A 72089-nucleotide genomic window follows, 5' to 3' on the forward strand; every position below is an offset into this window, starting at 1 on the left:
CACTATTATTTCTTCAGGATAGTATTTGGGGGTATTGGGGGGCACAGTGAGCAGCAGGATAACACTGTGGGGACTCCAGGTTGGGGGATGATGATAGAAATGTGAGGAAGCTAAGATGTCTGTGTGTCACTCTGCAGAGACGAGGAGCGGCTGAGAGAAGTTGTACGGACCAAATGGAGAAGATGATGACAGAGAAGATCTACATCGGAGGAGACGTCACCTGGGGGACACTGGATGTGAGAGGTATGTTCTGCTGTATAGCAAAATGCGGTGTGCGGGGCCAGGGTTAATGCAAAGTGTTAATATGCACTGTGAATATAAGCCCTGTACTGTGTTGTCACTGTGCATATTAACCCTTTACTGTGATGTCACTGCATATAAAAGGGGTACTCCGGGATAGGAAAATAAATCCCCTATCCAAAGGATAGGAGATAAGTGTCGGGGATGGGATCCCCCACGATCTCCTGTATGGTACTCCGGATCTCCTTGTGCCCGGAGCGGTGGTCCACACTCCCCCTCCATGTATCTATTGGAGAGCCGTAGATATAGCACTTGTGTATCTCCGAGTCTTCCATAGAGATACATGGAGGGGGAGTGTTGACCACACCACCTCTCCGTGCGGTGGTTGACACAGCTTATTTCTTAAGGACTTAGCCGGGGCACCGTACGGGAGATCATGAGCATCCCAACAATTTTCGTGGGGGCCTCATGTTCGAGTTTCACCTAAGGCCTCGCAAAGTCTAGAGCCGCCTCTGTCTGTCATTCTAATTTTGCCTGTAATGATACCACCTCTGTGTATAGATAACGGGATCACCTGTGCACAGTTCAAAGAGCATACTCTCCCATAGAAGTCAATGGAGTTCCCTCCTGTCCATTGTGTCTATGGACCATGGGGCTGCTGTAAAGCAATTTTCTTAATGCTTTCTAAATGCTGTTAAGAATAGCTCAGGCAAGATGGCTGCCCCCATAATCATGTTCAGGTAATAGAATAAAAAATTTGCAATTAAACAGAAGCAAATTAGAAACGAGGGAGATGTGTCACTATCTGGTTTTAACTGGCAGGGAAAATTTTGGGTGACACTTTTCCTTTAAGAAGACCTTGTCAGCAATTTTGACCCCATCTAAAGGGCATGTCAAAAACACACTGAACAGTAATGTTCTCAATATACACAGACTGGCATTCCTAATTCCAGAATTGCTGTATCTAGCATATGCCATTCGCTATAATGGAGTCCACCAGGTTTCCGGCGTGAATACTGACATTCTGCCAGACAAAATTCACAAGGGGTAATAGGAGAAAAAAACGCACCCCACAGTTTGTTACATATTTTCTCCTGAATACAGCACTACCCCATATTTGGATGTAACCTGCTATATGGGCATATGGCAGGGCTCAGAAAAGAAGGGGCACTGGTTGGCTTTTGGAGGGCAGTTTAGCTGGAATGTTTTTTTCGGTGCTATGTTCCACTTGCAGAAAATATGAGGTAACAATACAGTGGAAGGAATATTATGTAGTGGTGTAGTGTGCATTTGGACCCAACAAGTGTTTCACATTTTTTTTCCAATAAGATGTTGATTTAACCCCTAATTTTCCCATTTCCATGTTTACGGCCACCCTGGGTGCCGGCTCTCACGGGGCCCAGAAGCAATGAGCGCTTCCATCAATACAGATGGAAGCGCTCATTGCTGAAGCTCAGACACCACATACTGCGGCGGGGCAGGGAGAGGAGTGCATAGTTCCCTGCCCCGCTGCCGATCACTAGTAGGCCTGAATCCTATGCGGTAGTGAAATTCCGGCGCAGGCGCGCGAGATGATGTCATCGCGCGCGCCTGTGCCGGGACTCAGCAGCACAGTGCCGAGATTCTGCGAGCAAGCGCAGGTGAGTATTCAGCTTTTAGGTTTTTTTTTCTTTTATGTGCCAACTTGGGGGGCATGAGGGGGCCGGGGTGCACACAGGAGGACATGTGGGGGGAAAATATGGTGGGATACAGTGTGGGGGCAAATTTATTTATTTTATGTGCCAACTTTGGGGGACATGAGGGGGGTGCACACAGGAGGACGTGGGGGGGGATATGGTGGGATACTGTGTGGGGGCAAATTATTATGGAAGGGATTACTATGTGGGGGGAAAATTGCTATATGGACAAAGTGGGGGACACTACTGTGTGGGGGACACTACTGTATGGGGGCAGTGTGGGGGACACTACTGTATGGGGCAGTGTGGGGGACACTACTGTATGGGGGCAGTGTGGGGGACACTACTGTATGGGGGCTGTGTGGGGGACACTACTGTATGGGGCAGTGTGGGGGACACTACTGTGTGGGGGAAATTACTGTGTGGGGGCAGTGTGGGGGACACAGGTTAGGTTGAGAATTTGGCATGGGGATCGGTGGTGGGGGGGTCCTTTTCAATTTTCGCCTCAGGCAGCAGAAAGGCTAGGTGCGCCCCTGTGCATTTAACACTTCCAGCGCAGTGCAGGGATCACAGCAGGCGCGCACTATGCAGGAGTGGAGCGCCAACCGCCCTGCTGCATCTGGCAGCTATAAGCATGGTGGTGGCTGCAAAAGAGGCAGGGGGACTTTGGCCTGGTGAGGATGGCCGAGAGGGGCAGGCCGCGAGCAGGATCTGGGGGAGGAGCTTCTTGGCTGTAGCCTGCTGTGGTCTATTGTATAATGTAAAGCAGGCAGGGCAGGCCCTCCCCTCTCTGTATGATGTGTATAGCTGGGCTCCTCCCACCAGACACACCTTAAATATTGTGCAGCTTCTCCCCCAGCCCTCTTAGCTTCTCCTCCAGTCCAAATTTACCAAATTCGCAATTTTCTAAATTTAAATGTCTCTGCTTTTAAAACAGATAGTGATACCTCCTGAAAATAGTTATTACTTTACATTCCTATATGTCTACTTCATGTTTGGATCTTTTTGTAAATGACATTTTCTTTTTTTGGGACATTAAAAGGCTTAGAAGTTTAAAAGCAAATCTTGAAATTTTTCAGAAAATTTCCAAAACCCACTTTTTAAGGACTAGTTCAGGTCTGAAGTCACTTCGTGAGGCTTACATAATAGAAACCACCCATAAATTACCCCATTTTAGAAACTACACCCCTCAAGGTATTCAAAACTGATTGTACAAACTTTGGTAATCCTTTAGGTGTTCCACAAGAATTAAAGTATTATGAAGTTTCAGAAATTAACTTTTTGGCAGATTTTCCATTTTAATACATTTTTTCCAGTAACAAAGAAAGGGTTAAAAGCCAAACAAAACTCAATATTTATTGCCCTGATTCTGTAGTTTACAGAAACACCCCATATGTGGTACTATTTTGGGGTGCATATGACTTTTTGATTACTTGCTGTGATGGCTTTTTTGACACAGTTTTTTTTTTTTTTTTATGGTGTTCACCTGAGGGGTTAGGTCATGTGTTTTTTTTTTTTTTTAGAGCAGGTTGTTACAAACGCGGCGATACCTAATATGTCTACTTTTTTTTTTACATTTAACACAATAAAAGCATTTTTGAAACAAAAAAAATCATGTTCTAAGAGCCATAGTTTTTTTTTATTTTTTGGGCGATTGTCTTAGATAGGGGCTCATTTTTTGCAGGATAAGGTGACGGTTAGATTGGTACTATTTTGGGGGGGGGGGGGATAGGTCTTTTTGATCTCTTGGCGTTGCACTTTTAGTGATGTAAGGTGAGAAAAAAATGTTTTTAGCACAGTTTTTATTTTTATTTTTGACGGTGTTCACCTGAGGGGTTAGGTCATGTGATATTTTTATAGAGGATGTATGTTAGATGTACAACATCAATATTATCGCTATTCAGTAAAGATGCATATTACTGAATAAGAGACCTAATATTGATATCAGAGGGAATCACTGATTTAAATATTCATTCCATACCGTAGTTTAAAGTTGTAACTCCACAGGAGGACCGCACACCCCGACGCGCGTTTCGGTGGAAACCTTCCTCTGGGGGTACGGTTCTTCCTACTGGAGGGGCTATATTTAAATAAGTGCTCCTCCAATCAGATTACACCAATTAATATAAAGTAGAAGCAGATGGTATCAATGTAACCATCTGCCCTATCGCCGTCCTTCTAAGAGGTAGGGTCGCAGGCGGATCGTGCGGTGGCCAGTCGCACGGGCACAACTGCATTCACCAGACAAACTGTTAAGGACCTTGGGTGACGTCATAATCCCACAAGACAATCGGCGATCACGTGATAGCCTGTCACGTGACCGGCGAAGTCAAGGGGATAGATCACATGATCGCAAATCACGATCACATGATCGGCAACGCTCAACAGATGGAATGAGTCACAAGGGGATAGATCACATGATCAGCAATACTCGGAGGATGAGATAGATCACAAGAGACAAGAGATTCCTGTCCTGGCCTAGTAGCTATCTTTCATATTGACATCCCACGGATTAGTTACCCCCATTCTGATCCGTGACACCTTTTCAGGATGTTCACAATGGACTGGTTGTAACGTTCTACTCCACCACTAGAGGCTGGTCGATAAGCTATATGTAGCTTCCTCTTTACCCCCAAGATTTCCCACATCTTTGTTATCACCTCACTGGTGAAGTGACTTCTCGATCGGATTCGATGCGCTGGGGAAGACCAAATTTAGAAAATACGTGGTTAAGGAGCAGAGATGCACATACGCTTGAACTGCATGTTTTGCACGGCAAACATTCCACCCATTTGGTGAACAGACAAGTTACGGTTAACATATACTTGTTGCCTCTTGATGAGGTTGTTACTGGTCCAATGAAGTCAATTTGGATGTCTGACCATGGCATGGACATCCCCCTTTTTATCAGCGGTGCCCGATGAGTGGGTCCTTGTGGCTGGAATTGAGGGCAGATTAGACATCCCTGACAATATGTTCGCACATCTTGTAACATATGTGGCCAGTAAGCGTTGTCCCGTAGTAACTCGTATGTTATTTTCTCACCTCGATGACCAGCTGTTGGGGCATCATGTGCATGTTGCAACATCAGACCTCTGGTATGCTGCAGGTACTACCCATTGCGTGATACCGTTCTTAGAGGTTCTTATCAGCAGTCCATCCTGTAATGAGAATTGGGACTTACCTTTCATCAAAATTCGTAACTCCTCCTTACCCAGTCTTCCGTGGTTATGGGACAGTTGTGTGGATCCTCAATGTGCTTATAAAAAAGACCAATAATTGGATCCCCCTTTTGGCTCGCAATGAGATCCTCACTAGGGGAATCTTGGCTCCACTGCGCCACATTGGCTTCAGCTCCCTTTTGGGCCTCACTCCTTGTCATAGCATCCACTTGGATAGTTCCCATGAGGTCATCAACGTCAAAGACTTCTCCTTCAATGGCTGCTTGCTTGGCAAGGGAGTCCGCTAGGTCATTCCCCTCTTTATCCATGCCTGGATATTTTGAATGACCTCTTACCTTTTTCCAATAAATGGTAAGACTGTGGGCGGTAACCATCTCATCAATTTTTTTCAAAACATCTTACCATGCTTTACTGGCTTGTTATTACTTCTCACCATATCGGATCTTTTCCATCCGGGAAAGTACTCCACAAAGCTGTTACGAATATAATCAGAATCTGTGATGATTACAAACTCTTTAACATTATATTCGATAGCCATTTGTACGGCTTTGTACACAGCAGTAAGTTCTGCAACCTGGCTGCTTTTGGAACCAATTTTGTATCCAACGGATACATCTAGGAATGTATTATTCCACACGACTCCAATACCTGCAACCAATATACGTTCGGATCCTTTATCGGCATGGAAGTAACAGCCGTCTACGTACACACATGGTAACGATTTGCAGTACTCCTCTTCATAAGATTTATATGGGATTGATGATTGTTCATCCAGGAAATCATTTTCTGTTGACTCACTTTTACGTTCCGTATTGGTACAGTCATGGAGTTCTGCTAATCCTTGAGCAACTGGGTTTTTATTATTTTGTTTGTACCTGATTTCCAATGGCCATCCCATTAAGGACATTGTCCAGGCGGTTATCCTGCTGTTTGACAAGTTTCCATCTCTTATACGATCACTCTGCAAATATTGCAGTGGCTGGTGTGCGCTCTCCACAATGATCCTTTTGCCTTGGATAAAACTCCTAAAATATTGCAAAGCCCACACAGTTGACAATAATGCTTTCTCACAATCATTAAATTTTACCTCCACTGGTGACAAGGACTTGCTGGCATAGGCGATGATCTTGTTTCGGTTTTCCTGTTTTTGGAAAAGAACTGCACTTATGTTTTTATCAGTGAAACCTGTTTCGACTAAGAAAGGCTTTCCCCCTTCTGGATAAGCAAGGCATGGAGCCTGGATAAGTTTGGCCTTGAGCTCGGTTACAGCTTGCTCATGACGGTCACTCCATTCCCATTTTACTCCTTTCTTTAGCAACTGCAAAAGAGGTTTTGTAATTTCGGCATAATTATCTATGAACTTACGTGAGTAGTTCATCATGCCCAGGAATGATCTCAACTCCTTGAGATTTGTAGGAGATTTTGTCTTGGTCACTGCTTCCACCTTCTTTTTCTGGGGATTAATTCCATCCACAGTGACTTCCTGACCTAGGAAATTAACCTTGGTCCGTCACCATTGAGATTTCTGCAAAGAAAGTTTTACACCTGCTTTCCTCAGTTGGGTTAGTACATGCCTCAACTCCTGAATATGTTCCTCAAAAGTTGTATTTTTGATCAGGATGTCATCCACATAGGATAAGGTACCTCGTTCAGCGGCATCAGGCATTATCTTATGCATGAGTACTGCAAACTCATGGCCCGCATTTATGTACCTGAAGGGCAGTCGGGTCCACGCATACTGTCGTTTGCCAAAGGTAAAGGCCAGTTTGTACTGATCCCTTTCATCCACCTTAATCGTCCAATATCCTTGTGCACAGTCAAGGGCAGTGAAGATTTTAGGTCCTTGTATTTGTGCCCAACATTGGTCAATATATGGCACGGGCTATCCGGACATATAAACACGTTTGTTCAACTGTCTTAGGTCCGAGCAGAGACTAAATTGACCGTTAGGTTTGAGGACTTCAAGTATCGGATGATTGAATGAACTGTGTACTGGACGGATGATACCCCTCTTCTCCAAGTTCTTGACGATTTCCGATAGTGACTTGTAAGCCGCCAACGGAAGTCGGTATTGTTTGACAAAAACAGGGGGTGCATCGGGATCTGTCTGGATTCTTGTAACGTGTAGATCTGTTTCCCCACAGTCATAAGAATCCTTGGCGAACATCTCCTGGAACTCTGTGAAGAGCTCCTTTAGCCGTTGACGCTTCGACTCGTCGGAGCATGCGTCAGCCATGGAGACTTGTTCTTCCACCCACTCCTGAAATTCTGGGAAAATCTCAGGCTGACTTAACTCGTAAACTTCTTCAAGCTCACTAGTTAAGTCGTTCTGGGTGTAGCGTACCTTATCCTTTCCTTGCTGGTATGATTCATACTCTTTTTCATCGATCTCATGGTTGAAAACCAATGATGATTCTTCGATGTGGCATGTACCTTCTTCAGAGCTGAAAGGATAAACAGTGTGGAGGTTAAATAACCCCTCAGGGGTTGAGGAAAAATGTTGTTTCACTGTTTGTTCCTCTATCAGGTATTCATCAGGAATTATTCCAATAACATCATTTTGGAATCCAAATGTGTAGTATTCCGAATCCATAGCTAAACCAATTACGGTGTCCTTTTGTAGGGATATGCTATGGGGAACCATGTTATGAATTACCATATGTAACGGATCCAGATGGATATTTATCAGGGGAGTAGGCTTTACCTTTAGGCCGAGTTGCTGTATTCTGTTGGATAAACAGATCAACGCGTCTGCGTTCTTCAGCTTCTGTCCCTTCTTTACTTTAATGGGGAGAAGAAATGTTTTGCATCCTTCAGGAATTTCAACTTTCTCAGCAACCATGATACTTACGGCATAGGGCAGCCGTTGTCCCCATCGTAAGGCTTGTTCTACATCCTGGAATCCCTCTGGGTTTCCCGGCAATCTGGACCATAAGGTGTTATTCACCAGGTCAATCTGTACAGCAAATCGGTGCAGAAGGTCATTACCTATATACATTTGATACCGTGGTTCATTTATCACGATGAAAACGTGCTCCGTAGTTTTACTTCCTATAGAGATAGACAAAACGCATCTTGCAACCACATTATGACTTTGGGAATCTCCATCCAGATCATGAACCCATTGGTCCTGTGGAGAGAAACTTTTAATCATTTTAGGATTGGTGACCTGTTTTAAGAGTCCTAGGCTTATGTAACTTGCTTCGGATTTCAAATCCAACTTGGCAAATTTCACCCGGGCTATATTGTTTACCTGTACGGGAATCAATAAATTGTCATTGACCTTTTCAATCCGTACCATCGATTGAACATGCCTAGTCATGTCCACGAGTTCGTGATTCCCCCTTTCAAGAGAAATGGTTAATATATCATCATCCAGAGTTACCTTTTTGATTTTATCCCTCTGGATGGTAATGGAAGATCCACAATCAATGTGGGTTGTCTAATTGTCTTCTTGCCAATCTTAAATGTCAACCAGGATGTTCCGTTTACCTGTAAGGCATCTCCACCTACACTTATCAAAGAGCCATCAAATGACCTTAATCGTGGCTTCTTTGATGTTAAATCCAAAACCTGTTTCAAATAAGTGCAAGATAAAATGGTGGCTTGTGATCCAGTGTCTATTAAGCCTTTGATTGGTCCGATAAGTTCATTTTGGAGATATATATCCACAAAGTATCGGCCATCAACCGGAAACAAATCACAGAGAAAGTTAGGATGTTTACCCATCTGCTGTCTGAGAGGTTGACCTCTCTGCAGCTCTGTGACCTCTGCATTCCTGAGTCTCCCAGGACAAGCTGGAGAAGCAGCTTTAACCCCCCCTTTGGGACAAGCTGTGTGACACCACAAGTCATAGCTGACTCACGGTTAGATGCTGGAACGATGGGATTACACACTGGAACAGACATCTGGTCATATGAATTGACATTACTAGACTGCAAGATAAATTACATATTAGACATTTCCCCCCTGGCCCTAATTTCAGGGTCAGGGGTACTGCAAGGAAATATGGAATTTGGAATCACATCAGATTCTACCACAATGAACTTAATATCCTTACAGTGGCCTAAGTTCTGAACTGGCCCAATCTGTTTTATGATGTTAAACTGCTGGGACCGGCAGTTGCCCCTAAAAAAGATTTAGTCTGTTTTTCTGGGGATAACTGGAACAACTTACTTACCATGTAGCTCAGCTGGGCCACTTGCTCTACCAGCTGATCAAACCCGTTTGGTTTGGGCACATTTTGGCTTTGCTGGGCACCCTGGTTATCGGTAGGTGACCTACTCCTGGGTGAATTCGAGGATTCCTGCCTATCTTCCCTCTGTTGTTTGGGCCTATTATTCCAACGCCTATAACCCTGGTAACCCCTATTGTTCTAGGGCCTATATCCCTGGGGACCCCTATTGTAATAGGGACGGTAGTTAGACTTCCCATTACCTAAATTATTCCCCTCTGATCCATTAGTATTTTGGCAATTAGTACTTCAGCAATACATTAATTGCAACACCACATATGTGGTATATTGCATAACATGTTCTCTGTGTAATCTACAGTACGTCGGGTGCACATCAAACTGCTTAAAAGTTCGAATTTGCCGTCATATCTCTGATGTACCCCATGCTAAAATAAAAAATGTTTCTGCCGCAAGTCTGCATTTCGCTGCGGTTCATAATGGTAAGGGTCCATTCACACGTCCGTTGTTTCTTTCCGGATCTGTTCCGTTTTTTGCGGAACAGATCTGGACCAGATCTGGACCCATTCATTTTCAATGGGTCCTGAAAAAAAATCAGACATTGAGCTGTCCGATTTTTTTCAGGACCCATTGAAAATGAATGGGTCCAGATCTGTTCCGCAAAAAACGGAACAGATCAGGAAAGAAACAACGGACGTGTGAATGGACCCTAATACAGATAGCATGTCAGTACAAGGAGTGGAGAGGGTTAACAGACCAAGCAGAGGCGGTGATCACAAGAAAAAGCTGCTCAATCGTGAGTGCTTTTGGATTTTCAAATTAGGCTCACGGATACCGTCAGGATTGAACAGGCGTCATGATACTATTCTACATTACTAATTTTTTACTTCTTTTTTATTATTGTAATCTGTAAATTTTATCTTACTTTCTATGTCTTTTGGTATGTTGTAATTGTTATGCACTTTATCTGTGGAGGATGTCATCAGGAGGTGTGTCCTGTACCTGATTGTGATCACCTGTTCTCAGTGGTTCACTATTTAGTCTCGACTTCACCTCCTACTGATGCACATCATGACTAAGGATCCACATCTATAGTGATCCGAAACCGGTCGATTTTCTGCATTGCTGTATGTTGGTTTTTTATCTGCACGGGATTAAATAAAGCCTCAAGTATTTTTCAGTGAAGCTGGACCATCTTTCTTTTTATTGGAATCTGCTGTGCGCCTAAGGTTCAGGGCGAGGTCCGGGCTCCTGGCTTCCTGTGGATGAGCGCGACATCTTCCAGTGTTGCTCCATTAGTATTTTGGGGTTCGGTCCATTTGGGCGGTCCTACCTGTTGTTGCTGGGCTTGTTGAACAGGTCCTGTAGACTGAGGGAACCTTCGTGGCTGGCTTTCAAATCCCAAGCTAGGGTTTACCTTAGCTTCAGCTACCTTTTGCTCTGGGGATTTTTTAAACCTTCTCTCATCTGTTGCATGGCACTCACTGATATTATATAGCGTGGTGGCAGCCGTCACCAACCTATCCAAGGGGGCATCAATATCCAGATCTCTGGCTAAGTTAAGTTTGATCTGGGTTGGCATAGCGTCATAGAATAACTGTTTGAATTCTTCAGATTCCCAATTTGGGGATCTATATGCCAACCCATAGGCATTTTTGAGGACAGAGAGGAATTCATGGGGACTCTGATTGGGTCTACACGTAAGGTTATATATGTCCCGTTTTGCAGCAGTGGTGGTTCGGTATGGTCCGAATTCCAATTTAACCTCATGCAAAACACTTGGCCAATCTTGTACTCCCCTCTCCTTAAAGGATGTAAAGTAATGACGATATTTATCATCAAATGCCCATGGAAGGAATCTGATCCGGTCAGCATCAAAGTACAATTTTAAAGAATCCATAGTGGATTCATACAGTTCTAAGTGATTGGCTATCTCAGAAGAACCTTTCTTGGAAAATTTGGATACTGTAGTATTTAAAAATTTTATTATGCTGGAGGAGCTCTGATCCTTGTCTGAATATTGGTATTTTTTTTTTTCTAGAAACCACCTCAGCATATGTTGGTCGCCCGTGATCCTGTGGCAAGGAATAAGTCTCATGCTTCCCCACATCACTGTCAGACTCACATGCACTTTCACCACTTTCATGAGACTCATACGACACAGGTGATTTGACCCTAACATCTCTCCTCAGGGGAACATGTGGAGAGGAACTTCTAGGGGCTTCCATGTTGCTGGCGCCTAGTAAGGCAGTTACAGTTTGGAATGCCCGACTTAATTGGGTCAATGCCTCCTGTGTAATCATGGCATCACTTTCAGGTGGCTTAGGGTCTGGGATGGATCCTGCTTTAAGAGCACGTGATGATATGTCTAAATGCTGGGGCGTAAGATTTGGAGGGTCAGGAGATCCCACAGTATTAGACGGATCTCTATCAGCATTAATCACAGTATGGCTTGATTTGCCCGTCTGCTGAATTTTGGAATATCGAAGGTGCAACTCCTCTAAGTCATTTTTTGCCTTTTGGTATGCATCATGGCTATGATCAAGGTTGTATTTTAAGTCCTTGATCGTGTCCTCTGCGGACTTTAGTTCTGCTTCTATCTGGGCTATATGGGTTTTCGTTCCCATTATGGATTCATATCTCTTTTGTGAAAGAGTACTGACCGCCAATAATGCATATAAAACAGGTGGCAATGCACATAAGAGGTGTTGGTCCCTCTTGGTATTATCATTTGCCAAATCCATATATGTCAGGTATCTATCAACTGTGCCCCCTAGTATCCATACATCAGAACATTCTGCAAAGGCTCTTGTCTGCATCTCATTAATCCATTCATTCATGTCCTTGTCCACTTTAAACCGGGAATAAAGATATTTGATAATCTTATGGATTATCTGTTCCGGGTATGATGGACTATCTGCTGTAGCATGGCCATTACCCGAGTCACTGCCTGTTGCACTCATGATTCTAATCAATAATCAATAACAACAACAATTTGACTTGCCAATAAGGATTAAGGAATATTTTCACTAATTGCACAAATTGGTTATAGAAATATCTCAATCAATCTCAGCAGTGCCTCCAAATATGTCAAGTATTTATTTCATATAAGATATGAAATCATAAAAATTATGATTTCATATTTTTATGAAATATGAAAATTGAAAAATTTGATTAGCGGACATATAAACGCCAGTTTTTTTTATTGATGAGATCTAAAGTCAATTCGTGCAGCTAATGAAACAGGGTGCAATTAATTATATAAAATATAATTTATCACAAATACATACAGTAAAAATGGCATACAAATTAATACAAGGACAATATCAAAATTGACCACAAGCAGGTGCTCCACCGTTTACGCCAGGTTCACTTAATTTACTACACCAAGTACAATACAATGCTACTCTTTTTTTAAATCAAATTATTAACGATTAGTGTACTGGTTATCAAAACATTATAATGCAACAACAACAAAAAACAATAGAAATGAATCTGTGGAAAGTCCCTTATGCTCAATCAAAGAATATGGCAGTAAGAGACACCTTATAAATACGCCCGTTGGCCTAACTACGGATAATAAAATCCGATCAGAGATCCCACTCTGATAGAAATATTACAGGAATTCCAATGATGTGCACGTTCATTAAAATTTCCCATAAAATTACTGTTTTAACACTATTGACCCACTAATAATGGGGTCTCAACTATATGCCCATTGGAGCGATTTATAATTACTGCAAATTAAATAAATTATACATTACCCCTGGCATTGGGATAAAGAGCTTTTAGAAGGGACCCAGCTTTCCAAGATTTAGATCTGTCAGTTTCTTTCTGCGAGTCTCGGGTGTTTCCCTGGAAGAATTCCTTAGGGTGTAGGGAGCTTTTCTTAGGATTGGAAGTGGTGAAGATATTCTGTGATCTGTGACGTCCTGTGGTACGTTCCTGATGTGTGAAATGATGATCCCCTGATCCCCAAAACTGGATCAGATATTTTAATCCTTATCTATGTCCATCCCCTCTTGGATTAGGGATTTCCAATTAGATAAGGTGGGTGTGACGTATGTTAATCATGGGGATGATTTCATTTAATTGCCATTCCTTAGAAACTTCTGCCCATCTACCACTTGATAGTACTGTTGTTTCATATATGAAATTTAAATGTTCAGGAATGCCAAATGTACACATATCTACCTGTTCACATGACTTTCTTAACCTTTTCCCATTATATCAACCAAGGAGGTATTCTTTCTGACACTTTGCTCAGACCGACTGGCGGTATTAGAAGTTTCCCTAATCCTTGAATTTATGGGGCAGATAAGAATACAATAGTCCTTAGAAAGTTTTATCCAGTTTGTGTATCTTAGCCATCCAAATGACTAATTAATTGCCGTCTAAGATAACTGAGCTCTTCTCTAGAAGAAGATCCTCTTAATAGAAAACCAGCTTATATGCTTCTACAAAATATACTCTCATTGATACATATGTGGCATAATATATATATGTATAAATGGATATAATGATATATTATCAATAACTGGATATGAATATACAAAAATATATTAAATTATATGCAATCACACGTGAATATATACTTTATACTGGTGATTATATGGAATAACGCTGCATACCAGTGTCTTAAGAAATAACCTCTCTTGACCCCGGTATTTAAGACAGTTTATGTGAGACCCATTATATTCTTTAAGATACCACATCTGTTGGCAATAACTTTTAAAACAATATACATTGCATGCCATTGACTTTCCGTACCAGTTAAACTTATCCTGACCTTTTCTGGCTTATTCCAACAGAGAGTTCGGCCTCTTAAAGGTAATGTGAATCTCCATTTTGGTTCTAATATTGTCAGACCTTAAAGGGCTTCTGTCACCCCACTAAAGTCATTATTATTATTTTTGGCTAGTTAAATTCCTTATACTGCGATGTATGAATATATAATGCTCTTACTCACTTTCCTTCAGCAGTTTCTTCAAAATTCGGACTTTTATAATATGTAAATTATGTTGATTGACAGGCCCAGCGAACGCGCTCGTCCTCTAACTGGCCCTGTCTGCGTTCAAAATCTGGCGCCTGCGCCGTACTTGTCTTCAGTCGGCGCAGGCGCACTGAGAGGAGGACGCTCGCTCGGCAGCTCCTTCCTCAGTGCGCCTGCGCCGGGTGTAGATGTGACGTCATCGGCGCAGGCGCATTGAGGATGGAGCGGCCGAGCGAGCGTCCTCCTCTCAGTGCGCCTGCGCCGACTGAAGACAGGTACGGCGCAGGCGCCATATTTTGGACGCAGACAGGGCCAGTTAGAGGACGAGCGCGTTCGCTGGCCCTGTCAATCAACATGAGGAGGGGGCGTCTTTATGAAAGGAGGATGCGGCTGCTACCAGCAAGTAGCCGCCCTACTTGCTGGTAGAGAGCTTATTTACATATTATGAAAGTCCGTTTTTTGAAGAAACTGCTGAAGGAAAGCGAGTAAGAGCATTATTTATTCATATATCGCAGTATAAGGAATTTAACTAGCCCAAAAAAAATATATGACTTTAGTGGGGTGACAGAAGCCCTTTAATATGCAGATATAAATATGCCCGACAATGCGCCCGGCATCAGTGATTTCACCAATGCCGGCGCATACAGCAGGGGTCCGGCTATCAGTGACAGCCGGACCCCTGCCTCTGATCGGGCGGGCGCAGCTCCTGCACCCGCCTAATCAGCGCACTGTACCTGTACTGCGTTGGGATTTCTGTCCCGCATTTCTGCGCCGTAAATGTACGGCACTGGTATCCTAAGGGTTAATTATGCATTGCTCTATTTTTATATTTATTTATCATTATACGTTGTTTATCTCTTAGTTCCTCCAGTGGCATTTTCCCTTTCCCCTGTTGATTAATCTATGGGGTTCATAATGTTCCCTATCGGCCACACCATTGTTATGTGCCATTTCTTTCATTCCAGTGCGTGATGCTTTGAGATTTTTTCCATTTTTGTCATTCCAGTAATGCTTCCCGATTACCTGGCAACAGTGTCATCTCAGGATCGCTCTTGCATCTTGCGTGTCCTAACGCGATGACATCATCGTCACGTCATTGGCGTCATGACGCTGGGAGCCATGCTTCGTTCTGAGGTGGCCCATCGCTTAAATACGCGCAGACTTAGCGTTCCTATCACGCTACTATCTGCCCGCAGGATACATCAGGCTCCTGTGAATGGAGTAGTGGGGCATGGACCTGCCGCCACCCTCCGTCTCATAGAACTATATCCTCATCATAGTTGTAGTTCTGTCTTGATTTATGGATATAAGTGTACAGAGTTAGTTTATTGTAGCTTCGTTTCCACTTCACAGTTTTTATTCTTGTACTATTTAGTGCAGGGATGGCCAACCTGCGGCTATCCAGATGTTGCAAAACTACAACTCCCAGCATGCCCAGACAGCCTACAGTTATCAGCCTACAGCAGGGCATGGTGGGAATTGTAGTTTTACAACAGCTTAAAAGCTGCAGGTTGGTCAGCCCTGATTTAGTGTAAGCCCAGTTGCCATTTGTTTCCCCTGATGAGTTTTTCCAGAAAGTGAAACATGCATGTAGGGAAAGAGAAGGACAGGGCTATCTAGGGTTTGTTTATTTAGGGTAAGGTGTCGGACAGAGTAGCCCTTGTCAGGGCGGGTGCTCTGTGGCTAGGTTATCAGGGCCAGGGTTAGTACCCCCTGTTTAGGGAATTATCAGGGACAGTGTATCCCAACCCTGTCTATACATTCACATCATCACCATATTATTCAGGGATAGTTCTGCCTGTTACCTGTTGGACAATTGATGAACGTTGGAACATACCTGGGGTGTGGTAGGACAAATGGTTTTCTACAGATGTAGCAGGGGTAACACACAAACTCTTAACTCAAATTTCTTAACTCATCGCTTTATCTTGAAACAAAAGACATGGAAAAGCAATTGCTTAACGCATTTAGTTTAGATAACATGTCTCATAAAGCATCTGTGTTAACCCTGCTGCATCCGTATATTCACCGATTTATGGGTGCCGCCGTGCACCATCACTCTTACCACATTTCTTCCCTTTTTTTGTTGTTATTTTTGTTTATCTTAAGGGCCATCCTTTTTATTGATTATCATAGTAACGTTTTATCTACATTGACATTATCCATGGATTATTTTTGTAGTATTGATTTGAAGTATAGGTGATCCTACACGTGCGTCTATTTAATAGTTCTTGGCTCAACTAATAGCCCAGCAGGCCTGGCATTATTATATGCTGCCCTCACAGAGGACGATGTATTCTAGTGACAGATCCGCTTTATCCTCCATGGTCTTAAACCATGAAACGCAGTTCAGCACCAAGAAAGGTTTTTCCAAATTTGAGAATATATCGGAACTACATGGCAACATGGATACATGATAGCAGTCCTGCTGCTGGGTTGTTGCCCTCCTACGGCCACCTTCACATCTCCTGGTGTACTGGCTGTCTTCTCGTATCTGCTCCATGCTCTGGACACTGTGCTGACAGACACAGCTGACTTTCTTGCCACAGGTCGTATTGATGTGCCATCCTGGATGAGATGCACTACCTGAGCAACTTCTGTGGGTTGTGGACACTGCCTTATGCTATCTCTAGGCAGGGTCTGACTAGGGTGCCTAGGGCCTACCAGTAAAATTTATTTTGGGACCCCATCGTACGGATACATTCAAATATTACCTGCTCACACAACAGCAAGATGCCACCAGATGATTGAATATGGGGGTCCCTGCACGAACTTTGTGAAGGTAGGTCCTGGGGAAAAGAGGATACTGGTAGCTTTCCTCTATACCTAGAAGTCATCTCAGCTATCTGATCGTGTCTATTATAATAAACTGGGGAGTTTCTTTAATAATCTATCAGGTTTTTATTTGAACATAGGCTGATTGAGGTGCTGTACATTGAATATCTGTATGTATGTATGTAGTCCAGTAAGTCATGATGTCATAAGAAACCATTAATCAATATAAGAAGACCATCACACATAGATAGAATAAACCAATTTAACTTTATTTATTTTTGGTACTTAAATGTCCGCGATGCTTATTACGATTTGTAATTAATTATTGAGGTATTAACCAAACAAATAAACAATAACCTTTAACCGACCAAATTAATCAAAACAATAACCGTCAGTCCACTCAGAGAGTGACTTAACCCCCGTCAATAAGCAAGCGACTAAATAAAAGGGAGGGATCAGAATATTTTACTTATGTGAATGCACCAGTGACGATGTTTCCTTCTTTTATAGGTTCTGGATGTCCGTTGGGAGAATCACCAATCAGCAGTCAAGAAGACCCCGAGATCAAGCTGGTGCCTGGGATCAATCCAAACGTTTATAATCAGGTAAGGAATGTTATAATGAATACCATAACTTGGAGGTTGCCATGACATCATGGCTCCCCTCAATTTATGCACATGTGGTTCGCTCCATGATGTCATAAGCAACCATTAATCAATATAAGAAGACCATCACACATAGATAGAATAAACCAATTGAACTTTATTTATTTTTGGTACTTAAATGTCCGCGATGCTTATTACGATTTCAAATAAATTTTTGAGGTCTTAACCAAACAAATAAACAATAACCTTTAACCGACCAAATTAATCAATACAATAACCGTCAGTCCACTCAGAGAGTGACTTAACCCCCAAAGCGCCAAATCGCGAGCGAAGTGGCCAACAAAGCATCGCAACCAATTAAGTAACATATCTCTCAATCATATTTTGAAGATCAGAAATAAAAATATCACATCCTATTTCAGAGAGTTGGTCGAGCTCAGGATGATAAAGCCCCCTTAAGAAACCTTCAAGTTCAATGTGCCTGTAAGAGAAATGACCAATGTTTTGCATAAAAAGTTCCATTTTCTTATTGATTCTTTTTCTTATTTTTTCCAAGAAGGACAGTTCCGAACGGGACCATGCAAATTTGGGAACAATGTCCGAAAATACAAGAACAGAGTTATGGAGTAAGTGTCTTATTTTGAACATCAATTCCTGGAGTTCGTAGACCAACAAATGAGTTTTTATTTTTCCTACATCGTAAGACCCAATGTGCAGAATGACTAAATCCGGAATGTGAAATTTAGAAAACAAATTATTAACTTCACAAAGAATATTGGAGATTCTGAGGTTAGAAATTGCTCTCCACTCAATAGAAAATTCCTCGGAAAAACCCAATTTTTTTGTGGATTTCCTGATATTGGATCTTTCCATTACACATCTAATGAGGTCGTCACCTAAAATCCATATGCTCTGTTTTGTTCCTGAAATTAATGAATAAGAAGGTTAGGTCTAATATACAATTTGAAACAATTGGACTTCCATCTACCTAAGCCTTTTATAATAGAATTATCTAAACCTATTTTTGCCGCAAATGTTGCTGCGCCTATACGAAAAGAATGCGCAGAAATTTTGTGGTTTATATAACCTAACCTATGTAGACAATTATGAAGAACAAAGTTAAATTTATATTTTGTTAAATAGGAACCATCGGCATGAGTGAATAAAGCCAAATTTTTTTTCTCTCTTATACTTATCCACTTTGACATATGTTCAAAGGGACAGATAGACTTAGAAGGAAATTTATTCAGAGTAAGCCAAACACCTTTTCCCATTTGACCAGTCTTTGATCTTTTAATGAATAGTTTAAATTGCTCTTTAACAATTAATATGTCGGAAATGACTAGGGGAGGACCAGAATGTTTATTTTCTGCTGCAATTTCGCCAATTCGAAGTGCGGCAAAAAATGCTAAAGGATAAGCTGCAGAAAACAAACATTTTTCGTAGACAGAGGAACATACATTAGGTAATTGATTTAAAATTCCTGCTAATTGATGAATAGATAACTGATTAGTTCTTTCTTTAGGAACAGAGGATCTTTTAATACCTTTAATGATCTGTTTGATTTTAAAATTATTCAATATGGAATTGTGACCATTTAATTTGAAAAAGAAAGAAATAGCAGATAATTTTTTAGAAATAGACTCAGCTGTTAAGCCTTTTTTCCATAGATGAATTATAAATGAATTGAAATTCTCCATCACAAATTCAGTAGCTGTTAGATGATATATTTCACAGAACTCCTTCCATTTGAGCCATGCAGCAGAATAGGCTGCCCATGTACTTTTGGCTAACGAAAAGGACAAAATTTCGTTAGTTAGTCTTCCGTAATACTCCACAAGTGATCTGGACATGGAATTCCTTTCAAAGATGCTTGAGGTGCCATTGCGAAAAATGTCAAGAGCTGCTGACGAGATAAAGCATCAGCAAGATTGTTATTTTTTCCTGGGATAAATTTTGCTTTTAACCATATATTGTACTTGTAGTAATGACGATACCAAAGGAGACTTTGACGACAAACAATTTATGGAAAAAACAACTCCCATATTGTCTGAACATAATAAAATTCGCCTGTTTTGGAATTCGTCAGACCAAATTAATAACAAAACCATTACAGGGAAGAGTTCAAGAAAAACTACATTTTTTTAATACTTTTTGTTCTTAATCCAAGATTGAGGCCATTTTTCCGCAGACCAGCTATTGTTGAAGAATCCTCCATAACCGATGGCACCTGATGCATCTGTATAAAAGGTGTAGGAAGGTGCAAGGGTCCATCATCGACGGAAGGTATGTGTCACCGAGGTTCCTGGCCTCGGTGAGATAAGAACCAGTTATTTTATGTGTCAGCCGCAGCTAGTGCTTGCTGACACTGTTTATTCTTAGTGTGGCTGAAAAGCCGATCCGGGCCGGTTCTTATTGGGAGCAGCCAAAGAGCAGGGTGGGTGGCTGTTCCCCATGTCCAGGCCAGGTTTTGGGCTGGGGTTTAAAAACACAGCCAGCAGCTCAGCTGGGTGTGGTATGTTCCTCCAAGTGAAAGTGGAGCTGTGAAGGCTCTGTGTCTCTGGGAGCTGCATGAGAGCCACCAGCTGGAAGCCAGGCGCCCTAAAGCCTGCTGTGGATATCCAGGTGACGTGTTTGTTTTGAGTTCTGTGGACTTTGGCCGTGTGAAATAACACGAGGAATTCCTGTGGTGTGAATTAACACCAGGACTCTGCAAAGTGTTTGTGTTATGTTTTATCTTGGGTGTGAATAAACACTGAACTTTTTGCTTTACTACCGTGTTCTTGCCTCTGCACTGCGTCCGCTTAACCTGCCTACCAGAGCAAATCCCTACAAAGGATAGAGTGTCGGAGTCGACAAATTCTTCCTGCCAAATTGTGTGTCCATTGAAGTCTTTCAAAAAATGTAACCATATAGTAATATAATTTTTTAATTCACTGGTTAATCTTAAATGGGAATAAGGAGAAGACTTACCTGCTGTGGCTGCATAAAGTCTTTTAGAAAAGACCCTTCCCATGAGAATTACTCTAGTAATGAAATTTAAAGATCCAAGTAAAGACTGTAAATGTTTAAGAGTAGTTTTTTTCCTTGCTAACAATAGTAGATAACAGCTGGATAGTTTCAGAAATTTTTTCCCTCGGTATACTGAACTCCATAAAGATGTGGTAGGAAAAACAGTTTTTTCCATTGCCAGTGGTATGTTAAAATAATCAGCAATACCGATGAACTTGCGAAGGAGATTCATACATTCTGTAGTATCCCTACGACCTATAAATAAAAAGTCATCAAGGTAATGTAGAATAAATCCAGAATCTGAATGGACTACTATCCAGTGCAAAAAAGTGGAAAAAGCTTCGAAATAGAATCAAGATAAAGTAAAACCCATTGGGAGGGCCATATCATAAAAGAACTTATTCAGGAATTTAAAACCAAGAGAATTATAACCATTAGGATTTATTGGTAATAATCTGAAGGCAGACTTAATGTCTGCTTTAGAGTTGTTGCGATACCAAATTTTTGATTCGGTTTCGATACCATGAAAAAGTATTGCGATACTCGATACCATTCGATACCACGCGAAAAAAATAAACAAAAAAAGCCACGTGCATTCCTCATTTTTAAAAATGGCGAATCGCGCAGTTTTTATTTTATTTTTTCTGTTCCGGCATTCACCACCTAGATTTTTTTTTTATATTTTAATAGTTTGGACTTTTCTGACGTGGCGATGTAATATGTTTATTTATATATTTTATATGTGAAATTGGGAAAAGGGGGGTGATTTATACTTCATATTTTAGTGTTTTTTTTTTTTTCACTTTTTATTTAATAACTATTTCCCCCCTTAGGGGCTAGAACCTGGGATCTTTCATCCCTTTTCCTATTCACCCTGATAGATCTCTATCAGGGTGAATAGGACTCCACACTGTCCCTGCTGCTCTGTACTTTGTGCACACAGCATCAGGGATGTTACCATGGCAACCAGGGCTTCCTGGCTGCCATGGTAACCGATCGGAGCCCCAGGCTTACACAGCTGGGGCTCCGATCAGAAGCTGCCACTGCACCACCAATGAGGGGGAGTGGAGAGGTCCCTGTGGCCACTGCCACCAATGATTTTAATACTGGAGGGTTGAGAGGGGCCGGCGCACTGTGCCACCAATGATTTTAATGGGATGGGGGGATTGAGGGGGGGGGGCACACTGCACCACCAATGATTTTACCCCTTTATACAGGAGGCGGGTACTAGCAGATCAGCGGCAGTTAACTGCCGCTGATCGCAGCTCCCTGTCAGGGGCAGGGTGCCGGCAATGCGATTCTGCTGCCGGCACCCGCCTCCTGTATGTGTTAAAGACTGACTACTTTATATGAGTCCAGACTTTCACTATTAGGCCACACAGAGCGGCGCCCAGCGATGTCTCAGCACTCACCATTTAGTCCTGGGCGCCGCTCCGTTCGCCCGCAGTGCCCCATTACTGTCTCCTCTCCTGCTCCACATGCTGCTGATTACTATCGGAGCGATGGGAGGAGACATCAGCTTCACTAGTGGGCGTTCCTTCTCCCTGGCTGTAGCGCTGTCCAATCGCAGCGCAGGGAAAAGGAACGCCCATTAGTGAAGCTGATGTCTCCTCCCATCGCTCCGATAGTAATCCTATCATTGGGGGCGCAGTGCGCCCGCCCCTCCTCCGCCCCTCTCTTCTCATTGCCACCCCTCCTCCACCCCCTCTCTTCTCATTGCCGCCCCTCCTCCGCCCCTCTCTTCTCATTGCCGCCCCTCCTCCGCCCCTCTCTTCTCATTGGTGGCAGCGGCAGCAGCACAGGGGGAGGGAGGACAGCTTCCTTCTCCCCGTGCTGCTGAGAGAGAACATGAGCGCGCCGATAGCAGCGCGCTCATGTTCAGAGATACTAGACTGCGCAGAAGCGCAGCCCAGTATCGAAAAAACGGAAATCCCGGTATCGTATCGATACCGGGACAAAAGTATCGATTGGGTATCGAAATTTCGATACCCGCAACAACCCTAGTCTGCTTTAGCTAAAAGAGCGTGTCAACCAGCTTTTTGAAGAAGATTCAAAGCTTGATCACACGAAGAATATTTAACACTAGCTTTATTCTTGTCGATTTCGTCATTAAGAGAAGAATGTTTAGGAAAAGATAAATTATGTATAAGGCGATAAGAATTAGGCTCTTTTTTTTTGGAACAATAGCTAAAGGGGAAACACGGAAATTAATAAAGAAAGGAGAATCAAATGGACCCGCTATTCTGCCTGCAGAAATTTCAGACAGTATCTTAACCTTAACAATATCTAAATTTTTCTTTACAGAAGCTGCATTTTCAACAATAACACAACCTGGACCAACGAATTGAGGTACGTAAAAACCCCTGGAAAAACTATTATGTAGCAGTTTAGCCATCTGTGTGTTTTGATAAAGCTTTAACCACTGGAGTAATCTTTGTAAATTCAGAGGCGTCACCTGATTTATTTGAATGAAAGTCTCTGGTGGAATTTGGAAAATGAATTCCTTGTTTTTTTAAGCATTTGTTAGCTGGGTGAGGCCCGGACAGAAGGAACATTCGTAGCGGTATCTGCAATTGGATTGCCATCTGCAGAAAGCCTCGTTGTAGGCAAAACAGATACCCTTTTTGAGATTACTGGAATTGGATTGTTGCCGAAAAAGATGGTTTTTATTAGGGAGCATAAGGCTCAACCATAGGCCTACATCTTTGTTACCCCAGCTTAAATTGGGATAGACTGCAATCTTTTGGCTAAAGGATTCGTCATAAGAACACCATCCCATGCCTCCAAAGTTCCTGTATGCTTCTAATATAGAGTCAATGTGATAGAAAAGACCGGTACACAAAGAGGGGTGCTTTTCCCCTAAAACAGCGGCATAAATACAAAATGCCTGAATCCAATTAAGAAATGTTTTTTGAAGCGGTTTCTTCTTATCATCAGACTCTGATTTTTTGTCTTTGGGAGTTTCGTTTTTAACAATTTCATTGGAAGAAGGTAATAAGGAAAAAATTTCGATATAATCTCTCCTCCAAATTTTTTCCTTAACAGATTGAGAGAGGTGGAAACCTAAAGGGGAAACTTGACAAGCCATAACTTCTTTTACTACCATCTCTCTGATCCCAGAACTGTGTTCTAGCTCCGGGACAAAGAGCTCATATGAGTTAACAGCAGGAGAGATAGGTAAAACTGGATTGACATCTGTTACATTAATGTCAATGTTGGACTGGCTAAAAGTGGCAGGCTTAGACCAAACATTGCCAGGTGTAACAGATTGCTTACTTAAAAATTGAATAAATTCATTAAATAATTGAAGCTTTAAAGAAGAGTCAATGACAGGAATAGAATTGTCCTGAGAAAAAGTGCCCTGCGGAGAGCAGTCACTTATCAAGAGATCAATAGGTATCTCACCACTAAGTTGTTGATCAGGTAGGCGGTTGGTAGGTGCTGCACGAGCAGACTGTAAAGTGGCAGTTGAAGAAATATTGCGTCTGCGATGAGATTTACTGGCCCCTTTGTTAACGGAAGATGGCTGCAGGTTGACTTTCTTGATAGAAGAAGGAGGAGCATATTGGGATGGAGAATATGCCCTCTTTTCCTTCCTATTGCGCTTCCTGACTGGAGATGTAACCTCAGGTTCACTGCGCATGCGCGCGCCAGTGACGGAGATTACATTGATTAGATGAGGGCTCGAGCTGTGTCCTGGGCAGACGAGATCAGAGGAAGGAGTAGGAGGAATAACTTCTTCTTGTCCAGAGGGAAGTTGAAGACAGCGACGTAGCCAGGCTTCACCTCCTTGATGTTCGGCCTTCAAAATCAGCTGTTTAAGGAGATCCTCCATGACGAGTAGCAGAGCAGGTCCTTATCAGAATATTTTACTTACGTGAATGCGCCAGTGACGATGTTTCCTTCTTTTATAGGTTCTGGATGTCCGTTGGGAGAATCACCAATCAGCAGTCAAGAAGACCCCGAGATCAAGCTGGTGCCTGGGATTAATCCAAATGCTTCTAATCAGGTAAGGAATGTTATAATGAATACCATAACTTGGAGGTTGCCATGACATCATGGCTCCCCTCAAGTTATGCACATGTGGTTCGCTCCATACTGTGCTATGTGCCACTTGTGCAGGGGGTGGGAGACTAGGGGCCGACCGGGGGATTCACCTGTACCCCTGTGGGCCAGTCCAAGCATGCCTCTAGGGGTGAGAGCAATGCCAAAATGCAAACAGCCAGAAAGGATGAGAACAGAGAAATGGTCTGTGGTCACCACTTGCAGGACCACTTCTTTATTGGGGTTGCCTTGCTAATTGCCTATCATTTCTACCTGTTGTCTGTTCAATTTGCACAATCAGTGTTGCTTCAAAACTGGACAGGTTGATTTCACAGAAGTATGATTCACTTGGAGTTACATTGTGTTGTTAATTTTTTCGAGCAGTGTATATTCAGCGTGGCAACACAAGTAGGCAGGGACAACAGAAGTAAATGGGGCCAACACATGTAGGCAAGAACAATAGAAGTAGGCCAGCAATACGGTAGTGCAGAACAAAATGCCACCTCATCAGAACCAAATACCACAGTGCAGCACAGAATATTGTCACCCACACCACAGTATGAAACTGTATCATTGTTCTGAGGATGGTAACACAGGTGAATTCAGGAGGGGATCTGCAGCTGCTGACCAGGTCCATAAGTGCCTGATGCTCCTAGATTAATGCTGAGAGCATCATATCTTTATGTACCTGGCTGGCGATCATGATGAAGGCTTAGGTGGCCCCCTGGGCATCCGCCCACCGGGAAATTTCCCTGTAGAGTCTATAGCTAGGGATGAGTGAACCCGAACTGTATAGTTTGGGTTCGTACCGAATTTTGGGGTGTCCGTGGCACGGACCCGAACATTTTCGTAAAAGTCCGGGTTCGGTGTTTGGCGCTTTCTTGGCGCTTTTTGAAAGGCTGCAAAGCAGCCAATCAATAAGCGTCATACTACTTGCCCCAAGAGACCGTCACAGCCATGCCTACTATTGGCATGGCTGTGATTGGCCAGTGCAGCATGTGACCCAGCCTCTATATAAGCTTGGGTCACGTAGCGCTGCACGTCACTCTGCTGTTACAAGTGTAGGGAGAGGTTGCAGCTGCGACGTTAGGGCGAGATTAGGCAGTGATTAACTCCTCCAAAAGACTTCATTCAGTGATCGATCTACAGCTGTGGATCATTGAACTGCTGCTATTCAATTGCTCACTGTTTTTAGGCTGCCCAGAGCGTTTTTCATTCACTTTTTTCTGGGTTGATCGGCGGCCATTTTGTGTCTTGTGGTGCGCCAGCACAAGCTGCCACCAAGTACATTTAACCATCAATAGTGTGGTTATTTTTTGGCTATATCCTACATCAGGGTCAAACTGAGCCTGTCACAAAGTGCATTTAACCATCAATAGTGTGGTTATTTTTTGGCCATATACTACATCAGGGGCAAGCTGAGCCTGTGACCAAGTGCATTTAACCATCAATAGTGTGGTTGTTTTTTGGCCATATACTACATCAGGGTCAAGCTGTCATCAAGTGCATTTAACCATCAATAGTGTGGTTATTTTTTGGCCATATACTACATCAGGGGCAAGCTGAGCCTGTCACAAAGTGCATTTAACCATCAATAGTGTGGTTATTTTTTGGCCATATACTACATCAGGGGCAAGCTGAGCCTGTCACGAAGTGCATTTAACCATCAATAGTGTGGTTATTTTTTGGCTATATCCTACATCAGGGTCAAGGTGAGCCTGTCACAAAGTGCATTTAACCATCAATAGTGTGGTTATTTTTTGGCCATATACTACATCAGGGGCAAGCTGAGCCTGTCACCAAGTGCATTTAACCATCAATAGTGTGGTTATTTTTTGTCTATATCCTACATCAGGGTCAAGCTGTCATCAAGTGCATTTAACCATCAATAGTGTGGTTATTTTTTGGCCATATACTACATCAGGGGCAAGCTGAGCCTGTCACCAAGTGCATTTAACCATCAATAGTGTGGTTATTTTTTGGCTATATCCTACATCAGGGTCAAGCTGAGCCTGTCACCAAGTGCATTTAACCATCAACAGTGTGGTTATTTTTTGGCCATATACTACATCAGGGGCAAGCTGAGCCTGTCACCAAGTGCATTTAACCATCAATAGTGTGGTTATTTTTTGGCCATATACTACATCAGGGGCAAGCTGAGCCTGTCACCAAGTGCATTTAACCATCAATAGTGTGGTTATTTTTTGGCTATATCCTACATCAGGGTCAAGCTGAGCCTGTCACCAAGTGCATTTAACCATCAATAGTGTGGTTATTTTTTGGCCATATACTACATCAGGGGCAAGCTGAGCCTGTCACCAAGTGCATTTAACCATCAATAGTGTGGTTATTTTTTGGCTATATCCTACATCAGGGTCAAGCTGAGCCTGTCACAAGTTATTCTCAATAACTTCACACACACGCTACAGTGCAATTCCAATTCTAATTATGTGTGTAAACGTATACCTGTCACCCAGCGCCTAAAAAATAGGCCTCAAATTTATATTCATCCAAATCTGTCATTATTGCTTTAGCTGGTCAAGTTATTTAGTGTCCGTCAAAGCACAGTTTTTGTTCTGGGTTGAAATACAATTCCCAATTTTGCAATTCTCTAAATTAGTGGTTTCTGCTGTATCAGGCCTACTTTAAATCTATCCCTAAAAGGGTATATAAGATTCAAGGTGCAGATAGGGTTATTCTCAATAACTTCACACACACGCTACTGTTCAATTCCAAGTCTAATTCTGTGTGTAAACGTATACCTGTCACCCAGCGCATAAAAAATAGGCCTCAAATTTATATTCATCCAAATCTGTCATTATTGCTTTAGCTGGTCAAGTTATTTAGTGTCCGTCAAAGCACAGTTTTTGTTCTGGGTTGAAATACAATTCCCAATTTTGCAATTCTCTAAATTAGTGGTTTCTGCTGTATCAGGCCTACTTTAAATCTATCCCTAAAAGGGTATATAAGATTCAAGGTGCAGATAGGGTTATTCTCAATAACTTCACACACACGCTACAGTGCAATTCCAAGTCTAATTCTGTGTGTAAATGTATACCTGTCACCCAGCGCCTAAAAAATAGGCCTCAAATTTATATTCATCCAAATCTGTCATTATTGCTTTAGCTGGTCAAGTTATTTAGTGTCCGTCAAAGCACAGTTTTTGTTCTGGGTTGAAATACAATTCCCAATTTTGCAATTCTCTAAATTAGTGGTTTCGGCTGTATCAGGCCTACTTTAAATCTATCCCTAAAAGGGTATATAAGATTCAAGGTGCAGATAGGGTTATTCTCAATAACTTCACACACACGCTACTGTTCAATTCCAAGTCTAATTCTGTGTGTAAACATATACCTGTCACCCAGCGCCTAAAAAATAGGCCTCAAATTTATATTCATCCAAATCTGTCATTATTGCTTTAGCTGGTCAAGTTATTTAGTGTCCGTCAAAGCACAGTTTTTGTTCTGGGTTGAAATACAATTCCCAATTTTGCAATTCTCTAAATTAGTGGTTTCTGCTGTATCAGGCCTACTTTAAATCTATCCCTAAAAGGGTATATAAGATTCAAGGTGCAGATAGGGTTATTCTCAATAACTTCACACACACGCTACAGTGCAATTCCAAGTCTAATTCTGTGTGTAAACGTATACCTGTCACCCAGCGCCTAAAAAATAGGCCTCAAATTTATATTTATCCAAATCTGTCATTATTGCTTTAGCTGGTCAAGTTATTTAGTGTCCGTCAAAGCACAGTTTTTGTTCTGGGTTGAAATACAATTCCCAATTTTGCAATTCTCTAAATTAGTGGTTTCTGCTGTATCAGGCCTACTTTAAATCTATCCCTAAAAGGGTATATTAGATTCAAGGTGCTGATAGGGTAATTCTCAATAACTTCACACACACGCTACTGTGCAGATCCAAGTCTAATTCTGTCCGTAAACGTATACCTGTCACCCAGCGCCTAAATAATAGGCCTCAAATTTATATTCAGCTAAATCTGTCATTACTGCTGTGCCTGTATTAGTGTAATACGGTACCTAAATAGATAGCCAGATAGTGTTAGGTGTCTGTAAAAAAAGGCCTGAATTTGAATTCAATAAATTGGGCCAAATAATATTTTTCTTATTGTGGTGAACGGTAACAATGAGGAAAACATCTAGTAAGGGACGCGGACATGGTCGTGGTGGTGTTAGTGGACCCTCTGGTGCTGGGAGAGGACGTGGCCGTTCTGCCACAGCCACATGTCCTAGTGAACCAACTACCTCAGGTCCCAGTAGCCAGCAGAATTTACAGCGATATTTTGTGGGGCCCAATGCCGTTCTAAGGATGGTAAGGCCTGAGCAGGTACAGGCATTAGTCAATTGGGTGGCCGACAGTGGATCCAGCACGTTCACATTATCTCCCACCCAGTCTTCTGCAGAAAGCGCACAGATGGCGCATGAAAACCAAGCCCATCAGTCTGTCACATCACCCCCATGCATATCAGGGAAACTGTCTGAGCCTCAAGTTATGCAGCAGTCTCTTATGCTGTTTGAAGACTCTGCTGGCAGGGTTTCCCAAGGGCATCCACCTAGCCCTTCCCCAGGGATGGAAGAGATAGAATGCACTAACGCACAACCACTTATGTTTCCTGATGATGAGGACATGGGAATACCACCTCAGCACGTCTCTGATGATGACGAAACACAGGTGCCAACTGCTGCGTCTTTCTGCAGTGTGCAGACTGAACAGGAGGTCAGGGGTCAAGACTGGGTGGAAGACAATGCAGGGGACGATGAGGTCCTAGACCCCACATGGAATGAAGGTCGTGCCACTGACTTTCACAGTTCGGAGGAAGAGGCAGTGGTGAGACCGAGCCAACAGCGTAGCAAAAGAGGGAGCAGTGGGCAAAAGTAGAACACCCGCCGCCAAGAGACTCCGCCTGCTACTGACCGCCACCATCTGGGACCGAGCACCCCAAAGGCAGCTTCAAGGAGTTCCCTGGCATGGCACTTCTTCAAACAATGTGCTGACGACAAGACCCGAGTGGTTTGCACGCTGTGCCATCAGAGCCTGAAGCGAGGCATTAACGTTCTGAACCTTAGCACAACCTGCATGACCAGACACCTGCATGCAAAGCATGAACTGCAGTGGAGTAAACACCTTAAAAACAAGGAAGTCATTCAGGCTCCCCCTGCTATCTCTTCTGCTGCTGCCGCCTCGGCCTCTTCTGCTGCTGCCGCCTCGGGCTCTTCCTCCGCCTCTGGAGGAACGTTGGCACCTGCCGCCCAGAAAACATGGGATGTACCACCAACACCACCACCTGCGTCACCAAGCATCTCAACCATGTGACACGGCAGCGTTCAGCTCTCCATCTCACAAACATTTGAGAGAAAGCGTAAATTCCTACCTAGCCACCCTCGATCCCTGGCCCTGAATGCCAGCATTTCTAAACTACTGGCCTATGAAATGCTGTCATTTAGGCTGGTGGACACAGACAGCTTCAAACAGCTCATGTCGCTTGCTGTCCCACAGTATGTTGTTCCCAGCCGGCACTACTTCTCCAAGAGAGCCGTGCCTTCCCTGCACAACCAAGTATCCGATAAAATCAAGTGTGCACTGCACAACGCCATCTGTGGCAAGGTCCACCTAACCACAGATACGTGGACCAGTAAGCACGGCCAGGGACGCTATATCTCCCTAATTGCACACTGGGTAAATGTAGTGGCGGCTGGGCCACAGGCGGTGAGCTGTTTGGCGCACGTCCTTCCGCCGCCAAGGATCGCAGGGCAACATTCTTTGCCTCCTGTCTCCTCCTCCTCCCACTCAGCTTCCTCCTCCTCTTCTTCCACCTGCTCATCCAGTCAGCCACACACCTTCACCACCAACTTCAGCACAGCCCGGGGTAAACGTCAGCAGGCCATTCTGAAACTCATATGTTTGGGGGACAGGCCCCACACCACACAGGAGTTGTGGCGGGGTATAGAACAACAGACCGACGAGTGGTTGCTGCCGGTGAGCCTCAAGCCCGGCCTGGTGGTGTGCGATAATGGGCGAAATCTCGTTGCAGCTCTGGGACTAGCCGGTTTGACGCACATCCCTTGCCGGGCGCATGTGCTGAATTTGGTGGTGCAGAAGTTTATTCGCAACTACCCCGACATGTCAGAGCTGCTGCATAAAGTGTGGGCCGTCTGTTCGCGCTTCCGGCATTCACATCCTGCCGCTGCTCGCCTGTCTGCGCTACAGCGTAACTTCGGCCTTCCCGCTCACCGCCTCATATGCGACGTGCCCACCAGGTGGAACTCCACCTTGCACATGCTGGACAGACTGTGCGAGCAGCAGCAGGCCATAGTGGAGTTTCAGCTGCAGCACGCACGGGTCAGTCGCACTGCAGATCAGCCCCACTTCACCACCAATGACTGGGCCTCCATGCGAGACCTGTGTGCCCTGTTGCGCTGTTTCGAGTACTCCACCAACATGGCCAGTGGCGATGACGCCGTTATCAGCGTTACAATACCACTTCTATGTCTCCTTGAGAAAACACTTAGGGCGATGATGGAAGAGGAGGTGGCCCAGGAGGAGGAGGAGGAAGAGGGGTCATTTTTAGCACTCTCAGGCCAGTCTCTTCGAAGTGACTCAGAAGGAGGTTTTTTGCAACAGCAGAGGCTTGGTACAAATGTGGCCAGACAGGGCCCACTACTGGAGGACGAGGATGAGGATGAGGTGGAGGAGGATGAGGATGAAGCATGTTCACAGCGGGGTGGCACCCAACGCAGCTTGGGCCCATCACTGGTGCGTGGCTGGGGGGAAACGCAGGACAATGACGATACGCCTCCCACAGAGGACAGCTTGTCCTTACCTCTGGGCAGCCTGGCACACATGAGCGACTACATGCTGCAGTGCCTGCGCAACGACAGCAGAGTTGCCCACATTTTAACATATGCGGAGTACTGGGTTGCCACCCTGCTGGATCCACGGTACAAAGACAATGTGCCCACCTTACTTCCTGCACTGAAGCGTGATAGGAAGATGCGCGAGTACAAGCGCACGTTGGTAGACGCGCTACTGAGAGCATTCCCAAATGTCACAGGGGAACAAGTGGAAGCCCAAGGCGAAGGCAGAGGAGGAGCAAGAGGTCGCCAACGCAGCTGTGTCACGGCCAGCTCCTCTGAGGGCAGGGTTAGCATGGCAGAGATGTGGAAAAGTTTTGTCACCACGCCACAGCTAACTGCACCACCACCTGATACGGAACGTGTTAGCAGGAGGCAACATTTCACTAACATGGTGGAACAGTACCTGTGCACACCCCTCCACGTACTGACTGATGGTTCGGCCCCATTCAACTTCTGGGTCTCCAAATTGTCCACGTGGCCAGAGCTAGCCTTTTATGCCTTGGAGGTGCTGGCCTGCCCGGCGGCCAGCGTTTTGTCTGAACGTGTATTCAGCACGGCAGGGGGCGTCATTACAAACAAACGCAGCCGCCTGTCTACAGCCAATGTGGACAAGCTGACGTTCATAAAAATGAACCAGGCATGGATCCCACAGGACCTGTCCATCCCTTGTGCAGATTAGACATTAACTACCTCCCCTTAACCATATATTATTGTACTCCAGGGCACTTCCTCATTCAATCCTATTTTTATTTTCATTTTACCATTATATTGCGGGGCAACCCAAAGTTGAATGAACCTCTCCTCTGTCTGGGTGCAGGGGCCTAAAAATATCTGACAGTGGCCTGTTCCAGTGGTGGGTGACATGAAGCCTGATTCTCTGCTATGACATGAAGACTGATTCTCTGCTGACATGAAGCCAGATTCTCTGCTATGGGACCTCTCTCCTCTGTCTGGGTGCCTGGGCCTAAATATGTGACAATGGACTGTTCCAGTGGCGGGTGACGTGAAGCCTGATTCTCTGCTATGACATGAAGCCTGATTCTCTGCTATGACATGAAGACTGATTCTCTGCTGACATGAAGCCAGATTCTATGTTATGGGACCTCTCTCCTCTGCCTGGGTGCCGGGGCCTAAATATCTGACAATGGACTGTTCCAGTTTTGGGTGACTTGAAGCCTGATTCTCTGCTATGACATGAAGACTGATTCTCTGCTGACATGAAGCCTGATTCTCTGCTATGGGACCTCTCTCCAATTGATATTGGTTAATTTTTATTTATTTAATTTTTATTTTAATTCATTTCCCTATCCACATTTGTTTGCAGGGGATTTAACTACATTTTGCTGCCTTTTGCAGCCCTCTAGCCCTTTCCTGGGCTGTTTTACAGCCTTTTTAGTGCCGAAAAGTTCGGGTCCCCATTGACGAAGGCACGCCGAAACGCGCGTTGGGGTAGCGCCATCTTGGTTGTTACACCTCTGGTCTTCTTTTGGTGAGTCCTTCCTGGATGTTTACCCCTTTTATATTTTTTCCTTTCCTGGATGCTCACTGACCCCCGGTTTGCATTCAGTGCGGCTATTCCTTATAGCTGCTTGTCTTTATTCATCATTATTATTATCATTTTTGTTTTTTCTGCAGTTGATTAGTGACTCACCCTTCACCATGTATATGTATGTGATCTTAGGGTAGGTTATTATACCATACACATCCCTATCTGATCCTTTATATTTATGCATTTTTGACCAGTGTGTTCCTCCCAGGGTGGTGCAGTTTTTTTCCTTCCCTGTTCCTTTTTGTTCCTTGTCTCCTGGCATTTCATGCATGTAATTGCATTTTTACTTGTGCTTTGTTATATAATAAAAGTTTATATTTTTACTATTTATCATCTGGCATTTTTGGCTCCATTTTCTTCCGTTGTTTTGCCATTGTACTCGGGAGCTTGTGCCGAGTTATTTCTCAGGGGTGTTATTTGTGGATACATTGGGTGGGCACTGTTACCCCTCCCCCATTTTCCTAACCCCTGGGGTCTGTTTTGTTTTTCTGCTGACATGAAGCCTGATTCTCTGCTATGGGACCTCTCTCCAATTGATATTGGTTAATTTTTATTTATTTTATTTTTATTTTTATTCATTTCCCTATCCACATTTGTTTGCAGGGGATTTAACTACATTTTGCTGCCTTTTGCAGCCCTCTAGCCCTTTCCAGGGCTGTTTTACAGCCTTTTTAGTGCCGAAAAGTTCGGGTCCCCATTGACTTCAATGGGGTTCGGGACGAAGTTCGGGTCGGGTTCAGATCCCGAACCCGAACATTTCCGGGAAGTTCGGCCGAACTTCTCAAACCCGAACATCCAGGTGTTTGCTCAACTCTATCTATAGCCAGTCCGCCTCTGCTACCAAGTCTATTTTAGCATTAAAGGGGTTTTCTGGCATTACTATTGTTTTAAACAGATATGCTCATGTTGTTGCTTTCCTTATGTACATCTTCCCCATGCTTTTTTTGTTCAATTTGGACTCTCCTGACCCGTTTTCACCATGCAAAAGAAAAAACCTCTAGTTTGGTTCCATCCTGTATGAAGCACTCCATGTTGCTGTATCTAACCAAACAAATTATGCACTTCTCTCTAGCACCACCACCAACAACTCCCAGCAAGTTTATAGCTCCCTCCCACATATCTAATATCATATGTATACTATCTTATCACTGCCCCTGTTCCTGCTTTGATATGCCTAGGGATATAACATAACAGGAAATAAGAGCAAGCTGCATGGACATGGTCATGTGACCACAGTCTAGAACGGAAGACAGGAGCAATAAGGTTGAAAGAAAAACATTACAAAATTACAGCTACTTTCCTAAATGATTAAATTAAAGGATATTGACACAAACCGGAAAACCCCTTTAAAACTTCCAGCAGAAGCCATTTTGGACCAAATGCTATTTTTCATATCTGAAGTTTCGATTGATGTTTTTATTTAGACAAGCCGTTCTGAAGTTGTGTTTTTTTTTGTTACAGATTGCACTGTATGTTAGTGGTATCGTTTGGTCAAATATATATACACTGCTCAAAAAAATAAAGGGAACACTTAAACAACACAATGTAACTCCAAGTCAATCACACTTCTGTGAAATCAAACTGTCCACTTAGGAAGCAACACTGAGTCACAATCAATTTCACATGCTGTTGTGCAAATGGGATAGACAACAGGTGGAAATTATAGGCAATTAGCAAGACACCCCCAATAAAGGAGTGGTTCTGCAGGTGGTGAACACAGACCACTTCTCAGTTCCTATGCTTCCTGGCTGATGTTTTGGTCACTTTTGAATGCTGGCGGTGCTTTCACTCTAGTGGTAGCATGAGACGGAGTCTACAACCCACACAAGTGGCTCAGGTAGTGCAGCTTATCCAGGATGGCACATCAATGCGAGCTGTGGCAAGAAGGTTTGCTGTGTCCAGAGCATGGAGGCGCTACCAGGAGACAGGCCAGTACATCAGGAGACGTGGAGGAGGCCGTAGGAGGGCAACAACCCAGCAGCAGGACCGCTACCTCCGCCTTTGTGCAAGGAGGAACAGGAGGAGCACTGCCAGAGCCCTGCAAAATGACCTCCAGCAGGCCACAAATGTGCATGTGTCTGCTCAAACGGTCAGAAACAGACTCCATGAGGGTGATATGAGGGCCCGACGTCCACAGGTGGGGGTTGTGCTTACAGCCCAACACCGTGCAGGACGTTTGGCATTTGCCAGAGAACACCAAGATTGGCAAATTCGCCACTGGCGCCCTGTGCTCTTCACAGATGAAAGCAGGTTCACACTGAGCACATGTGACAGACGTGACAGAGTCTGGAGACGCCGTGGAGAACGTTCTGCTGCCTGCAACATCATCCAGCATGACCGGTTTGTCATTGGGTCAGTAATGGTGTGGGGTGGCATTTCTTTGGAGTGCCGCACAGCCCTCCATGTGCTCGCCAGAGGTAGCCTGACTGCCATTAGGTACCGAGATGAGATCCTCAGACCCCTTGTGAGACCATATACTGGTGCGGTTGGCCCTGGGTTCCTCCTAATGCAAGACAATGCTAGACCTCATGTGGCTGGAGTGTGTCAGCCATTCCTGCAAGACAAAGGCATTGATGCTATGGACTGGCCCGCCCGTTCCCCAGACCTGAATCCAATTGAGCACATCTGGGACATCATGTCTCGCTCTATCCACCAACGTCACGTTGCACCACAGACTGTCCAGGGGTTGGCAGATGCTTTAGTTCAGGTCTGGGAGGAGATCCCTCAGGAGACCGTCCGCCACCTCATCAGGAGCATGCACAGGTGTTGTAGGGAGGTCATATAGGCACAGGGAGGCCACACACACCACTGAGCCTCATTTTGACTTGTTTTAAGGACATCACATCAAAGTTGGATCAGCCTGTAGTGTGTTTTTTTCCACTTTAATTTTAAGTGTGACTCCAAATCCAGACCTCCATGGGTTGAAAAATTTGATTTCCATTTTTTTATTTTTGTGTGATTTTGTTGTCAGCACATTCAACTATGTAAAGAACAAAGTATTTCAGAAGAATATTTAATTAACTCAGATCTAGGATGTTATTTTTGTGTTCCCTTTATTTTTTTGAGCAGTGTATATATTTTTTTATCAAAATCTGAAATATGCTGTTGTTTAGGGAACAATACAGTTCAGAGTTGGCTTTGAGGAACCTGTATAATTGAAAAACACACATAAATTGTAAACGCCTATAAATCACCCCATTTTAAAATCCGCACCCCCTGAAAATACATTTAGGAAGTTTAACCCTTTAGATGTATCACAGAAATGAAAAAATAGTGAAATTTAGACATTTAACGTTTTTGCAGATTTTCAAATGCAACCTTTTTTTTTTTAACACAGCACGTGTTAAACGATATATAAGACTCAACATTTATTACCCTTAGGCCTCATGCACACGACCGTTGTTTGGGTCCGCATCCGAGCCGCCGTTTTGGCGGCTCAGATGCGGACCCATTCACTTCAATGGGGCCGAAAAAGATGCGGACAGCACTCCGTGTGCTGTCCACATCCGTGGCTCCATTCCGCGGCCCCGTTAAAAAAATATAACATGTCCTATTCTTGTCCGCACTTTGCGGACAAGAATAGGCATTTATATTGCCGGCGCCCGTTACGTTCCGCAAATTGCGGAAGGCAGCACGGGCGGCTTTCGTTTTTTGCGGATCCGCGGTTTGCGGACCGCAAAAGACGGCACGGCCGTGTGCATGAGGCCTTATTCTGCAGTTTTAGAAATAACCCATATGTGGTCCTAGTGTGCTATTTGACTCAATTACTGTCCTTATAAATGAAGGTATGGAAGGTTGTGGATTTTGGGCTCTCCATTTTTAAAGATGTTCTTCAGGCACAGTTTTAGGTTTGCAGAAGCCTTGAGGTGCCAATACTAAAGAAACACCCTGAAAATACTCAATTTTGGAAACTACACCCCTCAAGCAGAAAAACGCACTACACCAATTGTTGCGCAATATTTTCTGAATACGGCAATATCCCATATGTGCTCAGAAAGTGCTTTTTGGGCAAATGGTAGGGCTCAGAAGGGAAGGAAGCTTTTAAAACACAGATTTTTTGGAAATGATTTCTAAGAGCCATATCTTTTAAGATACATATGACTTTTTTGTTTCGTTTTATACCATTTTTGTGGAGAGGAATTGGCCAAAAACAGCAATTCTGGCATTTGTTTTTGTCTTCTGCATTCACCATACAGGATAAGGCCTCATGCACACGACCGTATTTTTTCACAGTCCGCAAAACGGGGTTCCGTTGGTCCGTGATCCGTGACCGTTTTTTTCGTCCGTGGGTCTTCCTTGATTTTTGGAGGATCCACGGACATGAAAAAAAAGTCGTTTTGGTGTCCGCCTGGCCGTGCGGAGCCAAACGGATCCGTCCTGAATTACAATGCAAGTCAATGGGGACGGATCCGTTTGACGTTGACACAATATGGTGCAATTTCAAACGGATCCGTCCCCCATTGACTTTCAATGTAAAGTCAGGAGTTAATATACCATAGGATCAGAGTTTTCTCCAATCCGATGGTATATTTTAACTTGAAGTGTCCCCATCACCATGGGAACGCCTCTATGTTAGAATATACCATCGGATTTGAGTTACATCGTGAAACTCAGATCCGACAGTATATTCTTACACAGAGGCGTTTCCATAGTGATGTGGACGCTTCTAGTTAGAATATACTACAAACTGTGTACATGACTGCCCCCTGCTGCCTGGCAGCATCCGATCTTTTACAGGGGGCTGTGATCAGCACAATTAACCCTTCAGGTGCCGCACCTGAAGGGGTTAATTGTGCGTATCATAGCCCCCTGTAAGAGATCAGGGGCTGCCAGGCAGCAGGGGGCAGACCCCCCTCCCTCCCCAGTTTGAATATCATTGGTGGCCAGTGTGCGGCCCCCCCCCCCTCTATTGTAATTTCATTTGTGGCCAGTGTGCAGCCTCCGTCGGCCCCCCTCCCCCCCTCTATTGTAATTTCATTGGTGGCCAGTGTGCGGCCTCCGTCGGCCCCCCTCCCCCCCTCTATTGTAATTTCATTGGTGGCCAGTGTGTGGCCTCCATCGGCCCCCCTCCCCCCTCTATTGTAATTTCATTGTTGGCCAGTGTGCGGCCTCCGTCGGCCCCCCTCCCCCCCTCTATTGTAATTTCATTGGTGGCCAGTGTGCGCCCCCCCCCTCTATTGTAATTTCATTGGTGGCCAGTGTGCGCCCCCCCGGCCCCCCCTCTATTGTATTAATATCATTGGTGGCCAGTGTGCGCCCCCCCCCAGCCCCCCCCTCTATTGTATTAATATCATTGGTGGCCAGTGTGCGGCCTCCCCTCTCTCTCCCCCCCCCCCCGATCATTGGTGTCATCGGAGATTCCGATCGGAGTCCCAGTTTAATCGCTCTGGGGCTCCGATCGGTAACCATGGCAACCAGGACGCTACTGCAGGCCTGGTTGCCATGGTTACTTAGCAATATTACAATATTAAAAGCATCATACTTACCTGCTGGCTGCTGCGCTGTCTGTGTCCAGCCGGGAGCTCCTCCTACTGGTAAGTGACAGATCATTAAGCAATGCGCCGCACAGACCTGTCACTTACCAGTAGGAGGAGCTCCCGGCCGGACACAGACATCGCAGCAGCCAGCAGGTAATATGATGCTTCTAATATTGTAATATTGCTAAGTAACCATGGCAACCAGGCCTGCAGTAGCGTCCTGGTTGCCATCGTTACCGATCGGAGCCCCAGAGCGATTAAACTGGGACTCCGATCGGAATCTCCGCTGACACTAATGATCGGGGGGGGGGGGGGGGAGGCCGCACACTGGCCACCAATGATATTCAAACTGGGGAGGGAGGGGGGTCTGCCCCCTCCTGCCTGGCAGCCCCTGATCTCTTATAGGGGGCTATGATATGCCCCCTATAAGAGATCACAGCCCCCTGTAAGAGATCGGGTGCTGCCAGGCAGCAGGGGGCAGTCATGTACACAGTTCTCAGTATATTCTAACTAGAAGCGTCCCCATCACTATGGGAACGCCTCTGTGTTAGAATATACTGTCGGATTTGAGTTTTCACGAAGTTTTTATGAAGCTTTTATGCAGACGGATCTTCGGATCCGTCTGCATGAAAGTAACCTACGGCCACGGACGCGGATGCCAATCTTGTGTGCATCCGTGTTCTTTCACGGACCCATTGACTTGAATGGGTCCGTGAACCGTTGTCCGTCAAAAAAATAGGACAGGTCATATTTTTTTGACGGACAGGAAACACGGATCATGGATGCGGCTGCAAAACGGTGCATTTTCCGATTTTTCCACGGACCCATTGAAAGTCAATGGGTCAGCGAAAAAAAACGGAACAACGGCCGCGGATGCACACAACGGTCGTGTGCATGAGGCCTTATGTGTAGTATATTAATTTTTTTTTACAATAATAAAATACTGGTTAAGAGGAAAAGGACAGTGTTTCACTTGGAGTTCTTATTTTTCAAAAATATTTATTTTTAAACTTTTTATTTTAAGCCCCACTTGGGGTACCTGCTGAAGTGTGTTGTACTTGTCAGTTTTAGGCCCCCCACGGGCGTCGCGGGTGAGGGCCGGATGCGATGCAGGTGCGTTCAGGGAAAATCGTGCGAGTAGGCACGAAATCTCAGTCAGTTTTGACTGTGATTGTGTTCCGTTGTTCAGTTTTTTCTGCGAGAGTGCAATGCGTTTTGCACACGCGTGAGAAAAAACTGAATGTGGCTCCCAGACTCGAACCCGGACTTCTTTACTGAAGTTCGGGTTTGGTGTTCTGTAGATTTTATTATTTTCCATTATAACATGGTTATAATGGAAAATAATAGCATTCTTTAAAACAGAATGCTAAGTATAATGTCAATTAAGGGTTAAAAAATAAGAAAAACATAACTTGTGGTGAGCACGATGACGTCAGCTAAGGTCCTTTTGCAGGTCCTTCAAGAAGAACAAAGAAGAGGATCCCGGCTGCGCGATCAAGTGGATGAGGTGAGTTATGTTTTTATTATTTTTTAACCCTCAATTGACATTATACTTAGCATTCTGTATGAACCCCTTAAGGACCCAGCCCTATTTCACCTTAAGGACGAGGCCATTTTTTGCAAATCTGACCAGTGTCACTTTATGTGGTGATAACTTTAAAACGCTTTGACTTATCCAGGCCATTCTGAGATAGTTTTTTCGTCATATATTGTACTTCATGACACTGGTAAAATGAAGTAAAAAAAATTCATTTTTATTTATAAAAAAATTCATTTTTATTTATAAAAAAATACCAAATTTACCAAACATTTGTAAAAAATTGCAAATTTCCAAGTTTTAATTACTCTACTTCTATAATACATAGTAATACCTCAAAAAATAGTTATTACTTTACATTCCCCATATGTCTACTTCATGTTTGGATCATTTTGGGAATGATATTTTATTTTTTGGGGATGTTACAAGGCTTAGAGGTTTAGAAGCAAATCTTGAAATTTTTCAGAAATTTTCAAAAACCCAATTTTTAGGGACCAGTTCAGGTCTGAAGTCACTTTGCGAGGCTTACATAATAGAAACCACCCCATTCTAGAAACTACACCCCTCAAGCTATTCAAAACTGATTTTACAAACGTCGTTAACCCTTTAGGTGTTCCACAAGAGTTAATGGCAAATGGAGCTAAAATGTCAGAATTTAGATTTTTGGGCAAATTTTCCATTTTAATCCATTTTTTCCAGTAACAAAGCAAGGGTTAACAGCCAAACAAAACTCAATATTTATTGCCCCGATTCTGTAGTTTGCAGAAACACCCCATATGTGGCTGCAAACTACTGTACGGGCACACAGTAGGGCGTAGACGGAAAGGTGCACCGTATGGTTTTTGGAAGGCAGAGTTTGCTGGACTGGTTTATTTACACCATGTCCCATTTGAAGCCCCCCTGATGCACCCCTAGAGTAGCAACTCCATAAAAGTGACCCCATCTAAGAAACTACACCCCTCAAGGTATTCAAACCTGATTTTACGAACTTTGTTAACCCTTTAGGTGTTGCACAAGAGTTATTGGCAAATGGGGATGAAATTTGAGAATTTCATTTTTTTGCCAAATTTTCCATTTTAACCCATTTTTTCCACTAACAAAGCAAGGGTTAACAGCCAAACAAGACTGTATCTTTATTGCCCTGACTCTGCCGTTTACAGAAACACCCCATAAGTGGTCGTACACTACTGTACGGCCACACAGCGGGGCATAGAGGGAAAGGTGCGCCATATGGTTTTTAAAAGGCAGATTTTGCTGGACTGGTTTATTTACACCATGTCCCATTTGAAGCCCCCCTGATGCACCCCTACAGTAGAAACTCCATTAAAGTGACCCCATCTAAGAAACTACACCCCTCAAGGTATTCAAAACTGATTTTACGAACTTTGTTAACCCTTTAGGTGTTGCACAAGAGTTAATGGCAAATGGTGATGAAATTTCAGAATTTACATTTTTTGTAACCTTACCTCACATTTTAACCCATTTTTTCCACTAACAAAGCAAGGGTTAACAGCCAAACAAGACTGTATCTTTATTGCCCTGACTCTGCCGTTTACAGAAACACCCCATATGTGGTCGTAGACTACTGTACGGCCACACGGCGGGGCGTAGAGGGAAAGGAGCGCCGTGTGGTTTTTGAAGGGCTGATTTTGATAGACCGGTTTATTTACACCGTGTCCTGTTTCAACCCCCCTGATGCACCCCTGGAGTAGAAACTCCCTAAAAGTGACTCCATTTTGGAAACTACGGGATAAGGTGGCAGTTTTGTTGGGACTATTTTTAGGGTACATATGATTTTTGGTTGCTCTATATTACATTTTTGTGAGGTAAGGTTACTAAAAATTGAAATTCTGAAATTTCATCACCATTTGCCATTAACTGTTGAGGAACACCTAAAGGGTTAATAAAGTTTGTAAAATCAGTTTTGAATACCTTGAGGGGTGTAGTTTCTTAGATGGGGTCACTTTTATGGAGTTTCTACTCTAGAGGTGCATCAGGGGGACTTCAAAAGGGACATGGTGTCAATAAAAAAGGCCATCAAAATCGGCCTTCCAGAAACCATGTCGGTCCTTTCCTTTTGCGCCCTGCCTTTTAGTGATACAGCAGTTTACGACCACAAATGTGGCGTTTCTGTAAACTGCAGTATCAGGGTAATAAATATTAAGTTTTGTTTGGTTGTTAACCCTTGCTTTGTTACCAGAAAAAACTGATTGAAATGGAAAAGTGCCAAAAATAGCTGTTTTGGCATCGTTTTTAAATTATTTTTTTTTCACCGTGTTAATCTGGGGGGATAGGTAGGGGCTAATTTTTTGTGGGAGACAGATTTATTGGCACTATTTGGGGGCTATATGACTTTTTGATCGCTTGCTATTAAACTTTTTGTTATGTAAGGTGACAAAAAAAGTTCTTTTTTTGCACCGTTTAGTTTTTTTTTGGACCGTGTTAATCTGGGGGGTTAGGTCATGGGGTATTTTTATAGAGGAGATTCTTACGGACGCTGCGATACCTAATAAGTCTACTTTTTTACAATTATTTAGGCTTTAGACTATATTATCCTATTTGATACCCAACAAAAAAAATTGTATCTCTGAAGTCTAAGAGTCATTTTTCTTTTAGATTTTTTAGCCAATTATCTTATGTAGGGGCTCATTTTTTGCGGGATGAGAGGACGGTTTTATTGGCACTATTTTGGGGGCTATATGACTTTTTGATCACTTGCTATTACAATTTTTGTTATGTAAGGTGACAAAAAAAAATCTTTTTTTGCACCGTTTTTTTTTTTTTTGGACAGTCTTAATCAAGGGGGGTTAGGTCATGGGGTATTTTTATAGAATAGATTATTACCGACGCGGAGCTACCTAATTTGTATACTTTTTTAAAATTATTTTAGTTTTTACAATTTTTTTGGGTGTCTCAAGTCTGAGAACCATAGTTTTTTTTATCCGATGTCAGTGGCTAAATTGGGATATAAATTTAGTACTCCATGGAAGTGTGGCACTCCCTGAAACAACCAATAATGCAGAGGCCTGGATGATCGGGGCACGTGTCACATTGAGTAGTGGTGTCCTTCTATATCCCCCTCCTGTGACACACTCTGCACCTTTTTTGGGTCCGTCCCTTCTTTCCAGTATGGGGGACCACACCTGGAAGTGCTGGCCAGGGACGATCCGGGCGCCTCCAGTTCCCGAAGTACTCCGGCCTGGTCTTTCCCGGTCCGAAAAGATCAGGGCCTTGAGGACTGCCTCATAGAACTGAAGGAATGTCCCTGTGTTGCCAGCGCTCCGGGACAGCACAAAAGAGTTGTACAAGGCAACCTGTACCAAGTAGACCGCAACTTTTTTGTACCATGCCCGGGTTTTGCGCATGGCATTATATGGCTTGAGGACTTGATCGGAGAGATCAACTTCTCCGATTGTAGTCGACGATGGACCATTGCCGCGGTACCTCGCACAGGGACAGGGGTGATGCCATTACCATGAATTGTGGACAGTACAAGGACATCCCTCTTGTCCTTATATCTGACCAGCAACAGGTTTCCAGTGGTAAGGGCACGGGTCTCACCCCTGGGGATAGGTACCTGGAGGGGGTGGGCAGGGAGGCTGCGTTGATTTTTCCGCACGGTCCCACAAGCGGACGTGGATCTGGCGGCGAGGGACTGGAACAAGGGGATACTAGTATAAAAGTTATCCACGCACAGGTAATAACCTTTATCTAGCAGTGGGTGCATAAGGTCCCACACAAGTTTCCCGCTAACACCCAGAGTGGGGGGACATTCTGGGGGTTGAATACGGGAATCTCGCCCCTCGTACACACGAAACTTGTAAGTGTACCCTGAGGTACTCTCACAAAGTTTGTACAGCTTCACGCCATACCTCTCCAGCTTTGAGGGAACATACTGGCGGAAAATGAGTCTCCCCTTGAACACAATGAGAGACTCATCAACCGCGACCTCCCTTCTAGGTACATAGGCCTGTACAAATTTGGCCCCAAAGTGATCGATGACCGGCCTGATTTTGTACAGGCGGTCATAGGCAGGATCACCTCAGGGGGGACATGCTGCATTATCTGAATAATGCAGGCATTTCCGGATGGCCTCAAACCGGGAGCGTGTCATGGCCGTACTGTAAAGTGGGGTCTGGTAGAGGACGTCCCCACTCCAGTAATGCCTGGCACTAGGTTTCTTGACTAGGCCAATATGCAGCACGAGGCCCCAAAATGTCCTCATCTCGGCTGCACTGACCGGGGTCCAGCCACTGGGCCTAGCCAAAAAGGAGCCCGGGTGTTGAGCAACGAACTGTTGGGCGTACAGGTTCGTCTGCTCCACCATTAGATTTACCAGTTGTTCACTGAAAAAATGACTTTTTTAGTCATATTCAGTGAAGCCCACTGTGTAAGGCTGGATTCCTGGTTGGCCTACAAAATCAGGAATCACGGGCTCAAATCGCTCTGGGGTACACCAGACAAGTTCACCGGCAGGGGGCTACGGTGGATTTAACTGGTGGGCTGGAAAACTAGTACGAACCCCAGAGCTGCTCGTACTAGGGTGGGCCACAGGGTCCCTAACATGGTGGTCCCCTTGCTCCGCCGCCTTGGGGGCTCATCATCATCGCTAGATGATGAGGAGGACGCGGATGACAACAGCAAAGTGGGGTCATCCTCGTCCTCACTGGGACTCTCGGACTCGGAGGCAAGCTGGGCGTATGCCTCCTCGGCCGAGAACGTCCGGTGGGCCATAGGGGAGTGTGTGTCTGCGTGCGTGTAAATCTTTATTTGGTGTGCGTGTGGGGGGGGGGGGCACGGGTGTTAATTAACTTATTAACACTTTATGGGTGGGAATGGAATAAACAAAACAGAAATTATACTATTAATTGTGTGACATAATTAAAGGGGTTGTCCGGGTTCAGAGCGGAACCTGGACAAACCTTTATTTTCACCCAGGCAGCCCCCCTGACTTGAGCATCGGAGCAGCATTCGGGTTCGACGGGTTCGGCCGAACTTCAGAAAAAAGTTCGAGTTCGGGACCCGAACTTGACCCTGAATCCGAACCCCAACCCCAACCCCATTGAAGTCAATGGGGACCCGAACTTTTGGCTGTAAAAATGTAATGGAAAGGGCTAGAGGGCTGCAAATGGCATCGAAATGTGGTTAAGAGCATGGCAAGTGCCCTGCAAACAAATGTGGATAAGGAAATGACTATAAATAACATGTCGGGTGGTAATAATTCAATTAAGAATTATTAATTATGTTCATAAAAATTATTAACCATAAAAAAAAATTTTATAAAATTTGTCATAAATTCTTAAAATCATGACCTGGTGAATTGTAGACAACCTAATTGATACAATTCACATCTGAGTCCGACTATTTCCTCAGATAAATAAGTTCTTTTTGACGTGAGATGACGTTAATGATAAAATGTAGTTTTGCATTATACAATAATACACAGGTATTATAAAAATATGCAGATTTATTGGTTACAAGGTTATAAACATATATAAGTAAATAAACACACTGATACATGCAAATGAATATGTATAGCGTTAATATAAAGCATTACAAGCTTAACAACACATGTGAGTGGAAATAACTTGTCACATTATAACCAAGCTATTATTAGGTTAGGATATCAAAGTAGGAACATAAGTTATATACATTACTTCTGTTCAGAGAAAACCTCACGATATCAAGATGGGCATGTCTAATCCTAGACATCAATATAGAATGCTAAATACATTCTGCCCCCCCTAACCAACTACACATCACATGACTTCAAGATGGGCAAATCCATTCAAGGATATAACTTAGAAGAGATAACTGTATCCTTCCGCCCCATCCTGCACTATTTTCACATCTATAACTTTGGTAAGACTATTAAGACAAATAACAGGGATCTAGGATTTTGCTAGACCATATCTTAAATAGGAAGGACTTGAAATAAGTCCTTCCTGTGGGAATCCATCACTTAGCTTGGCGAAGAATGTTCTATCAATAAATATATATATATATATATATATATATATATAAAAGCAATTATTTAATGCTTTGCTAGATTATGAGTCTTGATTCTTCTGCAGGTAGACTGAAGCCTCACAATATCCTAAGACTACATCTCAATATGGAGATGATCAATTAATTTAATTATTTATTTATTAACCAATCTAGATGGTATAATTTCACCCACACTATCAAATTAGTCTTAATAAAATGAAATATCATTTTCTGTGTCTCTTACCAAGTCCTAGTAGGAATCTCACTTCTGCTCCTAGGAAAGCTGGGTGGTCCATCATAGCGCATCTCACCATGGCTTTCATCTTGATAGACCTCTCTAGAGAGCTCAACTTCTCTTCTCTTTTCTCTCTCTCCCCTCTCCTTCTTTCTGTGTATGGTTTATGATCACAAACTTATCAGTTAGACACACCTTCCTAGTTTGGAACTTTCCAATCATTGTCGGATGGGCGTGACCATTGATAAAAACTGTGACATCATAACCCTACCCAGAATGCACTTTTGCTACTGTTGTAATGTCACCTACTGATACCTAGGTGGCACTGCTGTGTAAGCTATTTGCATCATAGCATAAAGGGTTAACTTATATAAGTCTGAATATACATTTTGACCTTAGAAGCTTTAATTCAAGCCATAGGGATTAATTCTGACACTTGTAGCAATTAGAGACAGACCTCTAGGCGTCTCACTTAAAGTTTCTCACACTGTTGATTTATGGATCATAAATAACTTGTTTTCTTACAGAGATATCAGTACCTCCTGTCATACCAAAGATGTGATTAATTGTTACAAAACACACATCTTCACACACATCTTCTCTTCTAATGAGAAATATATACAATATACTGGATACATGTTGTCTTCGTAACATATAACAATATAATATAAACAAATATATATATGTCCTACTGATTGTCTTATGCTAAGGACTAACTAAGGCTTAATAAATGAATACATACATATTATATATTTTGCTTCATTAATAAATGCCCAATTGTATAGGTAATTATCACCAGCTGCATAGAGCTTATCTTTTTCTCCCGTCATAAATTTAAAAGTAGACAAGGAGGCCTCTTCTCAGACTGGTACATTCATGAGTAGAATAACACTGAAGTAGAAACCTTTGTGTGACCTTAATTTGGCCTACTCAAGACATACAAAATTGTAACTATATTCGAGCATGGCTCTTAAAGGCAATGAAGATCCATCTTGACAATAATGAATTGGATATGAATGTATTTACCTATGAAAAGGCACAACAAACATAAAATAGGTAAAAATAAAAAATAATAATCTTGATCTAGGAGGACGAGGTCCATATGGAGTAGGAGGTTGAGGAGGCGGTGGATGTGACAGTGTAGGTGGAAGCGGCGATGGAGGAGGAGGTAGCCTACACTGCTTTTTGGTTTTAAATTTTATTTTTAAAATTAGGGTACACCCCAAAATATTGGGAAATATAACCTGTGATAACTCCCTCCAGTCATGCTAAACACACGTTCAGACAATACACTGTGTGCACACATACTGCTCCACCATGTTGGTGAAATGCTGCCTCCTGCTAAGATGTTCCATATCAGCTGGTGGTGCTGGTTGTTGTGGCGTGCTGACAAAGCTTTAACACATTTCGGCCATGCTAACCCTGCCTTCTGAGGTGCTGGCGGTGCCCCAGCTGCGTTGGAGACCTCTTCCTTGTCCTCTGCCTTCGCCTTGTGCTTCCACTGTGCCCCCGCTGTCAGGTGGGAATGCCACCAGCAGCACGTCTACCAGCGTGCGCTTGTACTCGCGCATCTTACGATCACGCTCCAGTGAGGGAATTAAGGACGGTACATTGTCCTTGTAACGGGGATCCAGCAGCATGGCCACCCAGTAATCAGCACAAGTTAGAATGCGGGCAACTCGTCGGTCATTGCGGAGACACTGCAGCATGTAATCGCTCATGTGTGCCAAGCTGCCCAGAGGCAACGAAAAGCTGTCCTCTGTGGCATGTGTATCGTCTGTGTCCTCTGTATCCCCCCATCCACGCACCAGTGATGGCCATGAGCTGGTCTGGGTGCCACCCTAGTGTGAACATGGTTCCTCCTTTTCCATCTCCTCCTCCTCATCCTCCACCTTGTCATCCTCCAGAACTGTGCCCTGGCTGGACAATTGTGTACCTTGAGTTTGTGGGTGCAGGAACCCACCCTCGGAGCCACTTGGGAATGACTAGCCGGAAACCCTACGAAATGATCCCTCTTCCTCCTCCTGTGCCACATCCTCTTCCATCATCAACAGGAGGGTTTTTTCAAGGAGGCATAGAAGTGGGATAGTAACGCTGAGAACGGCGTTATCGGCACTGGCCATGTTGGTGGAGTACTCAAAACAGTGCAACAAGGAACACAGGTCTCGCATGGAGGCCCAGTCATTGGTGGTGAAGTGGTGCTGTTCCGCCGAGCGACTCACCCGTGCGTCCTGCAGCTGAAACTCCACTATCGCCTGCTGCTGCTCGCACAGTCTGGCCAGTATGTGCAAGGTGGAGTTCCACCTTGTGGGCACGTCGCATATGAGGCGGTAAGCGGAAAGGCCGAAGTTACATTGCAGTGCTGACAGGCGAGCAGCAGCAGTCAGCACATTGTCTGAAGAACTGCCACGCCAGGGAACTCCTTGGAGCTGGCTTTGGTGTGCTTGGTGCCTTGCTGCGGTGGGCAGTAGCAGGCGTACTGTCTAGAGGAAGGCCACTCCGCTTTTGCACCCTGCTCCCACTTCTGCTGTGCTGGTGGCTCTGTGCGACCACCGCCTCTTCCTCCGAACTACATAGGTCACTCGGATGACCTTTATTCCATATGGGGTCGAGGACCTCATCGTCCTCCACATCATCTTCCACCCAGTCTTCACCCCTTCCTTCCTTGTCGGTATGCACACCTTCGAAAGCCCCAGCAGTTGGCACCTGTGTTTCGTCATCATCCGAGGAGTGCTGCGATGGTCCTCCCATGTACTCATCTTGAAAGATAAGTGGTTGGGCATCGGTGCACTCAATCTCTTCCACTTCTGGGGCAGGGCTAGGTGGATGGCCCTGGGAAACCCTGCTAAGGCTACATTCACACGTCCGTGGTGTGTTGCGGACTCGCAAATTGCGGGTCCGCAACACACCAGCCCGGCACCCCCATAGAAATGCCTATTCTTGTCCGCAAGCTGCGGACAAGAATAGGACATGCTCTATCTTTTTGCGGAGCTGCGGACCCAAAATCGGGGCCGCGCTCCGCAATTGCGGCTGCAGACAGCACACTGTGTGCTGTCCGCATCCATTCCGTCCCCATAGAGAATGAATGGGTCCGCACCCATTCCGCAAAATTGCGGAAAGGATGCGGACCCATTTTGTGGACGTGTGAATGGAGCCTAAGGCTCCATTCACACGTCCGTGGTGTGTTGCGGACCCTTAAATTGCGGATCCGCAACACACCCGCCCGACACCCCTATAGAAAAGCCTATTCTTGTCCGCAATCTGCGGACAAGAATAAAACATGTTCTATCTTTTGCGGAGCTGCGGACCTGAAGATCGGGGCCACGCTCCGCAAATGCGGATGCTGACAGCACACTATGTGCTGTCCGCATCCATTCCGTCCCCATAGAAAATGAATGGGTCCGCACCGATTCCGCAAAATTGCGGAACGGATGCGGACCCATTTGCGGACGTGTGAATGGAGCCTAACAGTCATCAAAAAGCAGAAGAGACTGCTGCATGACTTGGGGCTCAGACTGCTTGGCTGATTTGCAAGGGGGTGAGGTGAAATACTGATGGACATCGGCTGCAAGTGCCAACTGTGGTCTTTCAGCAGGAGACTGGGTGGGAGACAATGTGAAGGAACTGGATCCACTGTCAGCAACCCAATCTACTATCGCCTGTACTTGATCAGGCCTCACCATTCGTAGAGCCGCATTAGGCCCGACCAAATACCGCTGCAGGTTCTGTCGCCTACTCGCACCTGAGGAAGGGGTTTCACTTGTGCGTGTAGCTGGCACAGATCGACCACGTCCTCTCCCTGCAACAGGAGCTCCACCAGCAGCACCACGACCTGGGCCACGTCCCTTATTTGACGCTCATATTTCTCGAATTTAGGATCTTGCCCTAAATGGGTGTTTAATTAATCGTAGAATAGAACGACAGTATGTAAAGGGTGCATCTCACACGGCCTGAACCAGACTAGGCCTCAATTAAAGATTTATTTGCCCAAAATGGCTGTATTTCAAATACCTGAATCAAACCCCTGTATGTAAAGAGTGTATCTCACACGGCCTGAACCAGACTAGGCCTCAATTAAAGATTTGTTTGGCCAAAATGGCTGTCACACCGGTGACAGGTTTTAGAAGGTATGAAAGATTATCTGCACATTAGTGATCTGACAGCCTCTTTTGGTTTTGGATTCACTTTGTCTGTTTGTTGCTTGTATGTCCACACCTCCTTTTCAGGTATGGATCATGTGACCTTTACCTCCTCCTATTTAGTCGGACTCTATCCATTACTCCTTGCTCTGGATAGCTTCATTTGGTTTTTGGAAGAGCTGGAGTGTGGTTCTAGTTGAAGTCCTGTTTATCCATCATCCATCAGCCTCAGAAGTTAAGTGTTCCGTTTGTTGTATTTTGTATTCCCCCCCACCTTTGTTGTTTACTAGGCTTCAGCGAGACGCTGGTTCCTTCACCAGGGAAGGAGTAGGTAGTCTCTGCCCTGTCATTAACATTAGGGCATCCGAGGGCCACCTGGGTATGGGCATCTCTACCATCGAGAGGTGCGCATACGGATAGGAGTTAGGGCCAGGAGCGGGGTTTTATAGGTGGTGACCCTTTTCCTTCCCTAGCGGTGAAGCCTAGTGTCTTTTCCCTTCCTTCTTGTTGTCTTTTGGTGTTCTCCCCTACTACATCCGTGACATTATCCAGAGCCAATACCGCCATTTTTTGTTCTGATCTGTGCAGCTATGGATGCTATGACTGCACTGGTCGAACAGCTGCAGAATCTGTAAATTATACTTTAGGCTGCGTCCATACTCTTCTGGTGATGAGTGTCAACGTGTGGGTATGATTATTTCATTGCTTAAAGAGGACACCCAATCTTGGGCTTTTTGTCTGCCGACTGGATCACCGTCCCTCCGGTCAGTAGATGAATTCTTTAGAGCCTTGGGTCTTATCTATGATGACCCGGATTGGATCTCTCAGGCCGAGACCAAGTTACGGGGTTTGCGGCAGGGAGAACGTTCTGCGGAGACCTATTGCTCTGAATTTAGGAGATGGGCTATGGATACAGAGTGGAACGATTCTGCTCTCCGTAGCCAATTCTGCCAGAGTCTCTCTGAGAGACTGCAGGACGCATTGGCTTTTCATGAAAATCCTGAGTCATTGGAAGCAGCTATGTCCCTTGCTGTACGTCTTGATAGACGCCTGAGGGAGAGATCTAGGGGTCCTCACCTTCAGGACGTACTGTCCAATAAAGGTACTGCTTCCTTTGACACTTATGGTGGAGAGACACGGGTGGTTGTGCCTTGTGATGAGCCTATGCAGTTAGGAGGAGCTACTCCTGGAACTACTGGCAAAAGCTTGGGTCATGTGAAAGGAGTCTGCTTTTGTTGTGGCAAGAAGGGACATTTTGTGAATATTTGTCCGTACTTGCAGCATCAAGGTGTAAACAAAAAGAAAAAAAAGTTTAATCCCCAAATTACTATTGGTAGTGTGGGTCGGGAACAAGAAAACCCACTTTTGTCTTTTCCTGGTAGTACCCGTTTTCTCCTGTCTGCCGAGGTGGCGCTAGAGTCCAAAACTGTGAAAATCGAAGCATTTATCGACAGTGGGGCAGGAGGTAACTTGATTGATGGACAGTTTGTACGCATTCATGGGTTGACTACTAATGCATTAGAGAATAGTATTTCTGTCTTTGCAATTGACTCAGCACCTCTTGCCCAAAAATGCCTGTCGGAGGTAGTGAATGACTCATTTAAGAGTGGGTGATTTGCATCAGGAATCTATCTCCTGTTATATGTTGGAGGGTCTGCCTGCTCCGTTGGTGTTGGGCTTACCATGGTTAAGCAAACATAACCCTAACATCGATTGGCAAACAAGACAGATTCTCGATTGTAGTGATTTTTGCATGGACAACTGTCTTAATGCATTGTTCTCTATGGTTACCACTAAAACTGTACCCTCGTTCATTTCTGAATTTTCTGATGTGTTTTCTGAGAGTGGTAATCAGGAGTTGCCTCCGCACCGGGAGTATGACTGTCCCGTCAATCTTATTCCCGGAGCTAAATTGCCCAAATCTCGGTTGTATAATCTTTCGGAACCCGAAAGAAAGGCTATGCGAGAGTATATGACCGAGAGTTTGGCAAAGGGACATATTAGACAATCCAAGTCCCCAGTGGCTGCTGGATTTTTCTTTTTAAAGAAAAAGGATGGTACCCTGAGACCATGTCTGGACTTCCGTGAGCTCAATTGTATTACCGTCCGTGATCCTTACCCCCTTCCTTTGATTCCGGATTTGTTTAGTCAGATTGTCGGTGCCAAGGTGTTCTCTAAATTGGATCTGAGGGGGCATATAATCTGGTAAGGATCAAGGAGGGGGATGAGTGGAAGACCGCATTTAATACCCCTGAGGGTCATTTTGAAAATCTGGTCATGCCCTTTGGGTTAACCAATGCTCTTGCAGTTTTTCAACACTTTGTCAATGACATCTTTCATCATCTGGTGGGGAGGTTTGTCGTTGTATACCTTGATGACTAGCAGATTGTATTTAGCCTGTCCTGTTTAATTCATGTAAAACGGCATTCGGTTAATTGTATTGCTATGTATTGTAAACTGTATATATCTTGCTCTTACTGTAATGTTTACTATGTTAAATGTATTGCTTTTCTGTGCCTCTTACCCTCCCCCTTTTCCTGTCCCATTGTTTCCCCAGCAAGCTGTTGTCTCAGGGACACTGGGAGACCAGTAATCTAGCTGCTCTGTCCCTCCTCCATCTCCCATCAGCCCTTGCTATTGTCTGGCCCCACCCTTCCTTGTACCATAGTCATCTATGTGCCCTATTGTATGTAAATGAGGCTGTTGGGGGGTTTAAAGTAGGTGTGCTATGTCTAAATAAAGTTAGTTCTGCTCCTGATGCTGTGTGTCGTCCAGTCATTGGGATTGCTGTTGGGATATTATTGGACTATTTTGCCTGCTGGAATTACTACTCTATGGATTTATAATACTTGTTCCTGAGCCTCACTAGGATATTAAGTGGAGATTAGCTGTGGAATATCAGCTCTCCGCTACATTGGTTGGCAGCGCTGGGATCCAGACTCACAGAGGAACAAGGATTAAAGGAGATTGATTACTCCACTTTAAAACGATCCACACTTAAAGATCTTCTGGAAGCAAGAGGTATTTCAGCCAGCAACAAAACAAAGGCAACACTGATCTCTGAAATAATGGCAGAAATCCGAATAGAGGATGATTCGGTCACTGCACAGAGGGACGAGACAGACGGAACAGAGCAAGCAGAGTTCCAAAGGCAGCTCCAATTCAGATTGTCATTTTATGGGGAGAACCCACCAGTGGAAATTATCTCCAAGACAATGACAGAGGTTCAAGAATTTATAACGCGGCAAAGGAGACCACAAACACCAAGCCCAGCAGTGTCTATGGTGCAAGAGGGTAAGCCAAAAATTCCATACCAGGCATTTAAAATGTATGTAGAAGCGGATGAAGATATAGATGCATTCCTCCAAGACTTTGAAAGACTATGCACATTACATAAAATACATATGGAAGATTGGGTACCCATCTTAGCAGGACGGTTAACTGGGAGGGCAGCTGAAGCCTACCGTACGATACCAGATACAGAAATTAGGAATTACAGCCGTGTCAAAGAGGTTATCCTGGCCCGATATGCTATGACACCAGAGGCATACCGGAGACGGTTCAGGGAATTGAAAAAGGCAGAAAAAGACTCGCATGCAGAATGGGCTTGCCGTTTACAAAGGGCAGCCCTAGGATGGGTACAGGCGAACCAGGCACGGTCCATGGAGGACCTATTACAAATGCTGCTACTAGAACAGTTCTATGATGGGATACCCGCAGACCTGCAGGAATGGGTGAGAGACCGTAACCCCACGTCTATCACAGAAGCAGCTAAAAAGGCCGATGACTATATGGATGCCCGCAGGCCTCTAGGGGGAAACCAATTTTCAGCTAGCACCAACACACCACTGAGACCGCTACCTCCACCAGCTCCTACAGCGGCTCAACCGAGGTTTCGCCCACCCTCCTCTGTGCAATGCCACCAGTGTCAGAGGTGGGGACACTACAAGCGGGAATGCCCGCAGCTTAGATACCGATCCACCTGGATCCGACCAGGACCACCACCACCGAGAGCAGCAGCACACCACTATCAGGAGGAGACACCCACCACTTATGGCTCTGCAGTTCCAGTCACCACTATAGAACAGTGGGAAGTACTCCACGAAGCCAACCCACTACAAGCACAGGCGGATAATCGGCAACACCACAGGCAAACAGTATACCTGGAGGGGAAACCTATGCAGGGACTCAAAGATTTGGGAGCAACCATAACCTTGGTCCAAAGCCACTTGGTCGCATACAAAGCTAAAACCAATAAGACTGTGGCTGTCAGGGTTGCTGGGGGAGCCGTATATCGTCTGAATACAGCAAGGGTTCATTTGCATTGGGGTGCGGGGTCAGGGACTGTGGAGTTGGGGTTGATGCCCCAATTACCCGCAGAGGTGATACTGGGAAATGACCTGGGAAAGCTCACATCTGCGTTTGAGCCGCAAACCACAACCACTGAGGAAGCCCATCCAGTGGTCACCAGGCAACAGGCCCGCACCCAGGATTACAACACACTGCCGGAGGTCCAGGTAAGACAACCTTCCCCTTCCCTAGACTGTGTCCCTTGGACCCCTCCTGACGAATTTGCGGCAGAGGTGATCACTGACCCTACTCTACAGGTATATAGAGACAAAGTCACCTCTGACCAACCGGGGGCGGAGGGGGAAAGATTTGTATGGGATAGGCAGCTATTATACAGGGAGTCAGACAAGCAGGTAGCTGGATCAGACCCGATCATTATGAGACAGCTAGTTGTACCACAGAGGTACCGAGCCGAACTGCTCCGGATAGCGCACGATATTCCGTTATCCGGACATTTGGGGGTCAGTCGTACTAGATATCGGCTGACCCAAAGTTTCTTTTGGCCAGGAATTAGCCAGGAAGTACACAAATATTGCAGCACCTGCGATACGTGCCAGAGGGTAGGGAAGAGGGGGGACCGCGGGAAAGCTAAGTTACACCCGCTACCTATAATCGAGGAACCGTTCCATAGAATAGCCGTAGATATAGTAGGTCCCCTCCGGAAACCTAGCCCCTCTGGCAAGAGGTATATTTTGACGGTGGTGGATTACGCCACCCGCTACCCAGAGGCCGTAGCCTTGACAAACATCCATGCAGAAACCGTGGCAGAGGCCCTGATGCAGATTTTCTCCCGGATGGGGTTACCCAGGGAGATCATCTCGGATCAGGGTACTCAATTCACTGCAGAGGTCACCCAGCACCTCTGGAAATTTTGCAAAATCAGACCTATAATCAGTGCCCCCTACCATCCTCAGACCAATGGGCTCTGCGAGCGGTTCAATGGCACCTTAAAACAAATGCTCCGAACCTTTGCTGAGACCCACCGAGACTGGGAACGATTCCTGCCTCACCTCCTCTTTGCTTACCGGGAGGTGCCGCAGGAATCCACAGGATTCTCCCCATTCGAATTGTTGTTCGGGAGGAGAGTAAGGGGACCGCTGGGCTTAATTAGGGAGCATTGGGAGGGAGACAGGAGCGCACACGGCACCCCCATTGTAACATGTGTTGGCGCTCCGAGATCGCTTGGAAGCCCTAACCAAGACGGTAAAGGAAAACCTCCGGGCGGCTCAGACGCGCCAGCGCACATGGTACGATCGGGGCGTCAGGGACCGTAGCTTCCAGGTTGGGCAGAAAGTTTTAATTTTGAAACCTGTCCGACAGGATAAGTTACAGGCCGCCTGGCAAGGCCCTTATAGAGTGGTGGAACAGAGATGTGACACCACTTAAATAATTGGCCCCTGCGCAGGGTCCGGAGGGCGACGCATGCTCCATGTGAACATGATGAAGCCCTACCAGGAACGCTCAGAAGAGGTGACCGCTATTTGTGCACCCAGCTCTGAAGAGTTTGACAGTCTTCCCCTGCCAGATCTACTAGGGGACGGTCAGCTGTCTGGGGATTTAGGAGAAGTTGTACTGGGGGACCGGCTGAGCCCACAGGAACGTACCGAGGTACAACAGCTGCTAAGAGAGAAGCAGGAGACTTTCTCCAATGTGCCTGGGTACACTCCTCAGGCCACTCACAGAGTAGAAACCCCAGGGCAACTACCCATGCGCCAGACTCTGTACCGCATCCCTGAAGCGGTGCGAGAGAATATGCGTAAGGAGATCGATGAGATGCTCCAGCTGGGGGTGATTGAGCCCTCAGACAGCCCCTGGGCATCTCCGGTAGTCCTCTTACCGAAGCGGGACGGTACGACCCGCTTCTGCGTAGACTACCGGAGGTTGAATGAAAAGACTGTATCAGACGCTTATCCGATGCCCAGGATAGATGAACTGCTAGACCGGATGGCCAGAGGCCAGTACCTCACTACTATTGATCTGTGTAAGGGGTACTGGCAGATACCCCTGGCTCCGGACGCCATCCCTAAGTCAGCCTTTGTCACCCCATTCGGCCTATACCACTTTAAGGTTATGCCATTTGGAATGAAAAACTCTCCGGCTATGTTCCAGCGGATGGTGGACCGACTTCTAGATGGGTTCCAGGACTACACCTGTGCCTACCTCGACGATATTGCAATTTTTTTAGCAATACCTGACAGGAGCACTTGACCCATATAGGAGCGGTTCTAGACAGGATTAGGGAGGCCGGTTTGACGTTGAAACCGGCCAAATGCAGTATAGGAATGGCCGAGGTACAGTACCTGGGCCATCGAGTGGGTTGTGGGAAACAGAAGCCAGAACCAGCCAAAGTACAGGCTGTAGCCCAATGGCCTACCCCTAGGACTAAGACGCAGGTGTTGGCATTTCTAGGGACAGCAGGATATTACTGAAAGTTTGTCCCCAATTATAGCGCCCTGGCCAAACCCCTTACTGACCTGACCCGTAAGAACCTTCCCCGCCAAGTAACCTGGACCCCGGAGTGTGAGCAGGCATTCCAACATCTGAAAAATGCACTTATTAATGCCCCTGTCTTGGCAGCTCCCAATCCAACTAAACGTTTTCTTGTTCACACAGACGCTTCTATGTTTGGATTGGGGGCAGTGCTGAGCCAAGTTGGGGCCGATGGCGGAGAACATCCCGTGGCTTACATCAGTCGCAAACTATTACCCAGAGAAGTAAGCTACGCCGCCATCGAGAAGGAATGCCTGGCTGTGGTGTGGGCCCTAAAGAAGTTACAGCCGTATTTATATGGACAGGCTTTTTCCCTGCTCACGGATCACAACCCGTTAGTATGGCTGAACCGGGTGGCTGGGGACAATGCCAGGCTGCTGCGCTGGAGTTTGGCGCTGCAGCCTTTTGACTTTAATATTCAGTACCGCCCGGGCAAACAAAATGGAAACGCTGACGGGTTGTCAAGACAAACTGATTTGGAGAAATGATCCGTGAGCACCCCGGACATCCCCAAGCCGATCCGTGCTGGATCAGACTGTGTATGCCGGCTTGTGGGCAAGGGGGAGCAGTGTAGCGGATTGTATTTAGCCTGTCCTGTTTAATTCATGTAAAACGGCATTCGGTTAATTGTATTGCTATGTATTGTAAACTGTATATATCTTGCTCTTACTGTAATGTTTACTATGTTAAATGTATTGCTTTTCTGTGCCTCTTTCCCTCCCCCTTTTCCTGTCCCATTGTTTCCCCAGCAAGGTGTTGTCTCAGGGACACTGGGAGACAAGTAATCTAGCTGCTCTGTCCCTCCTCCATCTCCCATCAGCCCTTGCTATTGTCTGGCCCCACCCTTCCTTGTACCATAGTCATCTATGTGCCCTATTGTATGTAAATGAGGCTGTTGGGGGGTTTAAAGTAGGTGTGCTATGTCTAAATAAAGTTAGTTCTGCTCCTGATGCTGTGTGTCGTCCAGTCATTGGGATTGCTGTTGGGATATTATTGGACTATTTTGCCTGCTGGAATTACTACTCTATGGATTTATAATACTTGTTCCTGAGCCTCACAGGGATCTTAAGTGGAGATTAGCTGTGGAATATTAGCTCTCCGCTACAATGACATACTTATTTATTCACCTAATATGGAGACTCATTAGGATCATGTGAGACAGGTGTTACAGATCCTAAGAGAGAATAAGTTGTATGCTAAGATGGAAAAGTGTGTATTTGCTGTACAGGAAGTGCAATTTCTGGGTTACCTGCTCTCATCCTCAGGTTTTCATATGGATCCCGAGAAGGTCCATGCAGTGTTGGACTGGGATCGACCCGAAAAGCTGAAAGTGCTTATGCGGTTTTTGGTGTTTACCAACTACTACCGTAAATTTATCTTGAATTATTCATCAGTGGTTAAACCTTTAACAGACATGACTAGGAATGGTGCTGATATTTCTATCTGGTCTGATGCGGCATTACAGGCCTTTTCTGCTGTGAAAGAATGTTTTGCTTCGGCCCCTATTCTGGTGCAACCGGACGTGTCTCAGCCATTTATTGTTGAGGCTGACGCGTCTCAGGTAGGGGTAGTAGCAATATTGTCTCAGGGTCCTTTACCCAGTAAATGGCGCCCATGTGCATTTTTCTCTAGAAAAACTCTCGACTGCTGAAAAGAATTATGATGTGGGGAATAGGGAATTGCTGGCCATTAAGTTGGTGTTCGAGGAATGGCGGCATTGGTTGGAAGGAGCAATTCATCCTATTACGGTAATTACGGATCACAAGAATCTGGCCTACTTGAAGTCGGCTAAGCGACTGAACCCAAGGCAGTCAAGATGGTCATTGTTTTTCACCAGATTCAACTTCATCGTCACTTACTGCCCTGGGGTTAAGAACGTCAAGGCGGATGCTTTGTCACGTAGCTTTCCTGGGGGAGGGGGTGAGTTTAATGACCCTAGTCCCATTTTATCCGAAGGGGTGGGTATATCCGCTCTTTATCCTGATCTCGAGGCCAGGGTGTTGGAGGCACAGGAGGATGCTTCGGACTCTTGTTCTCAGGGGAAGTTGTTTGTTCCCTCCGAATTACGTCACAAGGTGTTCGAGGAACATCACTGTACGGTGCTTCCTGGGCACCCTGGGAGTAGATCGACTGTCGATCTCATCTCTCGCAGATTCTGGTTGCGTAAGTGTATTGAGGACTGTGTCAGCCTGTGGTACATGTGCACGTGCTAAGGTGACACATACTCGGCCTTCCGGATCTCTGCTTCCATTGCCCATCCCGTCCAGACCTTGGACCCATTTATCCATGGATTTTATCACGGATTTACCGAATTCTTCGGGAAAGACCGTGATTCTGGTAGTTGTCGATCGTTTTAGTAAAATGGCACACTTTATTGCATTACCTAGTCTACCCAATGCTAAAACTCTTGCACAGGTGTTTGTCGACAACATCGTGAAACTACATGGCATTCCCTTTGATGTGGTGTCCGATAGAGGGACTCAGTTTGTTTCCAGATTCTGGAGAGCGTTCTGTACTCGTCTGGGTGTACAATTGTCCTTCTCTTCGTCTTTTCATCCTCAGTCGAACGGACAGACGGAGCGCACTAATCAGAATCTGGAGACTTACTTGAGATGTTTTGTTTCAGAGAATCAGGAAGAGTGGTCTTCATTTTTGTCGTTAGCTGAGTTTGCTATAAATAACCGTAGACAGGAATCCACTGGTAAGTCGCCGTTTTTTGGGGCATATGGGTTCCATCCACAGTTTGGTACATTTTCTGGTGCTCATAATTCTGGCATTCCTGAGGAGGACCGATTTTCCTCTTCTTTGTCTTCTATTTGGCGGAAAATCCAAAATAACCTGGAAAAGATGGGCAACAGGTATAAGCGTGTGGCTGACAGGAAACGTATGAGTGGTCCGGACCTGAGAGTGGGCGATTCTGTGTGGCTGTCTACAAGAAACATTAAACTTAAGGTACCTTCTTGGAAGTTGGGACCAAGATTTATTGGTCCATATAAGATCACTGCCATTGTTAACCCAGTAGCCTTCCGTCTTGAACTTCCTCAGGCATTGAAAATCCATAAAGTTTTTCATAAATCGTTGTTAAAGAAATGTGTTGAACCTGTTGAGCCATCCTCCTTGCCTCCCGCACCTGTCATGGTGGACGGCAATTTAGAATTTTAGATCAGCAGGATTGTGGACTCCCGAGTTCTCCGGAGATCCCTCCAGTATCTCGTTCATTGGAGAGGGTACGGACCAGAGGAGAGGATGTGGGTTCCAGCGACCGATGTTAATGCTAGTCGCCTGGTGAGAGCATTCCACAGAGCTCATCCTGATAAGGTCGGTCCTGGGTGCCGGAGGTCACCCGTAGAAGGGGGGTACTGTCACGCCGGTGACAGGTTTTACAAGGTCTGAAAGATTATCTGCACATTAGTGATCTGACAGCATCTTATGGTTTTGGTTTCACTTTGTCTGTGTGTTGCTTGTATGTCCACACCTCCTGTTCAGGTGTGGATCATGTGACCTTTACCTCCCCCTATTTAGTCGGACTCTACCCATCACTCCTTGCTCTGGATAGCTTCATTTGGTTTTTGGAAGAGCTGGAGTGTGGTTCTAGTTGAAATCCTGTTTATCCATCATCCATCAGCCTCAGAAGTTAAGTGTTCCGTTTGTTGTATTTTGTATTCCCCCCCACCTTTGTTGTTTACTAGGCCTCAGCGAGACGCTGGTTCCTTCACCAGGGAAGGAGCAGGTAGTCTCTGTCCTGTCATTAACATTAGGGCATCCGAGGGCCACCAGGGTTTTCTAGGTTCCTGTGTATGGGCATCTCTACCATCGAGAGGTGCCCATACGGATAGGAGTTAGGGCCAGGAGCAGGGTTTTATAGGTGGTGACCCTTTTCCTTCCCTAGCGGTGAGGCCTAGTGTCTTTTCCCTTCCTTCTTGTTGTCTTTTGGTGTTCTCCCCTACTACATCCGTGACAATGGCTGTATTTCAAATGCCTGAATCAAACCCCTGTATGTAGAGGGTGTATCTCACACGGCCTGAACCAGTGTAGGCCTCAATTAAAGATTTCTTTGCCCAAAATGGATGTATTTCAACTGGCTGTATTTCAAATCCCTGAATCAAACCCCTGTATGTAGAGGGTGTATCTCACACGGCCTGAACCAGTGTAGGCCTGAATTAAAGATTTCTTTGCCCAAAATGGCTGTATTTCAAATGCCTGAATCAAACCCCTGTATGTAGAGGGTGTATCTCACATGGCTTGAACCAGTGTAGGCCTGAATTAAAGATTTCTTTGCCCAAAATGGCTGTATTTCAAATGCCTGAATCAAACCCCTGTATGTAGAGGGTGTATCTCACACGGCCTGAATTAAAGATTTCTTTGCCCAAAATGGATGTATTTCAACTGGCTGTATTTCAAATCCCTGAATCAAACCCCTGTATGTAGAGGGTGTATCTCACACGGCCTGAACCAGTGTAGCCCTGAATTAAAGATTTCTTTGCCCAAAATGGCTGTATTTCAAATGCCTGAATCAAACCCCTGTATGTAGAGGGTGTATCTCACACGGCCTGAATTAAAGATTTCTTTGCCCAAAATGGATGTATTTCAACTGGCTGTATTTCAAATGCCTGAATCAAACCCCTGTATGTAGAGGGTGTATCTCACACGGCCTGAATTAAAGATTTCTTTGCCCAAAATGGATGTATTTCAACTGGCTGTATTTCAAATGCCTGAATCAAACCCCTGTATGTAGAGGGTGTATCTCACACGGCCTGAATTAAAGATTTCTTTGCCCAAAATGGCTGTATTTCAAATCCCTGAATCAAACCCCTGTATGTAGAGGGTGTATCTAACACGGCCTGTATCTGTGTAGGCCTGAATTCAATATTAGTGCACCAAATGGCGGTATTTTAAATCTCTGAATCTAACCCAAATGTATTAAGGGTGTATCTCACAATGACATCTGCATCAAAGGCTGCCAACTAAATTTTTTGTGCCCAAACGAGTGTTTGTTTAACAACTGATTTTGACAGCAATATATAAGCCTGTAATTTCACACGTGCTGATGCTGCAAGGCCTGAAAATAGTGTTTTTTGTCAAAAAAGTGTGTTTTTAAAACCCCTGAAAATGATGGGTGTATTTCTAGCTTAAATTGCACACTGACTAATCCAGATGTTGTAGATTGCCAAAAAAGTGTTTTTTTTGGTAACAGAATATGAAAGCTGTATATATTAAACTTGAATTTAACACTTGCAGATCAGGAAAATACTGTTTTTTGGCAAAAAAGTGTGTTTTTAAAACCCCAGAAAATTATGGCTGTATTTCTAGCTTAAATTGCACACTGACTAATCCAGATAATGTATATTGCAAAAATAAAATGGTGATTTACAATGTCCCAAATGCTCAGATGCAGTGCTGGTGCACTGAGCTTGCATAAAATGGCCGCCGCCACCGCCCACCTAACTAACAGACGGATAAAAGTTTTTGTTTTTTTTTGTCAATGGGCTCAGGGCAGGGTAAAACGATTGTGCCCTGCACCCACACAACTATTTCTATGTAGATCGCTGAGTTAGATTCTCTCCTATTCCCTCCCTGAAATCACCAGTCCAGCAGCATCATCTCCCTACACTTGTAACAGCAGAGTGACGTGCAGCGCTACGTGACTCAAGCTTATATAGAGCCTGGGACACATGCTGCTCTGGCCAATCACAGCCATGCCATTAGTAGGCATGGCTGTGATGGCTTCTAAGGTCAGACAGTTAACCGCTTGTTGATTGGCTGCTCTGAAATGTTCGCGTTCGCTCAACCCTATTCCCTATACATAGTAATGTTAAAAAAAAAGCTGATTTCAAAAGTATGGGAGGACCCAGAGAGAAAAAGTCCAGTGTTCCCAAGGCATTTAAAAATAAATACCCTTTTGCTGAAGAGGACTCAGATCTGTGGGACAAGACCCTCAGGACTGATGCAATGCCAGTGGACCATATCGCAAATACGTCTTTCCTGCCTCTTGAAGATAAGGGGAAGGGACCCATGGCTAAAAAAAATTTAAGGTCTACTAAAGTGGTACTGGGAGACTATTTAGACCAGGTATGGCGGCCAAATGTATTGCTAGATCCCTCTCACTTTGGCTAAACTAACTGGAACATCACCTGGCTGCTGGAATCTCCAAAGAAGAGATCATTTCCTCCCTACCAGTCTTCAATCAAGCTTCAAATTTTCATGCAGATGCCTCAGAAGACCAGGTGAGATTTGCTAAACCTAGAGTCGGACAAGAAAAAATATTTTCCTTCTGAATCCCAGTTTTCAATCAGACACATTCCTTTTGGAGTCAGAGGGAAATAGACCCGAGTAAAAAAATAGGGAAAATCCTGAAAATTGGTAGTGATCCACTGGTAAAGGGAAAAGTTTTGACTTCAAACCTGATAACTCCAGGAAACCACAATGACGCACATTTTGTTGTGGGAGGCAGGCTTAGGTTCTTTCATCACACCTGGAAAAACATCACATCCTCTCCCGGGTTACGAGACAGAATTCCTCCAGACAGACTTTGCAGTCTGAAATTTCTTCTCTTCTGCAGAAAATACCTCTGGCTCAATGAGAATAGGGATTTTATTTTCCAGTTTTCCTGATCAAGAAGCCAAATGGTTCTTTTAGAGCAATTATGTATTTATTTTTTTGAGACACACAATATGTTTAATACGTTTTATCAGAAAACATCGTCAGTATCAAATTTTAGAAACGTTTTTAATAAAACAGGTAATGTACAAGAATCTCAAATGGGTGGTGTCCAATTTAATTGGTATCTCAAGAGATTGAGAAATTGCAAATAAAAACTGATGAAATTCTGAGAAATTTAACATCTGAGGAGTTGAATGCACTTGAAGAACTGTAGAGTCCTTGTACAGCAATATCGAACATGAAATTGGTATTAAAGCAGTAAAGTACGTATAACCCTCACATTCCCCCTAAGTAACCTCCAGTCTGTTAATTACAACGCTATCACTGCTCAAATTAAAAATGATATAGTGACCTATTCGCATTACCCTCTTTCCTGGATGGGCCGAGTTGCTGCGTCCAAAATGTTTCTTTTGCCAAAGATCTTGTACTTATTTCGGAACTTGCCTGTTATTGTACCCCGCAGATATATTGCCTCACTCCAAACCCTTATATTACAATTCATATGGAAAAAGCAAAGGGCGAGAGTAGCGGCCGATATCCTATACAAACCTGTTAAACTGGGGGGACTGGGATGTCCATGCCTTCTTACATATTACCAAGCTACTGTGCTTGACCAGCTCAAAAGCTGGTGGATTAATGATACCGCGAAGAAATGGGTACAAATGGAAACTAGCTTAACTCGTGCACCCTCATTGCAGCACTTACTTTGGCAAGGAGTACTCTCCAAAACGCCTCCTCGATCTATATCTATCACTAGTCAAGCTGGAATGTCACTATGGACCAAGTGTCCACTTATCCCAAAAGTCCTTCCACTCAGGATTACGGATGCTCCGTTGTCAGCTTTCAGCGCCTGTTTGCCGGATACTGATTTCTCACAATGGGAATCTAAGGGAATCCTTTCAGTGTCCCGAATTTTAGCTAATGGGGTCCTTATATCATTCACAGAATTAAGAGAGAAGTACCAAATCCAGTGGTCTGATTTTTACAAGTACCTCCAACTACGCCATCTCCTAGCATCCCAGAACATTGCACACACTGCTCATTCCTCTATGTATACTGCATATTTCCAAAACCCCAGATTACGGAAGGGAGGTATTTCTGAGGCCTATAGGGGGTTGCAGCTCTCAGTTACTATATCAAAATTCCCGTTCCAGACTAAATGGGAGAAAGATTTAAATAAAACTTTTGCACCAGCACATTGGGCCTTTGTTTTCTCCCTGAGTTCTAAAACCTCAAAGTGTGTCGACCACCTAGAGGCCTCAAGGAAGCTCCTTTATAGGTGGTATTATACTCCTTATCGCCTATCCATCATATATCCAACCACCTCAAACGTTTGCTGGCGATGCCTATCAGCAGTTGGCAATTTAATGCACATCTGGTGGACTTGCCCTGCTGTCAACCGTTTCTGGTCCAACATATTGTCACTCATAGGTGCTGTAATAGGGAAGACACTTCCCGCATCCCCGGAAATAGCACTGCTCTCCTTGGGGCTGGAATGTTTAGATTTGAAGGACCTCACTATTGCTTTTCATATACTAACAGTAACAAGAGTGGCGATAGCCAAAAGGTGGAAGAGTAGGGATATCCCAACCATACCAGAAATCATTGCTAAAGTTCACTATAATTACGGCATGGAACTACTGATTGCAAAACAACTTTGCCGGTTATCAAGTGTCAGTGCCAGGTGGCGTGACTGGGCGTCTTATATATCTAAACATTACCCATCTTTGCCAAATCTACAAGTATAAAAGATGTATACCTCAATTATATTGCTTGATTTTAACTGTGGTGCAGTGTTTATTATTGTTTGTTTGTTGGTCGTCTTTCACGGCCTTGTTTTCTTCTTTATTGTAAATGAAGGCTTTTCATACGATATCTTTTATCCTGAAAACTTGTAATGTGATGAGCAAATAATACTGTAATGTACGGTAATATAACACTATGGAAGATGTTGTATGCTCTAATTTTCAAATAAAAAATTTGTGAAATAAAGCAGTAAAGTACTTTCTGGATACAAAAAGCACATGTTTTACTGAGCACAATAAATTTGTATTGATTTTGTTGAGATTTATACTCACTCACAATTATGTTCTATGCAACGGTACCTTTTATCATCAGATGAAAGGTACCACAATGAGGACCCCTTGTGCACCAACTTTCGCTAATCTTTTTCTACGGTGGTAGGAAGATAAAATAGTTTTTTCAGAGACACTTTCACAATTTACGAGTCATATTTTATTTTGGGGAAGATTCATTGACGACGTGCTGTTCTGGGAAGGAGAAAAACATGAATTTATAGAATTTGTTAATAGACTGAATAACAATGACATAGGTATGCATTTTACCTTTGAAATTCCCCCTACTGAAATTTGCTTTTTGGATTAAAAAATCCAGAAAGATGGATATGGGCACATTCTGACGGATATTTTCCGTAAGCCGACCTCGATGAATAGTCTCCTCCATTGGACAAGTTGGCACCCGACAGCACTAAAGAATGGAATACCGGTTAGGCAATATTTAAGAGCTAGGAGGAACTGTACCACGGAGGAGGCTTTTAAAAGAGAGACAGATCTATTTAAACGCTTTAGGGCTAGAGGTTACCCACGGAAAACCCTTAAAAAGTCTTACAACCGAGCGAAGAGTCAGAAGAGAGAGGATCTCTTATCACAAAAAAATAGGAATGACCGTACACATGAAACCAAAGTAATAAGATGCATTGGAACATACGACCGTAACCACCAACAAATAATGAACATCTTAAAAAAACATTGGAAAATACTTACCAGTGATTCGGACCTGAGTGGGGTATTATCACCATATCCCAGTGTAATCTATAGAAGAGGACACAATCTTAAGGACAATTTAGTCCATAGCTTCCTCCCTAAAATGCAATCGAGTAATGAATCTTGGTTAAAATCTAAAATTACGGGGTCATTCCCATGTGGGAACTGTACTCTAGAAAATTCAAAAATCAAGAAATTCAAAAATCCGATGGATGGGCGTGAATATAACATCAGAGATTTTTTTTGTTGTCGAAGTAGTGGGATAGTATATGTGGCATCCTGTACCTGTCCAAAACTATATGTGGGCAAAACGGTGCAGGAACTAAGAAGAATATCAGGACATATCAGTGCCATAAATACAAAAAAGGATACTTCTCTCTACAGACATATTGCATATGCCCATAATAACAACCTGCAAGTCCTTAAATTTTGGGGACTGGCAAAAAAAAAATTTGGGACCAAGAAGTGGAAATTTGGATCAAAGATTGCTTCAGGAGGGACCTTAAGTCCAAAAGGCCTAAATGAGGGATTTTCATATGCGACCTTCATTTAAGGCACTTCTTAAAAATAAAACGGATAGATATAATTAATAAATAAATTTTAGTAGTGAATAGTTTGGATAAATTATGTTAAATTGGCCCGCACAATTGGTTTTCATTATCCCCGGCTCTCCATATAAAACCATGATTCAATATAATATAAAAATAACATGATTGAATATGAAACAATTATGAATTGATGTTATATCATCAAATGTTAAATAGGATATATAGATTAATTTGGTAATATAATAGATTTTTTAATAAACTGTAACACAAATTGAGTACACTGTAATCACATTAATTTGTGTATAATAAAGTGTGAGGAGTTTATAATTAATTATATATATACATAGGATCACTGTCTTTTTATTTTATTTAATTATGTTTAATTGCACTTTCAAATTTTTTCTGCTCCATTGGATATGGGGTTAATGTAGTTTATATCAAATTCAATCATGTATAAAATAATGTACAGTGCCTTGCAAAAGTATTCACCCCCACTTTTTTCGTATTTTGGTGCCTCACAACCTGGAATCAACATGGATTGTTTGAGGATTTGCATAATTTAATTTACAGAACATGCCCACAACTTTGAAGACGTTTTTATTTATTTATTGTGAAGCAAACAACAAATAGGACAAAATAACAGAAAAAGTCAATGTGCATACCTATTCACCCCCCTAAAGTCAATACTTTGTAGAGCCACCTTTTGCGGAAATCATAAAATCCAAGTTGCTTTGGATAAGTCTATATGAGCTTGCCACATGTTACCACTGGGATTTTTGCCCATTCCTCCTTGCAAAACTGCTCCAGCTTCTTCAAGTTGGATGGTTTGCGCTTGTGAACAGCAATCTTTAAGTCTGACCACAGATTTTTCTATTGGATTGAGATCTGGGCTTTGACTAGGCCATTCCAACACATTTACATGTTTCCCCTTAAACCACTCAAATGTTGATTTAGCAGTGTGTTTGGGGGCAATGTCCTGCTGGAAGGTGAACCTCCGTCCTAGCCTCAAGAATTCCCTGTAATTAGCACCATCCATCTTTCCCTCAACTCTGACCAGGTTCCCAGTCCTGGCTGCTGAAAAACATCCCCACAGCATGATGCTGCCACCACCATGTTTCACTGTGGGGATGGTGTTGTTTTGGGTGATGTGTTGGGTTTGCGCCAGACATAGCATTTTCTTTGATGGCCGAGAAGTTCAATTTTAGTCTCATCAGACCGGAGCACCTTCCTCCATACATTTTGGGAGTCTCCCACTTGCCTTTTTCGCAAATTCACAACGTGCCTTTTTGTTTATAGCTAAAAGTAATGGCTTTCTTCTGGCCACTCTGCCATAAAGCCCAACTCTATGTAAAAAAAAAAATGAGACAAAGACAAATCATTTCAGAACTTTTTCCACCTTTAATGTGACCTATAAACTGTACAACTTAACTGAAAAACATACTGAAATCTTTTAGGTGGAGGGAATAAAAAATAAATAAAATAATAAGGTTGCATAAGTGTGCACACCCTTAAATTAATACTTTGTTGAAGCACCTTTTGATTTTATTACAGCACTCAGTCTTTTTGGGTATGAGTCTATCAGCATGGCACATTTTAACTTGGCAAGATTTGCCCACTCTTCTTTGCAAAAACACTCCAAACCTGTCAGATTGTTAGGGCATCTCCTGTACACAGCCCTCTTCAGATCACCCCGCAGATTCGGGGTTCAGGTCTGGGCTCTGGCTGGGCCATTCCAAATCTTTAATCTTCTTCTGGTGAAGCCATTCCTTTGTTGATTTGGATGTATGCTTTGGGTTGTTGTCATGCTGAAAGATGAAGTTCCTCTTCATGTTCAGCTTTCTAACAGAAGCCTGAAGGTTTTGTGCCAATATTGACTGGTATTTGGAACTGTTCATAATTCCCTCTAGCTTAACTAAGGCCCCAGTTCCAGCTGAAAATAAAACTGCCCCAAAGCATGATGCTGCTGCCACCACCATGCTTCACTGTGGGTATGGTGTTCTTTTGGTGATGTGCAGTGTTGTTTTTGCGCCAAACATAATCTTTTGGAATTATGGCCAAAAAGTTCAACCTTGGTTTCATCAGACCAGAACACCTTTTCCCACATGCTTTTGGGAGACTTCAGGTGTGTTTTTGCAAAATGTAGCCTGGCTTGGATGTTTTTCTTCGTAAGAAAATGCTTTTGTCTTGCCACTCTACCCCATAGCCCAGACATATGAAGAATATGGAATATTGTTGTCACATGTACCACACAGCCAATACTTGCCAGATATTCCTGCAGCTCCTTTATTGTTGCTGTAGGCCTCTTGGTAGCCTCCCAGACCAGTTTTATTCTCGTCTTTTCATCAATTTTGGAGGGACGTCCAGTTCTTGGTAATGTCTCTGTTGTGCCATATTTTCTCCACTTGATGATTACTGTCTTCACTGTGTTCCATGGTATATCTAATGCCTTGAAAATCCTTTTGTACCCTTCTCCTGACTGATACCTTTTAACAATGAGATCCCTCTGATGCTTTGGAAGCTCTCTGCGGACCATGGCTTTTGCTGTGGCATGCGACTAACAAAAATTCAGGAAAGACCAACTAGAGCAGCTAAACTTTATTTGGGGTTAATCAGAGGCACTTTAAATGATTGCAGGTGTACCTCGGAGACGGCGCATGTGCAGTGGAAGCCGGTGCCAGTAGTCTGCACGGGCGCAGACTACAGTGTCCACTGCGCCTTCGCGAGACTACGGCGCAGAGGTAACATGATGTCAGATAGTGCAGGCCGGGCTCCAGGAGATCGTGGGACAACCTCTTGGGCTCCTGACAGAGGTGATTGACATGTGAATAACATCGATTTTTATAAGAATATAAAGGCACACAGGTAATAAACAGAGGGATGATTGGAAACACTGTATTAAGACTAATGGGCGCATATAAATATCTCCATATCGTTAATCCTGGTGACAGAATCCCTTTAATGGCTCCAGATGACCTGGACCACAAACTGGGAAGTATATGCTCCCCAACCTGTTAGCATTGGTCGTGATCACTATGTGGTTTTCCAGAGATCACTGAACTACCAGCTGAAGGTTTCTCCTGAGACTGTCAACATGGAATTTTTGGACTCTCCTGGCAACTGCCAATCTTCTAAGGCCTCATTACCATACCCGTTTTGTGGTTCTTAAACTGCGTATTTGCAAAACATAGATGCCAGCCATGTGTATGCCGCCATTTTTTTCACATCTATAGAAATGTTCTATACTTGTCCGCAAAATGTTATTTTTGTAGGCTGGCAGGACGGACATAGGGATAACACACGGGGTGCTGCTCGCTGTCTCAGTGTTACATTTGACTCTGATCTGTCTTTCAGCTCTTATATTTAATCACTTTCCCACTTATGCCGCCTGTACCTAAAAAACATCTTTAGAATCCACCCCTTTCTTACTGTGGAAACAACAAAAACTAATCAGTCTCCAATAACAAAAAATGGTTAGCACTCATGGTAAAATAAATCTAAAATGATGTTCCCCAGTGGTAGATGCAAATAACACTTATACAACATCTAAAGATTCATAAAAGGCACATTAATGTTGTCTCTGTATAAGTGATGTTTGAATATATGAGGTCACGATAAACTTGCATGTATACAATAGTCCTGTTTGTGCTAATTAAATTACTAGGTAACAGACTTGGTAAGTTGTTAACCTTCTGTAAAGAAGGATTTAAGGGTGCACTAGACACCCCAATGCAACAGACGATTGTCAGGAGGGAAGCGTTCCCTCCTGAAAACCGTCACATAGCTAGTGGAGGACATTGTTGCTATTACGTGCAGCCATGTCCTCAGTGGCATGGGGAGGAGCGATCGCTATGCCATTGTTAGTCCCTATGCAGAGCAGCAGTGTGCCATTGGCAGATCGCTATTACACAGCAAGATCTGCTGCCGGCACCATTGTAACATAGTACATAAGGCCGAAAAAAGACATTTGTCCATCGAGTTCGGCCTGTTATCCTGCAAGTTGATCCAGAGGAAGGCAAAAAAAAAACTTGTGAGATAGAAGCCAATTTTCCTCACTTTAGGGGAATAAAAAATTCATTTCAAACTCCAATCAGAATAACTCCCTGGATCAACGACCCCTCTCTAGTAGCTATAGCCTGTAATATTATTACGCTCCAGAAATAGATCCAGGCCTCTCTTGAATTCCTTTATTGTACTCACCATCACCACCTCAGGCAGAGAGTTCCAAAGTCTCACTGCTCTTACCGTAAAGAATCCTTTTCTATGTTTGTGTACAAACCTTCTTTTCTCCAGACGCAGAGGATGTCCCCTCGTCACAGTCACAGTCCTGGGGATAAATAGATGATGGGATAGATCTCTGTACTGACCTCTGATATATTTATACATAGTAATTAGATCTCCCCTCAGTCGTCTTTTTTCTAAAGTAAATAACCCTAATTTTGATAATCTTTCAGGGTACTGTAGTTGGCCCATTCCAGTTATAACTTTAGTTGCTCTTCTCTGAACCCTCTCCAGCTCTGCTATGTCTGCCTTGTTTACAGGAGCCCAGAACTGTACACAGTACTCCATGTGTGGTCTGACTAGCGATTTGTAAAGTGGTAGGACTATGTTCTTATCACGGGCATCTATGCCCCTTCTGATGCAACCCATTATCTTATTGGCCTTGGCAGCAGCGGCCTAACACTGGTTTTTGCAGCTTAGTTTGCTGTTAATTAAAATTCCTAGATCCTTTTCCATGTCAGTGTT

Source organism: Bufo bufo, chromosome 3 (assembly GCF_905171765.1).
Source record: "Bufo bufo chromosome 3, aBufBuf1.1, whole genome shotgun sequence".
In the NCBI taxonomy this organism is placed as follows: Eukaryota; Metazoa; Chordata; class Amphibia; order Anura; family Bufonidae; genus Bufo; species Bufo bufo.